Below are 72,089 nucleotides of genomic sequence, written 5' to 3'. Positions count from 1 at the left end.
GAGATCTCCCCTTAGGAGCCATGATCTTGATAAATCTTGGCTTAGTGATCACGGAAAAGCACACCAAACTTAGAGGTTTGCTTGTCCTCAAGCAAAAGAGAAGAGAGAAGAGAGGGGGAGGAAGAGGAAATTCGAATGGTGTGATGGAATGATGGGGACAAACGTGAATTTATAAGGTGGGGAGGGGAGTTTTCGAAAAAAAAGAGAGATTTGAAAGGAGATTTGAGAAGATATGGAAAGAAATTGAGAAAAGGGTGAATTTTTTGAACAAAATTTGGGAATGATTTGAGAGATTTGAAGAGTGATTTTAGATATTTGAAAATTTGAAAGTGAATAATGAGGGATTGAAATGTATTTTTGTAGAAAAATATGGGTAAGAAAAGGAAAGTTTGAAAAAATCTGATTTGAAAACAAAATTGTGGTCCCCCCCCACCTTATTGGCGTTAAACGCCCAGAATGGCACCCATTCTGGCGTTTAACGCCCATTTGGTGCCCTTTTTGGGCGTTTAACGCCCAGCCAGGTGCCCTGGCTGGCGTTAAACGCCAGAAATCCTTTATCACTGGGCGTTTTTCTGAACGCCCAGGATGCTGCACACCTGGCGTTAAACGCCCAGAATGGTGCCCATTCTGGCGTTTAACGCCCAAAATGGTACCATTACTGGCGTTAAACGCCCAGAATGGTACCCATTCTGGCGTTTAACGCCCAAAATGCCCCTTACTGGCGTTTTTTCGCCAGTAAGCTCATTTTCTCTGCTTTTTGAGCTGAATCCTTCTGTAACTCTGTGAATTCCTTCATTTTTGATACTTGCCTCTGTAAGAACAAATCATATAACCTCCTAATGACTGGGTTGCCTCCCAGCAAGCGCTTCTTTACTGTCTTTAGCTGGACTTTCACTGAGAATCACTCAAGTCTCAGTTTTGAGCATTCCTGCTCAAAATTTCCTTCAAGATAGTGCTTGATTCTCTGTCCATTAACAATGAACTTTTTGTCAGAATCAATATCCTGAAGCTCAACATATCCATATGGTGACACTCCTGTAATCACATACGGACCCCTCCACCGGGATTTAAGTTTTCCTGGAAACAATTTGAGCCTGGAGTTGAAGAGCAGAACTTTTTGTCCTGGCTCAAAGACTCTGGTTGACAACTTTTTGTCATGCCATTTCTTTGCCTTTTCCTTATAAATTTTTGCATTTTCAAAGGCATTGAGTCTGAACTCCTCTAGCTCATTTAGCTGGAGTAATCTTTTTTCACCAGCTAACTGTGCATCCATATTTAGGAATCTGGTTGCCCAGTAGGCTTTATGTTCCAGTTCCACAGGCAAATGACAGGCCTTCCCATACACCAGTTGGTATGGAGAGGTTCCTATAGGAGTCTTGAATGCTGTTCTGTACGCCCACAGAGCATCATCCAAGCTCTTTGCCCAATCCTTTCTTCGGGCTATTACAGTCCGCTCTAAGATTCTCTTTAGCTCTCTGTTAGAGACTTCAGCTTGCCCATTTGTCTATGGATGATACGGAGTTGCCACTTTATGGCTGATTCCATATCTAATCATAGCAGAGTATAGCTGTTTATTGCAGAAATGAGTGCCCCCATCACTGATTAGTACTCTGGGAACACCAAACCTGCTGAAGATGTTTTTCTGGAGGAATTTCAGTACAGTCTTGGTGTCATTAGTGGGTGTAGCAATTGCTTCTACCCACTTAGACACGTAGTCCACTACCACCAGAATGTAAGTGTTTGAGTATGATGGTGGGAATGGACCCATGAAGTCAATTCCCCATACATCAAACAATTCTATCTCTAATATCCCTTGTTGAGGCATGGCATATCCATGAGGCAGGTTACCAGCTCTTTGGCAACTGTCACAGTTACGCACAAACTCTCGGGAATCTTTATAGAGAGTAGGCCAGTAGAAGCCACATTGGAGGACTTTAGTGGCTGTTCGCTCACTTCCAAAATGTCCTCCGTACTGTGATCTATGGCAGTGCCATAGGATCCTTTGTGCTTCTTCTCTGGGTACACATCTGCGGATCACTCCGTCAGCACATCTCTTAAAGAGATATGGTTCATCCCAGAGGTAGTACTTGGCATCTGAAATTAATTTCTTTCTCTGCACGTGGCTGTACTCTTTGGGTATGAACCTCACAGCTTTAAAATTTGCAATATCTGCAAACCATGGAGCTTCCTGGATGGCAAAGAGTTGCTCATCTGGGAAAGTCTCAGAAATCTCAGTAGAAGGGAGGGACGCCCCTGCTACTGGTTCTATTCGGGACAGATGATCAGCCACTTGATTCTCTGTCCCTTTTCTGTCTCTTATTTCTATATCAAACTCTTGCAGAAGCAACACCCATCTTATAAGCCTGGGTTTTGAATCCTGCTTTGTGAGTAAGTATTTAAGAGCAGCATGGTCAGTGTACACAACTACTTTGGATCCCACTAGATAGGATCTAAACTTGTCAATGGCATAAACCACTGCAAGTAACTCTTTTTCTGTGGTTGTGTAGTTCTTCTGTGCGTCATTTAGAACACGACTGGCATAGTAAATGACATGCAGAAGCTTGTTATGCCTCTGTCCTAATACTGCACCAATGGCATGGTCACTGGCATCACACATTAGTTCAAATGGCAATGTCCAATCTGGTGCAGAGATGACTGGTGCTGTGACCAGCTTAGCTTTCAGGGTCTCAAATGCCTGCAGACACTGTGTGTCAAACACAAATGGTGTGTCAGCAGCTAGCAGGTTACTCAAAGGTTTTACAATTTTTGAAAAATCCTTTATGAACCTTCTGTAGAATCCTGCATGCCCCAGAAAGCTTCTGATTGCCTTAACATTGGCAGGTGGTGGTAATTTTTCAATTACCTCTACCTTTGCCTTATCCACCTCTATTCCCCTGCTTGAAATTTTGTGCCCAAGGACAATTCCTTCAGTCTCCATAAAGTGACATTTCTCCCAGTTTAAAACCAGGTTAGTCTCTTGGCACCTTTTCAAGACAAGTGCTAGGTGATTAAGACAGGAGCTAAATGAGTCTCCATATACTGAAAAGTCGTCCATGAAGACTTCCAGAAATTTCTCTACCATATCTGAGAAGATAGAGAGCATGCACCTCTGAAAGGTTGCAGGTGCATTGCACAGACCAAAAGGCATCCTCCTGTAGGCAAACACGCCAGAAGGGCAGGTGAATGCTGTTTTCTCTTGGTCCTGAGGATCTACTGCAATTTGGTTGTAGCCTGAATAGCCATCCAAAAAGCAGTAATAATCATGGCCAGCTAGTCTTTCTAGCATTTGGTCTATGAATGGTAAAGGAAAATGATCCTTTCTGGTGGCTGTATTGAGCCTTCTGTAGTCAATACACATACGCCACCCTGTGACTGTCCTTGTAGGAACCAGTTCATTTTTTTCATTATGAACCACTGTCATGCCTCCCTTTTGGGAACAACTTGGACAGGGCTCACCCAGGGGCTATCAGAAATAGGATAAATAATCCCAGCCTCTAGTAATTTAGTGACCTCTTTCTGCACCACCTCCTTCATGGCTGGATTTAGCCTCCTCTGTGGTTGGACCACTGGTTTGGCATTATCCTCCAATAGGATCTTGTGCATGCATCTAGCTGGGCTAATGCCCTTAAGATCACTTATGGACCACCCAAGAGCTGTCTTGTGTGTCCTTAGCACTTGAATCAGTGCTTCCTCTTCCTGTGACTTTAAAGCAGAGCTTATAATAACTGGAAAAGTGTCACCCTCTCCCAGAAATGCATATTTCAGGGATGGTGGTAGTGGTTTGAGTTCAGGCTTAGGAGGCTTATCCTCTTCCTGAGGAATTTTCGAAAATTCCCTTGCCTCCTCTGGTTCTTCTTGATCAGGTTGAGCATCTTTGAAGATGTCTTCAAGCTCTGATTCTAGGCCTTCAGCCATATTGATCTCTTCTACCAGAGAGTCAATGATGTCAGCGCCCATGCAGTCATTTGGTGTGTCTGGATGCTGCATAGCTTTTACAGCATTTAACTTGAACTCATCCTCATTGACTCTCAAGGTTACTTCCCCTTTTAGTACATCAATGAGAGTTCGTCCAGTTGCTAGGAATGGTCTTCCTAGAATGAGAGTTGCACTCTTGTGCTCCTCCATTTTCAGCACCACAAAGTCAGTTGGAAAGGCAAATGGCCCAACCTTGACAATCATATCCTCTATTATGCCTGATGGATGTTTAATGGAGCCATCAGCAAGTTGGAGGCATATCCTGGTTGGTTTGACTTCTCCAGTCAACCCAAGCTTTCTGATAGTGGATGCAGGTATTAGATTGATGCTTGCTCCAAGATCACATAGGGCTGTCTTGGTGCAAGTGCCTTCTAATGTGCATGGTATCAGAAAGCTTCCAGGATCTTGAAGCTTTTCTGGTAAGCTTTTCAGAATGACTGCACTGCATTCTTCAGTGAGAAACACTTTTTCAGTTTCTCTCCAATCCTTCTTATGACTTAAGATTTCCTTCATGAACTTAGCATAAGAAGGTATTTGCTCAAGTGCCTCTGCAAACGGAATCTTTATTTCAAGAGTCCTTAAATAGTCTGCAAAGCGGGCAAATTGCTTATCCTGTTCTGCTTTGCGGAGTTGCTGAAATAAGGCATCTTGGCTTGATATTCTTCAACCTTAGATGCTGCAGGTTTATTCCTTACAGAAGTGGTTGAAGAAGCCTTGTTAGAGGGATTACTGTCAGCACTCTCAGGTGTCTGATCTCCCCTTGGCGTCTGAACGCCAGGATTGGGTGGAAATTGGGCGTTTAACGCCAACTTTTCCCCCTTTTCTGGCGTTTGAACGCCAGAACTGGGCAAGGAATGGGCGTTTAAAGCCAGCTTTCCTTCCCTTTCTGGCGTTTGAACGCCAATAACATTCCTCTCTGGGCTCTTACTGTCCTCAGAGGGATTTTGAACAGTGGTTTGGTTATCCTCTGTCAATTGTTCCCTGTTTGGCTTTTTATTCTTTTGAGCAGTGGTATTCAGTGTCTTCCCACTCCTTAATTGAACTGCTTGACACTCCTCTGTTATCTGTTTAGATATTTGCTGTTTTGCCTGATTCAACTGTAGTTCTATGCTCTTGTTAGCAACTTTAGTTTCATGGAGCATCTCTTTAAATTCTGCTAACTGTTCTGTCATCAGGAGTAGTTGTTGATTAAGCTCAATTATCTGTTCTTGAGGATTAGAGTCGGTGACTACTGCCATGACTTCCTCTTCTGGAGAGAACTCATTGCTAGAGTACAAATATTGGTTTCTAGCAACAGTGTCTATAAGCTCTTGAGCTTCTTCAATTGTCTTTCTCATGTGTATAGATCCACCAGCTGAGTGGTCTAAAGACATCTGAGCTTTTTCTGTAAGCCCATAGTAGAAAATGTCTAACTGTACCCACTCTGAAAACATTTCAGAGGGACATTTCCTTAGCATACCTCTATACCTCTCCCAGGCATTGTAAAGGGATTCATTATCCTCTTGTTTAAAGCCTTGAATGTCCAGCCTTAGCTGTGTCATCCTCTTTGGAGGGTAAAAATGATTCAGGAATTTGTCTGACAACTGTTTCCATGTCTTTATGCTTGCTGTAGGTTGGTTATTTAACCACCTTTTAGCTTGATCTTTTACAGCAAATGGAAACAGTAATAGTCTGTAGACATCCTGATCCACCTCTTTATCATGTACTGTGTCAGCAATTTGTAAGAACTGTGCCAGAAACTCAGTAGGTTCTTCCTGTGGAAGACCGGAATACTGGCAATTTTGCTGCACTATGATAATGAGTTGAGGATTTAGCTCAAAGATGCTTGCTTTGATGGGAGGTGTACAGATGCTACTCCCATATGCAGCTGTAATGGGGTTAGCATATGACCCCAGAGTCCTTTTGGACTGATCAATCCCTCTTATGTCCATAATGGACAAGAGGGAAATGATAATGATTGCAAAGAGATAAATCTTGTTTTTTTTTTTTAAATTTACGAAAAAAATAGAATAAAACAAAATAAAATTAAAATAAAATTCGAAAATCAAAAAAGAAAATAAGATCAAAGCAAATTGAAAACTGAATCAATGAGTTAATTAAAAAGATTTTGAAAATAGCAATTAGAGAGATATGATTGAAAAATTTTTATGAAAAAGATTTGATTTTGAAAAGAGGAAAGAGAAAAACAACAAAAAGACACCAAACTTAAAATTTTTAGAAAATCAAACACTAATTTTCGAAAATTTTAAAAGAAAAACACAAAGAGGACACCAAACTTAGAATTTTTATGAATCAAAAAGGGACTAAGAACATGCAAAATCGAAAATTAAAAGAAAAACAAAAGCATGCAATTGACACCAAACTTAAAATATGAAACTAGACTCAACTAAAAGACTCTAAACCAACAAAAATAAACAGTCCTAATCTAAGCAACAAGATAAGCCGTCAGTTGTCCAAACTCGAACAATCCCCGGCAACGGCGCCAAAAACTTGGTGCACGAAATTGCAATCACACTTTTTCAATCCCGCACAACTAACCAGCAAGTGCACTGGGTCGTCCAAGTAATACCTTGCGTGAGCAAGGGTCGATCCCACGGAGATTGTCGGCTTGAAGCAAGCTATGGTTATCTTGTAAATCTTAGTCAGGATATCAGAAATTATCAGGATTGATTGTAAAAAGCAGAAGAACATGAAATGGTTACTTGTATTGCAGTAATGGAGAATAGGTTGGGGTTTGGAGATGCTCCATCCTCTGAATCTCTGCTTTCCTACTGTCTCCTTCTTCAAGCACGCAAGGCTCCTTCCATGGCAAGCTGTATGTAGGGTTTCACCGTTGTCAATGGCTACCTCCCATCCTCTCAGTGAAAGCGATTGCATATGCTCTGTCACAGCATAGCGGAATTCAGCTGTCGGTTCTCGGTCAGGCCGGAATAATATCCATCGATACTTTTGCGTCTGTCACTAACGCCCCGCCTGCTAGGAGTTTGAAGCACGTCACAGTCATTCAGTCATTGAATCCTACTCGGAATACCACAGACAAGGTTTAGACCTTCCGGATTCTCTTGAATGCCGTCATCAGTTCTAGCTTATACCACGAAGATTCCGATTAAAGAATCCAAGAGATAACTACTCAATCTAAGGTAGAACGGAGGTGGTTGTCAGGCACACGTTCATGGTTGAGAATGATGATGATTGTCACGGATCATCACATTCATCCGGATTAAGAACAAGTATTATCTTAGAATGGAAGCAAGCATGATTGAATGAGAAACAGTAGTAATTGCATTAATCCATCAAGACACAGCAGAGCTCCTCACCCCCAACCATGGGGTTTAGAGACTCATGCTGTAGAAAGTACACAAAGAAACGTGTAAAGTATCATGAGGTGCAGGTACAATGTCAAAAGATCCTATTAATAGTAAACTAGTAACCTAGGGTGTACAGAAATGAGTAAATGACGTAAAAATCCACTTCTGGGTCCACTTGGTGTGTGCTTGGGCTGAGCAATGAAGCATTTTCATGTAGAGACCTTTTCTGGAGTTAAACGCCAGCTTTCATGCCAGTTTGGGCGTTTAACTCCAAGTTTTATGCCAGTTCCGGCGTTTAACGCTGGAATTTCTGAGGCCGAATTGCTACGCCGGTTTGGGCCATCAAATCTTGGGCAAAGTATAAACTATCATATATTGCTGGAAAGCCCAGGATGTCTACTTTCCAACGCCGTTGAGAGCGCGCCAATTGGGCTTCTGTAGCTCCAGAAAATCTACTTCGAGTGCAGGGAGGTCAGAATCCAACAGCATCTGCAGTCCTTTTTGGTCTCTGAATCAGATTTTTGCTCAGGACCCTCAATTTCAGCCAGAAAATACCTGAAATCACAGAAAAATACACAAACTCATAGTAAAGTCCGGAAAAGTGAATTTTAACTAAAAACTAATAAAAACATACTAAAAACTAACTAAATCATACTAAAAACATACTAAAAACAATGCCAAAAAGTGTATAAATTATCCGCTCATCACTTCTTCAATTGTTTTTCTCATATGTATAGATCCACCAGCTGAGTGATCTAAAGAAGTCTGAGCTTTTTCTGTAAGCCCATAGTAGAAGATGTCTAATTGCACCCATTCTGAAAACATTTCAGAGGGGCATTTTCTCAGCATCTCTCTGTATCTCTCCCAAGCATCATAAAGAGATTCATTATCTCCTTGTTTGAAGCCTTGGATGCTCAGCCTTAGCTGTGTCATCCGTTTTGGAGAAAAATAGTGATTCAGAATTTTTTCTGACAGCTGTTTCCATGTCCTTATGTTGTTCTTAGGTTGGTTATTCAACCACCTCTTAGCTTGATCTTTTACAGCAAATGGAAACAGTAATAATCTGTAGACATCCTGATTTACTTCTTCATCATGTACTGTGTCAGCAATTTGTAAAAATTGTGCCAGAAACTCTGTAGGTTCTTCATGTGGAAGACCGGAATACTGGCAGCTTTACTGCACCATGATAATGAGCTGAGGATTCAACTCAAAGCTACTAACTCCAATGGAGGGTATACAGATACTACTCCCATATGAAGCAGTAGTGGGGTTAGCATATGACCCCAGAGTCCTCCTGGACTGTTCATTTCCACTTAGTTCCATGATGGAGCAAGGGAGATGGTATGGATGTTGATATTGTTTATTTTATTTAATTTATTATATAAAGAAAATTAATTTTTGAAATAATAAAATAGAAACCGAAATAAAAATAAAAATAAAATAAATAAAGAAAGAAAATTAACAATTAAAATAAATATTTGAAAAAAATTTTATGAAGATTTTCGAAAAAGTAGGGAGGGAAAAAGTGGTTAGGATATTTTTGAAAAAGATAAATTTTTTTTAAAACTTAAAAAGATAAGAATTGAAAAATTTTGAAATTGAAATCTAAATTTTTATATAAAAATTTCGAAAATATAGTTTAAAATTAGTTAGAAAAGATAATTTTTTTGAATTTTGAATTTTATGATGAAAGAGAAAAACACATAAAAGACACAAGACTTAAAATTTTTAGATCTAATGCTCCTTGTTTTCGAAAATTTTGGAGGGAAAACACCAAGGAACACCAAACTTAAAAATTTTAAGATCAAAACACAAAGGAGACTCAAGAACACTTTGAAGATTCACAAGAACACCAAGAACAAAAGAAAGAACACCAAACTTAAAATTTTTAGAAAACCAAGATAAATTTTCGAAAATTAAAGAAAGATCAACAAGAAAACACCAAACTTAAAGTTTGGCACAAGATTAAATCAAGAAAAATTATTTTTGAAAAAAAAAGATTTTAAAAAGAAGATACCCAATTGCCAAGAACATAAGCCAACGCTCTAACCAACTGAGCTAAAAATGTAACGTGTTTTAAAGATGTATTATCTTTATAGATAAGAATAAATTTTTTGAAAACTAATGTTTTGAAAAAGCACAAGAAAAACAGGAAAAGACACAAAACAAGATAAACCAAAGATCAAACAAGAAAATTGACAAGAACAATTTGAAGATCAAGGAAAAATAAAGAACATGCAATTCGAAAAATTAAGAGACAAGGAAAAACATGCAATTGACACCAAACTTAGAACAAGACACTAAACTCACGAAAATTAGAAATTGATAAAGAAAAATAATATTTTTTTGAATTTTTTTTTTTAAAAAAGGGAATAAAGGACTCAGAATTTAATGACTCTATAACAACAAAAATAAATTATTCCTAATCTAAGCAACAAAATAAACCTTTAGTTGTTCAAACTCGAATAATCCCCGGCAACGGCGCCAAAAACTTGGTGCACGAAATTCTAATCTCAATATCAAAATCAAGATTTCTTATGATCTCGTACCACTAACCAGCAAGTGCACTGGGTCGTCCAAGTAATACCTTACGTGAGTAAGGGTCGATCCCACGGAGATTATTGGTTTGAAGCAAGCTATGTTTATTTTATTATTCTTAGTCAGGATATTAATTAAAATTATCAGTTGGAATTATTAGAAAAATAAAAGAGCGTGAATTAATTACTTGTAATGCAGTAATGGAGAATATGTTGGAGTTTTGGAGATGCTTTGTCTTCTGAATTTCTGTAATGTAATATTCCATCCATGGAAAAGTGCAAAGTTCCCTCCATGGCAAGCTGTATATAGGGTGTCACCATTGTCAATGGCTACCTCCCTTCCTCTCAGTGAAAACGGTCCAAATGCTCTGTCACAGCACGGCTAATCAGTTGTTGGTTCTCGATCATGTTGGAATAGGATCCATTGATCCTTTTGCGCTTGTCATCACGCCCAGCAATCGCGAGTTTGAAGCTCGTCACAGCCATTCAATCCTTGAATCCTACTCGGAATACCACAGAAAAGGTTTAGACTTTCCGGATCCTCAGGAGCGGCCGCCATCAATTCTAGCTTATACCACGAAGATTCTGATTAAGGAATCTAAGAGAAGCTCATTCAATCTGATGTAGAACGGAGGTGGTTGTCAGGCACACGTTCATGGATTGAGGAAGGTGATGAGTGTCACAGATCATCACCTTCTTCATAAATAAGCGCGAATGAACATCTTAGATAGGAACACACACGTTTGAATGGAGAAATAGAAACAATTGCATTAATTCATCGAGATGCTGCAGAGCTCCTCACCCCCAACAATGGAATTTAGAGACTCATGCGGCCAAGGAATATAAAATCTAGTTCTATAGACGTCATGAGATACAAAATAAGTCTCTAAAAGTTGTTTAAATAGTAAACTAGTAACCTATGTTTACAGAAAATGAGTAAACTATGATAGATAGCGCAGAAATCCACTTCTGGGGCCCACTTGGTGTGTGCTGGGGCTGAGACTTAAGCTTCTCACGTGCTTGGGCTATTTTGGGCATTCAACGCCAGGTTGTAACCTGTTTCTGGCGTTGAACTCCAACTTGTAACTTGTTTCTGGCGCTGGACGCCAGACTGCAACATGGAACTGGCGTTGAACGCCAGTTTACATTGTCTATCCTTGAGCAAAGTATGGACTATTATATATTGCTGGAAAGCCCTGGATGTCTACTTTCCAGCGCAATTAAGAGCGTGCCATTTGGAGTTCTGTAGCTCCAGAAAATCCACTTTGAGTGCAGGGAGGTCAGAATCTAACAACATCAGCAGTCCTTTTTCAGCCTGAATCAGATTTTTGCTCAGCTCCCTCAATTTCAGCCAAAAATACCTGAAATCACAGAAAAACACACAAACTCATAGTAAAGTCCAGAAATGTGATTTTTAATTAAAAACTAAAAAATATACTAAAAACCAACTAAATCATACTAAAAACTAAGTAAAAACAATGCCAAAAAGTGTATAAATTATCCGCTCATCAATCACCTGTCCCGGATAGAACCAGTAGCAGGAGCATCCATCCCTCCTACTAAGATCTCTGAAACCTTTCCGGATGAGCAATTGTTTGCCATTCAGGAAGCTCTGTGGTTTGCAGATATTGCAAACTATAAAGCTCAGTAATGTCAAGCTATTGACAGTAAAGAAGCGGTTATTGGGAGGCAACCCAATCTTATTTATCTATGTTAATTACTTTTTCATTTCATTTTCCATTGTTATTTTATGTTTTCCTTAGGTTGATGATCATGTGGAGTCATAAAAATAGCTGCAGAATTAAAGCGGAATCAAAAACAACATCAAAAATAGCACACCCTGGAAGACAGGCTTACTAGCATTTAAAGGCCAGTAAGGATAGCAGAATGGGCGTTTAACTCCCAGTCTGACAGCATTCTGGGTGTTAAACGCTAGAATTGGCAGCTAGAGTGGCGTTTAACGCCAGAAAGGGCTATCTGGTGGTGTCTGGCTAGCGTTAAACGCCAAAAAGGGGCACCAGCCTGGCGTTTAACGCCAGGAAAGGTAGCAGAACTAGCGTTTAACGCCAGATTTGGCACACAATGGGCATTTAAACGCCAGGAAGGTGCAGGGATGAGAATTCCTTGACACCTCAGGATCTGTGGACCCCTGATGAGAGAACTTTTGCGTGGTCTAGAATTCAAAATAAATTCTCGTTGCAAGTATAGCTTCTAAACCAACAAAAGTCCTTTCATACAAACGTTTTGGTTGTCACAAGTAATAAACCCCTTAAAAATTGTTAACCGAGTATTTAAACCTCGGATCATCTTCTCAAGGAATTGCAGGGAGGTATGTTCTTATTATTGGTTATAAAAAAGTGTGTTTTGGGGTTTTGGATTAAGGTAAAAGGTTAGTTGAATGACAAGTAAAATAAAATAATAATAACTGTAAAATAAACCTTTGGCAAGGTATAAGAACTGGAAGTCCTATCCTAGTTATCCTTATCAATTTTGATGAGAATTGGATTTTTCTCCCACTTTGTTAACCTCTAACTATGAAGGTAAGTTAAGTGGATGAATTAATTTTGATTCCTCAGGTCCTAGTCTTTCCTTGGGAAAAGTCAGAGTTATTGGAGTTTGAATTAATGAAATGAAGAAATCCAATTTTCAATCAACAATGAGTTTGATAACTCGAGAGTCACCAATTATTTAACCAAAGCCAAAAAGGGAAACTATCTAAATTAAATAAAAAGCATTCATAAATAAAATAATCATAAACTGAAATATCTCAAATAACATTAATTAAGAAAATCAATCTAAACATGGAACATTGAAAATAAATAAATACAAAGAACATTGAACCTGGGATCGAGAGTCACTCCTAAAACTGGGAGAAGTCCTAAATCCTAATTTCTAAAAACTCTACCTAAATCCTAAGAGAGAGGAGAGAACCTCTCTCACTAAAAACTACATCTAAAACTTGAAAAGTGAATTATGAATGGCCTGATGAGTCTCTGCAAGTTCCCTGACTTTAATCTGTGTTTCTGGGCCAAAAACTAGGTTGAAATGCGACCCAGAATCTCTGCCAGCAACTTTTGTAATTCTGCAGATCGCACGCGCCACGCGATCGCGTCATCCATGCGGACGCGTCATTCACGTTTTTCCTGCCACGCGTTCGCGTTGTCCACGCTTCTGCGTCACTTGTGCTTTTCCAATCTGCGCGGTCGCATGAGCCATGCGGCCGTGTCACTGCGGATTTCTTTCTTCCGTGTGGTTGCGTCGCTGACACATACGCGTCACTTCTCGCTGGTCATCTCCTCTACTTCTTGTGTTCCTTCCATTTTTGCAAGCTTCCTTCCTAATCTCTCACTCATTCATGCCCTATAAAGCCTGAAATACTTAACACACAGATCAAGGTATCGAATGGTAATAAGAGAGGATTAAGATTAGCTAAATTAAGACCAAAGAAGCATGTTTTCAATCATGTAATAATTTTAGGAAGGAAATATAAATGCATGCTAATTATATGAATAAGTGGGTAAAGACCATGATAAAACCACACAATTAAGCACATTGTAAACCATAAAATAGTGGTTTATCAACCTCCCCACACTTAAACATTAGCATGCCCTAATGCTAAACTTAAGGAGACCAAATAAATGAGTAGAGAAAGGCAAGACTCATGTAATGCAACCCATGAATGTGAATGCAACTACATGCTAAAATGATTCTACCTACTTGGTGAAAAAGTAAATAAATCCTTCAAGAATAAATATGAACTGGATTTCACTAATTCAAATCACAAAGTACAATATAAGTAACTTGCAAGAAGAAGATAGCTCATGAAATCAGGGAACATAGAATTAAGCACTGAAACCCTTACTGGTAGTGTATACCACTCTAACTCTCAAGTGTCTAGGGTCAATTCTCTCAATTCTCTACTAATCTTGCTTTCTATAGCTTGCTCTTCATCTAACAATCAACAAAAATTTAATGCATCAATACACAAATCAAGAGGTCTTTTAAGGGTTGTAATGGGGTTAGGGTCAAGGTAGGATTGTATTTGGCCAAGTGGACTAAAACTTTGAATCCTTAATTAACATAAACTTTCCACCTAACTCAAGACAATTCATTTAATTAAAATACAAAAGCTAACTTCCCATTAACTGTGTTTACTACATATTTATGCATTCCAAATTTTGAGTGCAGCTCATATGCATTGGTACCAACACTTACTCTGGGGCATTTTGTCCCCTTTTATTACTTGCTTTTTTTTTTCAATGCATATGATTAAGGTATTGAATGCAATAATATGTGCTCAACTATTATTTTGCACATTTTCACTAAAATATACAACACCCAATTATTTAAACCAAATAATTTCAAACCCAACTTCCCCACACTTAAATCATGAGCACTTTTACTAGTCTAAGCTAACCAAGGATTCAAATTAAGGACATTATTGTTTTCCGCTTAGAGTTAGTAATGAGATAAAGTAAAGAACAAATGGGTATATTAGGCTCAAATTGGTTTGCAAAGGATAATGAAAGGGTAAGGCCATATGGGTATGTAAGCTTAGTGAAACAAAGGCCTCAATCATATCAGTGCATGCATACATTAAACAATGGAAATATAGAATTAAGCAAGACAAAGATCACAATTTTAGAGAGAAAAACAATCACCAAAAATAAAATATTGGTTGATAAAATGCAACCAATCAAATAGGCTCAAAATCTCACTGGTTTTGTGTGTTCGGGCTCTAAACTATGTTCCAAAATAATATTTCTTCAAACAAGTTTTTCAAAAAGTTTATTCAAATTAGTGAAATACTATAAAAATTTCTTGAAAAAGAAAATATTACTTTAACCAAGTGGTAAAATATGCACAAAAAGAAACAAACATGCAAATGCAACAATGAAAAACAAAAATTGGTGTTGAGAATGGATTAACTAACCCGTGGAGATCGGTATCGACCTCCCCACACTTAAAGATTGCACCGTTCTCGGTGCATGCTGAGATTCACAGGTGGGTGGGTGTTGTGGTTCCGAAGCTATTGCTCGTTGTAGAAGCTTTCTCTTTACCCGTTCTGGTGGCCAGCCTAAAAAAGGGAGAAGAGAAAGGGACATGAAGTCAAAGGGATGGAGCAAAGAGGAAGGCGGTACGAGTGATAGTCATGCCAAGTAAAAAAAATAGTAAATGAAAGACATGGTTGCGATTTCATGTGATCAGTTCATCAATGGAAATATAGCAAGGCATGGGGAGTATTGGATGCAAGATGTTTATTAGCATGCCGGCAAGGGCATGAGTAGCATAGATCAAGCATCAAAAGCTTTAATGTATTGGTAGTCGTGAGAAACTAACAATAACGTTTGTATTGACAATTATATTTAATTAATAAAATATAAAAAGGGTTTTGTGAAAAGCAAGCATTTATAGTAGTAGATTAAAAGAAATCTTTAAAAAATAATGCACAATGCCATACGGGCGTTTTCACAAGCACATAGCATACATATTAAATAAGGTATGCAAAATATTAATTAGAACATGCAAGTAACCCTATAAAAATGATATATAATTGTCAAATCATTTCTCAACAATCCACAAAATAAATACCAACACCAATAAAAAATATGCATGAATACAATGCATGAAAGTATGCAGATAAAGTAAGTAAAACAGAAAGAAGGAAAATAAGGGAAAAAAGAAGTAAGGAAGAAAGGATGGAGGAAAAATTAGGATTGGGGAAGAAAAGATAAGAAATTTTGGCAAATTAGGATAAGCTGTGCGACGCAAGCGACGCGATCGCGTGGGGCACGCGGTGGCGTGACTTGCACTTATACGGATTGACGTGGTCGCGTCAGGCACGTGGTCGTGTGACACAGGTTATGCTACTGGCGCGAGGGCAGCCTCGCGCTCGCACAACTCTCTGTTCAAAATCATTAATTGCCAAATATTGGTGACGCGATTGTGTGGGGCATGCGATCGCGTGAGTGGGCTTCAAAAAGGAATGACGCAGGCACGTGAGCCATGCGTCCGCGTGGATAGAATTGTGCGTTCAGCACCAATCCAGCACCACTCTCGCACAATAATTCGTAGTGCACCCTTTTTACGTCGAAAATTAGGGCACGCGGCCGCGTGGGACACGCGGTCGCGTGGGAGGCCATTATTCCCATATGACGCGGTCGCGTGGGACGATTTGTACGATTGGCACGCCTCCAGCCATGCTCTCGCGTGACTCTTTGTTCATTTTTATTTTCTCCCCTCTCCTTACGACGCGGACACGTCGCTGATGCGGTCGCGTCGCGTGGCATTTTTTTTATATTAGATGCAAATGCAGATGCAATTAATGGTATGCAAAATTCCAGGTTCAATCAAAACTCAAAAATATACTAAAATTTAAACTGGAAAAAGGAACGATCATACCATGGTGGGTTGTCTCCCACCTAGCACTTTTAGTTAAAGTCCTTAAGTTGGACATTTGGTGAGCTCCCTGTTATGGTGGCTTATGCTTGTATTCATCCAGGAATCTCCACCAATGTTTGTATCTCCAGTAACCTCCGGGGTCCCAAACTAGGCACAGAAAGCCTTCAAGTAAGTTGAAGCAAGTGACAAGGCCCCAAGAGTGGTGATTGGTAGAATGGATTTCGGGGTCCCAGACCTTGCCTTTACACCCGTCTTTTGGTTGAGCAATATTGTTCCATTCGGGTGGCAAGCAGTCTGAATTCTCACGTAAGCAGCCAAACAACTTCCTAGACCCATTCAGTTGAGCTTTACACCAACCTTTGCGTTTAAACTTTGAGCTTCCAACCGTGATGAACCTTGCAGGACAATTCTTATCACTGGCCATCTTCCTCTTACTCTTAATGTCACAAAGAGCTCTAAGTTGACCATCCGTCTCCAGTAGCCCATATTCAAGTGGAATTAGAAAGCTAAGGGATATGAATTTTATCCACTTGAATGTTATGAAGGATGATGGCAACTTAGGGGGAGGTATTTTTAATGAAATTGCAAGCTCCACTCCCTTGTGCTCTTCTTTGATAACTACCACCTCTTTGCAAGCTTCTTCAATTTCAACCTCTTCCTCTTGGTAGCTCTCTTCCAATTCAATCTCCTCTTTATTGCTTACCAAGGGCATAGGAGGTTGTGCTTCTTCTTCTTGAATCTCCATCTCTTGATCAACCTCTTCAAAGTCTTTAGCTATGATATGCCTTGGAGGTTGTACACCCTCCTCAACATCAATTGTAACCGTCTTGGAAGGAGGCTCTATGTCTTGACTTTTCCATTGAGGTTCAGCATCTCCTAAGTCTGCAACCACTTCTTCCTCTTTGATAATTACAGCTTCCTCCACTTGTTCCAATACAAAGTCATGTTCCGTACTGTCCTCTGGAGTTTCTAGTATCTCCTTCATGCTACGTTCTTCATTAGATTGCCCACATGAAGCCATGGGGTTCCTTGAGTGTCCGAACGTCGGGAAGCTAATTGATTTATTGCTTGACCCAGTTGGAGAATGGTTGCTTGAAGTTTCGCACATGTTTCCGTGAAACTATCCGTTGATTCTTGTCGCGCTCGGCTATCATAAGTAGGATCATAGTGCTCTTGGATTGATGGATATGGAGATGGCAAATATTGAGGTGGTGGTTCTTGGGAGTAATTGGGTTGGAATTGGGGTGGTTCTATATATGGTTCATATGGCTCATAAGGTGGTTGGTGATGACAAGTCATCATATACCCATTTTTCAAGCTAATTTCATTTGTTTTGTTAGCATTTATGCACTTTCTTGCATCCTAAGTAAGTGATTTGGAGTGAAAATGCATAACTTCTCTAAATCAAGCAACCACCATGAAATTAATGTTAAATCATGAGGTTTAAGCTAATTTTAATTGCATTTTAATTGATTTATAAGCCTCTTGAATTTAGTGATACTTTGAGTGGTTGTTTTGGTTTATTGTAGGTGAAGAAAAGAAAAGAAAATGAAAAGCGTGGCCTAAAAAGTGTAGCAAAAGAAAGAAAAGCGTGGCCGAATCAAGATGAAGCGTGCCGCAACTAATGGGGGAAGCAACATTGCCCTCCACAAGGGCAGAATGCCCTCTAGGAGAGCAACATTAGGTGACCAAGCCAAGGGAGGCAACTCTGCCCTGCCCACTCCAAGGGCAGAGCACAAAATGTGCCTTGAAACCATGAAGAAGAGAACCTTGCCCTGCCCTTGTGGAGGGCAGAATCGGGCTCTACAAGGAAGAAATTCAACAAAAAAACATCACCCATGCATGCCACAAGGTTCGAACAAAGAACCATGAGGAAGCCAAGCTCTAAGGTTGATGGCCGTGCCAAGAAACCAAGCAGAAAAATGAGAAGCATGCGTCCGCCCAGTTTCGAACACGGGCCATGAAGATTGGGGACATTGCCCTGCCCTTGGCGCGGGCAGGGCAGCATTTGGAAGGCACATGAACTTGGCGCACCAAGAAGCACCAACGCGCGCACCAATTCCTTCCTTGGCACGATCCGCGCGCACCAACCCGTCCCTGGCGCATCAAACTCTTCCTGCCCTGCCCTTGGCGCGGGCAGGGCAGCGTCCCACGCGCATCAACACAATTTTGGCGCACCATGGCCGCACCAACTCGCACATGGCCGCACCAAATCCACGCACCAAGCATCAATTTTCTGCCCTGCCCTCCACAAGGGCAGGGCAGCCTCCTGGGAGTGATTTTTTTGGGCTAAAATTCAAATTAAAAATCCATTTGAATTCATTTCTTCACCAATTCAAAAGCCCATCCAAATCCCAATATCCAAGAATAGAAAGTGTATAAATAGGAGTTAGTTTGATGTAATTAGGGACCTTTGGATCTTTTGATTTTTACTTTTACTTTGGCACTTTTACCTTCACTTTTGAATTTTACCTTTCTTTGAGCTTTGGCACTTGTTCTTGGTGACTTGACTGAGAATTCTGAGAATTGGGGGGGAGAATTGATCTCTCTTCTTCCTCATTCTTGCCTAAGCATTTCTACTATTCTGTTTCTGAGTTTTGGGTGTGTGAAATTGGGGAAATTCTGTCCCAATTCCCATTCGAACTCTTTTCAAATTGTTTTCTGCGTAATTCAATTTCAATTCTGTTCTTCTATTGCTTCTTCTTTAAATTTTCTGTCAATTGCTTAAATAACTCAGATCTGGGAAGGAAATTGAGTTTTAGGCTCTGCTACCTAAGCTCTTGAGTCCTGAGATCAAAATTCACTTTGGGTTCTTCTGTGAACCTTGCTGCATTTTATTTCCTTTCTGTTTGAATGCTCATTGCTTCTGATTCAATTTTTTGCTCTCTTAATTGTTGCTATTTACTTTCTCTTGGTTTAGATTCTGCAACCCCAGTCCTCAAACCCCTTTTATATTCAAGCTATTTATCTTTCTTGCCATTTAAGTTACTGCAATTTAAGTTTCTTGCACTTTAAGTTTCAGTCATTTATTTTCTTGTCCTTTAAGTTTCTGCAATTTTACTTTCCTGCTTCTCAATTTACTGCACATTTCCCTTTCCCCTTTACATTTACTGTCATTTACTTCTTGTTAAACACAAATCACTCAACCAACACTTGATTCGCTTGACTAAACCACCCACTAAACTAAAATTGCTCAATCCTTCAATCCCTGTGGGATCGACCTCACTCATGTGAGTTATTATTACTTGATGCGACCCGGTACACTTGCCGGTGAGTTTTGTGTTGGATCGTTTTCCACACATCAAGTTTTTGGCGCCGTTGCCGGGGATTGATTAGATCAACAATGATTAAGTGGGTGAGAAGTCTAGATCAAGCATTTTCTTTTTTGGTTCTCTGTTTTAAAGTTGAAATCAAGGTGTTTGTGTTTTTGCCTCACTAAGCAAAACTCATATCTGATATGAGTAATTTCAATTTTCATTGGTGTTGTGTTCTACAAAATTCAAATGGAGTTCACCTCATCTTTTAATCAAACAAACTTCATGGGATATTACCCACCATCACAATATGATTCAAGTCATTATTCTAATTATGGTTGGGAATACCACCAGGAAGACACAAATTCTGAGCACTCCAATCCATGGAGGTTTGCTTCAGAACCCCAAGATGAGCAAGAGAATTATGAGGGATACCAACCACCACCACAAAATGATTCATATCATTATCCTCATGGTGGATGGGAGTATCACCAAGAAACTGCAAATTTTGAGCAGTCAAATCACATGAAAAATTATCCACCCTTACTTCCCAGTTTCTCATTTCAAAAATTCTTCATCATTTGATTATGCCTCAACACAAAATTCCCTCCAAGATCCATACAACTCATCTCACCAACCACAAAATTACTCTCAACCTTTATCCTTTGAGCTAGTGGCTGAGGATCCCCTTCAAAAGTCCAGAGAATTATTGGAAAGACAAGAACAAATTATGGAAGAACAAAAACAACGCTGGACAGAACAAGAATTCCTCCTCAAGAAAACAGAAGGGCATGTAGAGCAAAGGAAGATTCATTCAGGATCACCAAGTTTTAAGGATGAGGAACAATCTGTGAGTGAAGAAGAGGAAGAAGAGGTTCCTATATCAATTGAAATTTCAATGGAGGAAGAGCAAGATGAGGAGGCTACTGTATCAAGTGAACTTTCAATGAAGAACAAGGTGGTTGAAAATGAAATTGCACTTGAGATGACAAGGGAACATGAAGACTCACAACTCTCACAAACTTTCCTGACCCAACAACTCTCAACACTTGAATCCATGATTGAAAGGTATGAAGAGGAGATGAAGAAAGCTTGGGAAGATCAACAAACCTCCTCCATGAAAGAGCTACTAAAGCAAATGTTGAGTGTAAAAGAGGAAGGGGAAGAACAAGCTAGTGAGGAGGACAATCAAGAACGTCCAAACTCAAGGGAAACAGAGAGGCTCATGAAGGACAAGCTCATTGAACCACCAATTCAAAAAGCTCTGAATGAAGAAATCACTCCAATAATCACACAGCAACCATGTCTTGACATCCAAGAAGTGAAGGCAATTAACAAAAGCACCAAGAAGAGGATTGTGACCAAGATACCAAGGACAACATTCAAGAGAAGGTCAACTGCAAACAATCCTCCCCCTGATCCAGCAAGCAAGATTAATCAAGCCAATTTCACAAGGAAGCTTGCTGAAAGGAGACCAAGACAGGGGACAATAGCTGAAACTTTTCCCCTCTTGAAGTCATTCCTCTTAACAAACTGGAAGAAGAGGAAGAAAGTGAAGAGCAACATGTCAAGCTAATGATACTAAAAGAGCACTTGTTGGGAGGTAACCCAACCGTAGGTACATTTCTTTTTATGCTTTGTTTAAATTCAATAAATTGGCATATGGTTACATTCTAAGTTTGGTGTTGCCTTGCAACAAATTATTTTCAATCTTTTTGGATGATTGCATCAAATCAAAAATGAAAGTGACGCACCAAGATTCTAAGTTTGGTGTGCCACTTATTTTTCTATGCAATTCATTCAAGCAACACCACTTGTTTACATAATCATAATGCCACTGCAGTGTTATTTTTTTTTTAGTTAGACAATTTTAGTTTTCTTGATTGTTTTAGTCATTTCCTTGTTTTTAATGCTTTCTTTTATTAACTGTGTTTGTTAATACATCACCCAAACATCCTTACTCATGATAGATTATTCACTTGGTGATTGTATTCAACAAATAACAGTTTCTTTTGTTTAGTTCAAATAAATTCACATATGGTTGCATTCTAAGTTTGGTGTTGCTATGCAACAAAATTTAGTTCCAATGCTTACTAGATACTTGCATTAATTTCAAGTGAAAGTGTCACACTAAGTTTGGTGTGCCACTTATTTTTTATGCAATGTATCATGCACACCCTCTTATGTTTGCAATCAAAATGTGTTTGTCTCTTGTGCCTTGATTGTTATCTTTCATTTTGCTTGCTTGAAACACATGTACTACTAACATATCATTGTGTAAGACATTCATGATCCTTCTTAGCCCCATAGCCATTGTTCTAATTGTTGCTTGAGGATGAGCAAGCATTCTGAGTTGGTATGGGAAGGAGAAGAATGGGAGGAAAATGACAACAATAGAGAAGATGAATTACAAGGTTGTAAAGTTCCTTTTCCTCTCATTTATTTCCAGCACTTTAAATTGCATGATTGTCTTATTATCTTCTCTGTTTACATGTGTGGTATGACTAAGCATGGCTTGAATTTGTTTTGAAATATGTTGTTGTGACATTATGACTACCAACTTGAGTTTTGTGAATTCAAAAGCAAAAAAGCATCATGATCATAAACAAACAAGGAATTAAAGAAGAATTTAGCATGTGCATACAAGTATTGGAAAGCTAGTATGATTGATTGTTGCTCAATTGCATTGGATTTTATTTAATTGAAGTTTTTCATCTAGTACATTTTGTGAAATCTTTTGAAATCATGAAAACCTTGAAGAAGCAAATACAATTAAAGCAAGAAAAGAAAAAGGGAAAGAATGAGAAAGCTGAAGGCTCTGAGTACCAATGGCAATTTATTTGTTAAGTGCTTGTGGTGTTTATGTATCAAGCCAAATGCTTGAAAACAAAACACTTAGAAGTCAAGGCTAGGCTCAAGTGCAAAAGCACTCCTTCAAAGCTCAAGGCTCTGAGCATCAATGATTAGAGAGTCAAGAAAAGAAAAGAAAAAAATGAGCTTAATGAAGTCCTCTAATTAAATGCTTGTGGTGCTTATGTATCAAGTGGTAATACTTGAAAACAAAGCATTTAGAAGTCGTAGCTTTGTTATTAACTCATGGGGCAAAGCACCCAAAAGGAGAAAAAAAAATCAAAAGCTTGTTTCAAGGAAGAATTATAAGAAAGAGATTTCATAAAATAAGCTAGATAGAAGCATCAATCATTTACATCTCTTTTGTAATTGTAGCATGCATAGAAAACTAGCTTGCCATGAACATTGAGTTGCTATTCTTCTTACCTTGGATTGTCAATCTTTATTGCATGATTCTTTTCTTGCTTGGGGACAAGCAAGATTTAAGTTTGGTGTTGTGATGACATGTCATCATATACCCATTTTCTATGCTTTTTCATACAAGAAATTGATGATTTGTGCTTAAATATTGAATGCTTTTTGTACTTAAATGATATTTTTCTTGATATTTTAATTTTATAAATCTTGTAGGAAATAAGAAGAAAAAGAAGCAAAGAAGCACAAAAAAAGGAGAAAAAAAGAGCTTTGGGACACACTTTGAAGTTGGGGTACACTTTGGAGCTTTAGGCCACGCTTTTAAAAGCGTGGCCCATGACAAAATCAAAGAGGAAAACACCCAGCACGCACACTGCCCTGCCCTTGCCAAGGGCAGGGCAGAATCATAATGAAGCAAAGTGAGGATGAAGCAAATTTTGGCTAAGTTAAAATCTGGGCGCTAACAGCATGACCATGCCTCCTTCAAAGGGCTATAACTTGAGCTACAGAAGTCCAATTGATGTGCTTCCAGTTGCGTTGGAAAGCTGACATCTAGAGCTTTCCAACGATATATAGCAATCTATATTTGGCGTACAATTGAGGCAGGAACGAGAGGCATCTTTAAGGGCAAAAAATAAGCGAAAATAAACTAAAGTGCCTCCACCAAGGCTCGAAGCTGGAACCTCACTCCAACACAATGTGGCGCTCAATTTTCTGCCCTGCCCTCTTGGAGAGCAGGGCAATGTCGTGCTCTTCATGGAAAATCAAGAAAAAAATTGATCCTCAAGTGCTTTCACCAAGTTTCGAACCAAGCACCTAAGGGGAGTGAGGAGAGCATCATGGCACGGTCAAGGAAGTGGTGCGCGCACAAGACACACCAAGGCAACATTGCCCTGCCCTCCACAAGGGCAGGGCAGCATCCTCACACACCAAGCTCTCACGCACAAGCACCTTGCGCACCAAGAAGCAAATTCCACGCACCAATGCCGCACCAATTGCTAGCGCCAAGCATCAATTTTCTGCCATGCCCTCCACAAGGGCAGGGCAGCCTCCTGGGAGCAACATATGGGCCAAAATTCAATTTAATTCAATTCTTCACCAAATTAAATCAAGGCCATCTAAGACCCATTCTCCCTCAAATACAAAGCAAGCAAAGCCCACACATCATCACTCAAAGGCACATGGATCAATTAAATTAGGATTTTCATTTTTGTAATTTATTTTAATTTCATTTTCATTTTATTTTGTAAAGCCTATATAAGGCATCATTTCCATCTTTGTAAGGAGGCCGGCTCCATTAGGAATAGATAGCTCTCTCTTTAGTCTTTCTCTTGTTTTGAAATTTTGGATTGAGGTTGGAGGAATTCTGTTCCAATCTTTGATCTGAAATTCATTTGTGTTCTTCTGCATAATTGAGGAAATTGAGAAATTGGATCTGAAGTTTCTTTCACTGCTTTCACCTTTACTTCTTCTGCAATTGTTCTTGTTGGATCAAGGAAGGATTTGAGATCTAGACTTGTTATCTAGTCTCCTCCAATCCTGAGATCTTCAATCACTTTTAATTTGCTGCAACTTAAGCATTGCCTTTCTGTTCTAAATTCTTCAAGGCATTTTACTCTTCTGTTTGAGATTTACTTCACTGCAATTCAATTTTCTCTTTTATGTTTAATGCAATTTACCTTTGCTGGTTTAATTTCTGTAATCCCACATCCCTGACCCATTTAAGATTCAAGCAATTTACATTTCTTGTCATTTAAGATTTTGCCAATTTACTTTTCTTGCTCTTTAAGTTTCAATGCAATTTACTTTCTGCACTTTATAATTCCTGCAAATTTACTTTCTGTTGGCTACAATTCCACATAATTCACTAAATGTTAGCTTGACTAAACTAATCACCCACTAAAATTGCTTGATCCATCAATCCCTGTGGGATCGACCTCACTCTATGTGAGTTATTACTACTTGATGCGACCCGGTATACTTGCCGGTTGGATTTGTGTGTTGGAAATTCATTTTTCCACAAAAACACCATCAGTTGGTATGGTGGTTGAGGGTTAGGGTCAAATGGAGGTGAATGGCGAAAAGGGACTTGTGAGTATGGTGGTTCAAAGCTATGTTGAGGAAAGGGTTCATAGGCGTACGGTGGTGGTTGTTGATAGTCAAAAGAGTGCTCACCATAGCCATTGCCTTGATATGCATCACAGAATGGTTGTTGATAGTCCATTAGAGGTGGTTGTTGCCATGAGGGTTGATCAAATCCTTGTGGCTCCTCCCATCTTTGATTGTTCCAACCTTGATGCCTGTTCTCATTGTAATTTCCTCTACCTACAACATAATTGTAACCAGACTCATAGCCAAAAGGGTGAGAGTTCATAGTAGTGAGAGATAATAAAAACAAAAACTAACAAAAAAAAGAAAAAAAAATTTTGAAAAAATATTTACAATAACCAATAATAAGGCACACGTTTGCAATTCCCCGGCAACGGCGCCATTTTGATGAGAGAACTTTTGCGTGGTCTAGAATTCAGAATAAATTTCCGTTGCAAGTATAGCTTCTAAACCAACAAAAGTCCTTTCATACAAACGTTTTGGTTGTCACAAGTAACAAACCCCTTAAAAATTGTTAACCGAGTATTTAAACCTCGGGTCGTCTTCTCAAGGAATTGCACGGAGGTATGTTCTTATTATTGGTTATGAAAAAGTGTGTTTTGGGGTTTTGGATTAAGGTAAAAGGTTAGTTGAATGACAAGTAAAATAAAATAATAATAACTGTAAAATAAACATTTGGCAAGGTATAAGAACTGGAAGTCCTATCCTAGTTATCCTTATCGATTGTGATGAGAATTGGATTTTTCTCCCACTTTGTTAACCTCTAACTATGAAGGTAAGTTAAGTGGATGAATTAATTTTGATTCCTCAGGTCCTAGTCTTTCCTTGGAAAAAGTCAGAGTTATTGGAACTTGAATTAATGAAATGAAGAAATCCAATTTTCAATCAACAATGAGTTTGATAACTCGAGAGTCACCAATTATTTAACCAAAGCCAAAAAGGGAAACTATCTAAATTAAATAAAAAGCATTCATAAATAAAACACTCATAAACTGAAATATCTCAAATAACATTAATTAAGAAAATCAATTTAAACATGGAACATTGAAAATAAATAAATACAAAGAACATTGAACCTGGGATCGAGAGTCACTCCTAAAACTGGGAGAAGTCCTAAATCCTAATTTCTAAAAACTCTACCTAAATCCTAAGAGAGATGAGAGAACCTCTCTCACTAAAAACTACGTCTAAAACTTGAAAAGTGAATTATGAATGGCCTGATGAGTCTCTGCAAGTTCCCTGACTTTAATCTATGTTTATGGGCCGAAAACTGGGTTGAAATGCGGCTCAGAATCTCTGCCAGCGACTTTTGTAATTCTACAGATCGCGCGCGCCACGCGATCGCGTCATCCATGCGGACGCGTCATTCGCGTTTTTCCCTGCCACGCGTTCGCGTCGTCCACGCTTCCGTGTCACTTGTGCTTTTCCAATCCGCGCGGTCGCATGAGCCATACGGCCGCGTCACTGCGGATTCCTTTCTTCTGCGCGGTCGCGTCGCTGACGCGTACGCGTCACTTCTCGCTGGTCATCTCCTCTACTTCTTGTGTTCCTTCTATTTTTGCAAGCTTCCTTCCCAATCTCTCACTCATTCATGCCCTATAAAGCCTGAAATACTTAACACACAGATCAATGTATCGAATGGTAATAAGAGAGGATTAAGATTAGCTAAATTAAGACCAAAGAAAGAAATATAAATGCATGATAATTATATGAATAAGTGGGTAAAGTCCATGATAAAATCACACAATTAAGCACATTGTAAACCATAAAATAGTGGTTTATCAACCCCACAGGATCCCTAACACCCACCTACCTCACCATTCACATTCAAACAATTTCCCTCCCAAACCCACCCGTTCTCCACACGGTTACCCTCTCTCCCTTACCCTATAAATAACCCTACTTACCACCTTCCATTTCACACATCTCCAACACTTATCCCCCTTGGCCGAATTCCTACACACCTCCATCTCCTCTATTTCTTCTTCTTCTCCTCCTTTCTTTCTTATTTTGCTCGAGGACGAGCAAACATTTTAAGTTTGGTGTAGAAAAAGCATTACTTTTTGTTTTTCCATAATCATTAATGGCACCTAAGGCCGGAGAAACCTCTAGGAAGAGGAAAAAGGAAGGCAGTTGCTTCCAACTCTGAGTCATGAGAGATGGAGAGATTTATCTCAAAAGCCCATCACTAGAAAGAGGATGGAGCAAACAAGAGAGCCCACTCATGGACCTTAACAAGAGCATGAGGAATTACCTCATCAAGAAATCCCTGAGATGCCTCAAGGGATACATGTTCCTCCACACAACTATTGGGAGCAACTAAGGATAGGAGCACCAAAAGCACTAAGGATGGAGCACCAAAAGCACTCATTATCCTCCATGAAATCAGAGAGGACCAAAGAGCCATGAGGAAGGAGCAACAAAGGCAAGGAAGAGATATTGAGGAGCTCAAGCATTCCATAGGATCTTCAAGAGGAAGAACTAGCCACCATCACTAAGGTGGACCCATTCTTTAATTTCCTTGTTCTCATTTTTCTATTTTTCGGTTTCCTATGCTTGATGTTTTGTCTATGTTTGTGTCTTTATTACATGATCATTAGTGTCTAGTGTCTATGCCTTGAAGCTATGAATGATTCCATGAATCCCTCACCTTTCTTAAATGAAAAATGTTTCTAATTGCAAAAGAACAAGAAGTACATGAATTTCGAATTCTATCTTGAAATTAGTTTGATTATTTTGAGGTGGTGGCAATACTTTTTGTTTTCTGAATGAATGCTTAAACATTACAAATTTTTTATAGTGAAGTTTATGAATGTTAAAATTGTTGGCTCTTGCAGGAATAATGAAAAAGAGAAATGTTATTGATAATCTGAAAAATCATAAAATTGATTCTTAAAGCAAGAAAAAGCAGTGAAAAAACAAAAGCTTGTGGAAAAAAAGAGAAAAAATGGTGAAAAATATAAGGGAAAAAAAGAAAGAAAAAGAAAAAACAAGAAGAAAAAGCCAATAGCCCTTTAAACTAAAAGGCAAGGGTAAAAAGGATCCAAGTGAAAAGCTTGAGACTGAGTGGTTAAAGTCATGATCCAAAGCAAAAAGAGTGTGCTTGAGAACTCTGGACACCTCTAACTGGGGACTTTAGCAAAGCTGAGTCACAATCAAAAAAGGTTCACCCAGTTATGTGTCTGTGGCATTTATGTATCCGGTGGTAATACTGGAAAACAAAATACTTAGGGCCACGGCCAAGACTCATAAAGTAGCTGTGTTCAAGAATCAACATACTAAACTAAGAGAATCAATAACACTATCTGAATTCTGAGTTCCTATAGATGCCAATCATTCTGCACTTCAAAGGATAAAGTGAGATGCCAAAACTGTTCAGAGGCAAAAAGCTACTAGTCCCGCTCATCTAATTGAAACTAAGCTTCACTGATGTTTTGGAATTTATTTTATATTCTCTTCTTTTTATCCTATTCTGTTTTCAGTTGCTTGGGGACAAGCAACAATTTAATTTTGGTGTTGTGATGAGCAGATAATTTATACGCTTTTTGGCATTGTTTTCATATAGTTTTTAGTATGTTTTAGATACTTTTTAGTATAATTTTATTAGTTTTTATACAAAAATCATATTTCTGGACTTTACTATGAGTTTGTGTGTTTTTCTGTGATTTTAGGTATTTTCTGGCTGAAATTGAGGGACCAGAGCAAAAATCTTATTCAGAGGCTTAAAAAGGACTGCAGAAGCAGATGGATTCTGACCCTCCTGCACGCGAAATGAATTTTCTGGAGCTACAGAGACCCAAATGGCGTGCTCTCAATTTCGTTGGAAAGTAGACATCTTGGGCTTTTCAGAAATTTATAATAGTCTATACTTTGCCCGATATTTGATAGTGCAAACTGGCGTTCAAACACCAGCTTTTTACCCTTTTCTGGCGTTAAACACCAGAACTGGCATAAAAGTTGGAGTTAAACGCCCAAACTGGCACCAAAGCTGGCATTTAACGCTAGGAATAGTCTATGCACGTGAAAGCTTCAATGCTCAGCCCAAACACACACCAAGTGGGCTCCATAAGTGGATTTCTGCACTATCTATCTTAGTTTACCCATTTTCTGTAAACCTGGGTTACTAGTTTAGTATAAAAACTACTTTTAGAGATTCATTTTGTACCTCATGACATTTTACATCTGTATTTGTTTCTTCTACGTCATGAGTCTCTAAACCCCATGGTTGGGGGTGAGGAGTTCTGTTGTGTCTTGATGGATTAATGCAATTATTTCTGTTTTCTATTCAATCACACTTGTTTCTATTCTAAAATATTCATTCGCACTTCAACATGATGAATGTGATGACCCATGACACTCATCACTATTCTCAACTCATGAACGCGTGCCTGACAACCACTTCCGTTCTACCTTAGATTGAGTGTGTATCTCTTGGGTTCCTGGTTCACGAGTTTGAGTGCCTCTCCTGACAACAGAGCGTTCAATTCTGTGAAACCAGAGTCTTTGTGGTATAAGCTAGAACCAATTGGCAGCACTCTTGAGATTTGAAAAGTCTAAACCTTGTCTGTGGTATTCCAAGTAGGATCTCGGAAGGGGTGACTGTGACGAGCTTCAAACTCACGAATGTTGGGCGTAGTGACAGTGTGCAAAATGATCAATGGATCTTATTCCAGCACGAGTGAGAACTGACAGTTGATTAGCCCTACGTAACCCGTAGTTGGACCATTTTCACTGAGAGGACGGATGGTAGCCATTGACAATGGTGATCCACCAACACACAGCTTGCCATGGAAGGAACACTGCGTGCGTGAAGAAGACGACAGTAGGAAAGCAGAGATTCAGAAGACAGAGCATCTCCAAAACCTCAACCTGTTCCTCATCACTGAATCACAAGTACTTTTTATTTCATGTTATTCATTCTTCATAAACAAAAATCATTTTTCATCATTAATCCCCTAATTAAGAGTTACAAGATAACCATAGCTTGCTTCAAGCCGGTAATCTCCGTGGGATCGACCCTTACTTACGTAAGGTATTACTTGGACGACCCAGTGCACTTGCTAGTTAGTGGCACCGGAGTTGTGAAACGTGTAAATCACAATTCTGTGCACCAGCAACAAAGCATCTCCAAACACTTATCTGAAATTCTAACCAATAAATTACATAAGTATCTTTATTTTATTTTAAGTTTTATTTTTCTTTTAATTATCAAAACCTCAAAATCATTTGAATCCGCCTGACTGAGATTTACAGGATGACCATAGCTTGCTTCAAGCCGACAATCTCTGTGGGATTGACCCTTACTCGCGTAAGATTTTATTACTTGGATGACCAGTGCACTTGCTGGTTAGTTGTGCGGAGTTGTGAAAAATGTGATCACAATTCCGTGCACCATGGATACACAGGATACTTTCAAATTCAGATAGCTCCTGAGGATCAGAAGAAAACTACTTTTACTTGCCCCTTTGGAACGTTTGCATATAAGAGAATGCCGTTTGGCTTATGCAACGCACCGGCAAGGTTTCAAATATGTATGACAAGTGTTTTCTCGGATCTTTTGGAGGATTGCATGGAGGTCTTCATGCACGATTTCAGTGTGTATGGTAGCTCCTTTGATGCTTATTTAGGGAACTTAGCTAGGGTACTAGAGCGATGTACCAATATTAACCTTGTTTTGAATTTTGAAAAGTGCCACTTCATGGTGAAGCAAGGTATAGTATTGGGTCATATTGTTTCTAAAGACAGAATCTCCGTCGACCCGGCTAAGATCGATGTCATTTCGATTTTACTTTACCCCTCCTCGGCGAGGGAGATCCGTTCCTTCCTTAGTCATGCAGGCTTTTATCGTCGGTTCATCAAAGATTTTAGCAAAGTTGCCTTACCTCTCTCCCGCCTACTGCAAAAGGATGTGGAATTTCATTTTGATGAAGATTGCAAAAAGGCTTTTGACAAGTTGAAAGAAGCACTAACCACAGCCCCTATTGTGCGAGGCCCAAATTGGAATCAACCTTTTGAGATCATGTGCGACGCCTCGAATCACACCGTAGGTGCCGCGCTAGCACAGCGCGATGGTAACGCTCCTTACACTATAGCATATGCCTCAAAAACATTAGAATCGGCTCAGTCGAATTATACCACCACTAAGAAAGAGCTATTAGCCATTGTTTTTGCACTAGACAAATTTCGACCTTATTTTCTAGGCTCTAAAGTGGCGGTGTATTCAGACCATGCCGCTTTGAAATATTTGCTAAAGAAGAAGGAGTCAAAGCCTAGGCTCATTAGGTGAATATTACTTTTGCAAGAATTTGACTTGGAGATCAAAGATAGAAGTGGGTCCCAAAATCTAGTGGCGGACCATTTGAGTCAGCTTGAACATTTAACTCCAAATCTCACTCCTATCAATGACTCATTTCCCTTAGATACCTTGCAAGCAATATCTGAAAGCACCCCTTGGTTTGCCCCGATAGCTAATTACTTGGTCGCTCGCATTTTTCCCCCACAATTTTCAAAGCATCAAAAAGATAAACTGAGAAGCGATGCTAAATACTATCTTTGGGATGATCTACATCTGTGGAGGTGTGGGGTAGATTAAGTAATTAGAAAGTGTGTGCCGGAATCTGAGTTCCAGTCTATCCTTCAACTTTGCCACTCATCTGAGAGTGGGGGTCATTTTGGCCTGCAACGAACAGCGAGAAAGGTTTTAGACTGTGGATTATGGTGGCCTAATTTATTTAGGGATGCCAACCAATTTTGCAAATCCTGTCATCAATGCCAGAAATCTGAAAATACCTCACAAAGGGATGAGATGCCTTAACAACCGATGATTTTTTGCGAAATTTTTTATGTTTGGGGCATGGATAGGGCCATTTCTAAATTCCAATGGGTTTGTGTACATATTGTTAGCAGTGGATTACGTCTCTAAATGGGTGGAAGCAATTCCTACCTGTTGCGATGACGCTAATACCGTTGCTTCATTTTTGAAAAATAACATTATTTGTATATTTCTGTCACCACGAGCAATCGTGAGTGACCAAGGAACCCATTTTTGCAACAGAAAAATTGAGGCATTGATGAAAAAGTATAGGGTCATTCACAAAGTTTCTATAGCCTATCACCCCCAAACCAATGGGCAAGCAGAAGTATCCAACAGGGAGATCAAAAGAATCTTAGAGGAAGTAGTTAACCCACAGAGGAAGGACTAGAGTTCTAGATTGGGAGATGCATTATGGGCCTATAGGACCGTTTACAAGACCCCAATCAGAATGAACCCCTTCCGTATTGTTTTTGGGAGGCCTTGTCATCTTCCAGTTGAAATCCAACATAGAGCCTATTGGGCGGTGAAGAATTGCAATCCGGACTTAAAGGGAGCGAGAATGGAACATAAGCTTCAATTGGAGGAATTATAATTCCTTAGGTTGAAAGCATATGAGAATGCTCAGTTCTACAAGGAAAAACCTAAGGCATTCCATGACCAGAATATTAAGAGGAAGAACTTCAAAATAGGTGATGAAGTGCTTGTGTACAACTCTAGGTTGCGATTGATGCCTGAAAAATTAAGATCTAGATGGGACGGGCCGTTTAAAGTGGCAGATGTGAAGCCTTATAGGGTGGTGGAAGTGATTCACCCTATCAATGGAGTTAACTTCAAAGTTAATGGTCATAGGGTGAAGCTTTATCACACTCAACCCAAGAATGCCAAGGAGTTGGAGATTTTCATCCTTCAAAAAGTTTCTAAGTGACCAATGAAGCCATGCAAGTCCAACTTAGGACTCTAAACTAAAGTGCTTGGTGGGAGACACCCCACTATGGTGACATTGTTCCAACTTTATCTCTTGTTTATAGTTTTTTGAATTATTTGCTTTCTTGTGATATAATGATTAGTTTAGGTTTGGTTTGATGATTTTGAGTTGAATAAGTTAAATTACTTGTGGACTATGAAATTGTGCTTGTTTGAATGATTTGGGGTTGGTATGTTGATATGCTAAGGGTAGGAACCTTAGTTTTGAAGAGAAAAGAATTTTCTGCAACAGGGCATCCGTGCGTACGTACCAAGCTGTGTGTGCGCACAAAACTGTGTTTTTCACCACCTGTGTGGACGCACAAACCTGTGCATCCACACACACCTTGACGTACCCTCTGATCGCAGCGCCAGCACAGCTTGTGCGTGCACGCTGCCCTATTTTCTCTTATCTATGCGTGCGCACAGCTGCGTGCGTACGCACACGTTCCCTTTCATGCTTCATCTGTGCAGCCACACAGACGTGTGCGCCCGCACACCAATTGCAAGCCCCTCTGGCGGGAGCGAGGGAACAGCCTGTGCGCGTGAAAAACCTCCCCATTTTTGGCTTCTATGCGTGCGCACGCACACATCATTCTGTCTTCAACCTTAAAAAAAATCTTCCATGCGCGCGCACACTTTTGTGCGCCAGCACACCTTAATACAACCTCTCTGGTCGCAGCGATCGCACGCTGTGTGCGTTCACACCCTTCTAAGTTGTGCTTTCTGTGCGTCCGCACAAGACGCGTTCTACGCGTTAACTGGGCAGCCTGCCCTGTTGAGAGGCAGCTCCTCTTTCCCTCTTTTCTTCTTCTTTTCATTGCTGCCCTCTCTCTTTCTTCTTTGCCCAACTCCGCCAACCATCGCCGCCTTCAGCCCACCGCCGGAAACCTCTCTCTCTCTCTCTCTCTCTCTCTCTCTCTCTCTCTCTCTCTCTCTCTCTCTCTCTCTCTCTCTCTCTCTCTCTCTCTCTCTCTCTCTCTCTCTTCTCTTTCTTTCTTTCTTTCCCTTCTCTTTTCTTTCTTCACCACCGGTGAATTTTCTCCTCTAGTGCTTTTTCTGGCAAACCCAACCGCCATGAGTTCACAGTGGCTATAAGAAGTGCCACTGTTCCTCCCTAGTCTTGTTCTCTTCAACCCCTATATCTCAGGTTCTTGTTCTCCTCTTCTTTTTATGTTAATATTTTTACAATTATTTTCATTGTCTTTCATGTTGCTTAGAGTAAATTTATTGCTTTCCTTGTTCCTTCTTTGAATTGCGAAGTGTTGTTGCTTGATTGTTGGGTTGGTTATGATCAAATTTGAGGTTAGTTGTGATGAACTTGCACATTGCATACCGCATGTTCGATGAAATGCCTCAATGAGCATTTTGTTTGATTCATATGACTTGACCATCATATGCTTTCAATTTACCTTTTGTTAGGCGTATTGTATGAATTGTGCAACTCCTATTGTAAATTTTAATGTTGATCAAGTTGTTTTACCAATGCATTTCCTTGCTTGTATGCTTTGAGCTCAACCACCCGCATTATCCAAAACTTGTGTACCTTGTTAATGGGTGAATTTAGTTGCAAATGCATTGTGTTGGTCGAATCTAAGTTTCATTGTTCATCTTAAAATTTCAATTGGGTAACCACTTTACAAATGTTCAACTTTTGATGTCTTGATCAAACATCTTTTGGCTTTAAATTAAGAACATTGTACATGTGCTTACCTCTTCTTAAGAATGAACAATTGATAAAATTTCCTTTTGGGTGCTTGCTTGAAGTTGCTTGCATTTCTATGTTTTATTTGCAACTTGAGCACTTAGTTGTGAAACTTTGAACTTTGAGTTGCCTTAAGAGTGTGATTGCCATTGTGTCCGGCCAGTGTGTGTGTTCCAACCGCGCGCACCATTGGAATATACACACTACCCTGCTTGTGAATCACACTATTTTCAAGCTTCCAATTAAGAATTTAGATTCCTCATTTATCTTAATTTATTGTTTTCCTAGGATCTTGAAATCTTTTAATTTTTTTTAGGATGCGAAAGAAGGGTAAGAAACCGATCACTTTACCGGTTGTGCAACCTACAAACCGCGCATCCAGACCATGTTTCATGGATCACCCGAGTGATAACCCGGATATCTTGGTCAACCAAATAGCCGAGTTCTGATATGGCAAATTTGAGAAAAGATCAATCCATTGGGAACGGACGCTTAAGGTTCCGATCAAGTACAAAACGGTCATCCATGAACGGATCGCCTCACTTCATTGGGAGTTCCTTGAGCAAGACCCAATTGAAGTTAATGAAACCATGGTGCGGGAATTCTACGCCAATTACCAAAATTGGGAAGCAGAGTCGGTATTCCTTTGGGGAAAGAGGTTGGATACTTCCAACCGAGCTCTCGAAACTATTCTGAAGATCCCCCACATTCCGCCCGAGAAGGATGATTATTCACGGATCAAGGTGAGTGTGTCCAAGGAGAGGATGTCTTTGACTCCATACTTGAGAGAATTAGCCGTCCCGGTGCTTCATGGGAGTATAGCAAAGGGAGAAAATTTGTTCCTGCAACTATAGCTTACTCCGATTTAAATGCCGAAGCTCGTATATGGCATCAAATTGTGGCGGACTACATCATTCCCAGCACCCATGCTACCCATGTGAAATTCAAGACTGCTTTGCTACTTTGGGCTATCATGGAAGGAAAAAGTATATCCATTGTGCCTTTATTACGCACATCGATATGGAAACTGATTGAGAAGAACATCAACATTCCTTTTCCATCGATGGTGATGCATTTAGCAACAGCAGCGAGGGTAGAGTGGCGTCCGAGAGACATTATGTTCAGGGTTCCTAGAGGCAACAAGTTCATTCCAAGGGGAGATTTGGAGAGATCAACAAACATAACACCCTCCGAGAGGAAGACACCCACAGCACCACCATCAAGTCTACCAATTTCGTCAACTGCTTTACCCTTTCTCCGTCCTCTTCCGGAATTATTACAAGATATCTTGCACGATATCCACAACATAGAACATTTGGAGCCAAAGCATTTCAAGTGGATATCGGCAAAGCTAGAAGGAAGAGACCTTGGCCCAACTCCTAGAGCTTCATCTGAGCTAGCTGGGGAGGAGTATGATGCAGTTGACCAACCCACTTTTGAGTCCACCAGCTGAAGGTGGCCCCTCTTCATTCTCCCAAATCGTAAGCATGCACGGAGGACCATGCACAAACTAAGTGTAGGGGAGGATTGATGACTTCAAGGGGGTAAAAATTTCTCTTTTCAAGACACTTTGCAATGTTTCTTGTAGTACTTTTTCTTTATTTTGAGTAGTTTTATGTCTATTTCATCTTGTTTGGTTTGTTGTGAATATCTCTTTATCGTTTATGGATATTTGGTAGTTAATATTTGCATGTTACATGATAGAATGAATAAGTTGGTGAAACACCAAGGAATTTCCATGAGATCTTTTCTAGGGCGTACCATTGATTAAATTGAAGAAAAAATTGTGTTTGCCAACTTGCTTAGAGTAATTTGTTTGTAGAACATGGAAAAGAGCTAGAACAACATACCTTGTGAGATTTGAGGTTTAATAGATGGTTGCACTTTTCAACCATAATATTGCTCTTGTGTGTGATTATACTCCTTTTTATTATGATCATTGATTTGCATGATTCTTTATGTCCTGTATTTGTGTTTGGATGCATTTAGCATGATTGAGGTCATCCTTGATGTTAAACTCACTAACTTATATGGCCAACCCTTGCATTCACCTTTGTGAATCCTTTTTGAGCCTATGAACCCCTTTTGTTTTGATGATAAGCACATTACTCCCCTTAAGCGAAAAACTATTGATGTCCCTGAATTACTATTTGATTAGCTTGGGTGGATTAGTGTGTATTCTAAGTGTGGGGGAATTTTGGGAAGCATTGGTGATAGAAGCATGAACTCATCGTGAAAATTTTTGGCAATTAGGTAATGCTCATGCATTTCATTAATTAAGACATATGCATTCATAGTTCAATTCTTAAAAAAATGCTCAAAAAAACAATTTGTGCATAACAAAGTATGAAATAAAAGAGTAAATAAAGGATGCATATGCTCTGTTTGAAAAGAAAATGTATGAAAGAGGTGAGATAGAAAAAGAAAATGGGTAGAAAGATTGTATTGTTATGAGTACATAGGTGATGTAGGATTAGGTGGATCCTCAAGCTAATCAAAGAACTAATTCTTTAAGTCCACTTAACCATATTTCATCCTACCTAAACCTTAGTCACATTACATCCCTCTAAAGACCTCATGATATTTGTTATTCATGCATTAAATACTAGTTGATTGTTAGATGACTTGCAAATCTTTGAAAAGCATGATAAAAGGAGAATTGAGTGGTTAAACCCTAAACACTGAGCGAATTGAGTCGATACACATCCGGTGAGGGGTTCTATCGCTCAATTCTATGTTTTTACGCCTCATATTGTATCTTCTTGCAAGTTGTTTAATTGGATGGTTTTGATAATTTCAAGTCAATTCTTTGGACATTGATCTTAGTGCATGAACTCTTTGCATTGACCCTAAAGCTTTCTTGTGATGGATTGGAATTTCATGGTTTGTTTCTACCAACTCTCATCATAGTGCATATTGGCAATTAGCCTTAGGATAGTTGCATGTAGTTAAGTAGTATATAGCATAAGTCATTTTCCCTTTCATCTATCTCCTTTGAGTGTGTTTAGCATGAGGACATACTAGTGTTTAAGTGTGGGGAAATTGATGAATCCATATTTGATGATAATTTTTTGTTAGAATTGAATGGATTTTATCACATAAACTTGCACTTATTCCCTTGAATAGCATGCTTTTGAACTTTCCTCCCAATTTGTGCTTGATTATGAACATATGCTCTTTTGTGCCCAATTTAATCTATTTTATTCCATTTTCCTTTCATTCGATGCGTTGATGTTGTTTGTGAGTGATTTCAGGTGTATAAGGTAGGAATGGGTTAGAGAAAATGGAAGAAGAGCATGCAAAGTGGAGGAAACATGAAAAATCAAAGGAGATGAGTTTAGAGATGTGTGCGTGCACACAGCTACTTGTGCATACGCACAGTCACCCAATCAGAACGCGTGGATCGTTTCGAGCGCGTCACGCATCCATTCAAGCATCGCCTAGTGTGCGTGCGCACATATACTTGTGCGTACGCACAGGAAGGGATTTTCGCAAAGTGTGCGAACGCACACGTCTGTGCGTCCGCACAGGTGTCCGCGCATGACTTCATTAAAATAGCACGTGACTCGCAATTTTGAGGCTTTGGAGGCCCATTTCTGAAGTCTTTTAGCTCATATTAGAAGGGAAATGAAGACCATAACATAGCATATCATTAGTATAGTTTAGGAGTAGTGGTAAGTAGCTTTTAGTTTTAGTTTCTCTAAGTTTTCTTCATCATCTCTATTAGGGTTTAACATTCAAGTACCATTTCCTTTTTTTATCTTGGATTTTGCTAGTTTCCATTGTAAGTATCTCTTTGTTATTACTCTTTATAGTTACATTGTTCTTACTCTTTCTTCTAATTCAAGTTATAGTTCAATTTTACTTCTCTTTTGTAATTTCAATTTCTTGTTGATGAATTTAATGTTTGATGTTTGGTTCATGCTCTCTTGTGTTATTTTTGTTGATTGAGATCAATTGTTACTTTTAGTTTCAAGCATTTCCTCATTTTTCCCATGTTTAAGGTTTTTGCCCATCAAGTGTTTGACAAAATGTCAACTATGGTTTCAGGCTAAATTTTTTGCTCTTGGCTTGGAGGAAGTAAGCAATTGGGTTCCTAGAGTTGAAATGTCCAACATTTAGTGTCAATTCTTGGGTTGTTAATTGTTTTTGTTCCCACTAATGCTAATTTGTTGCTAAGACAATTAGCAAGCAATTTAGGATTTGTGGGTTAAAAACACTTATGCTCGTTTAACTTACTTTCCGATGTGAGGGTTGGTCAAGTGAGACTAATCCGTCATAATTATCATAGTTGTGGTTCCAATAAGGAAAGGATCCTTAGCTCACTCTAAGCCAAGACTCTTTTTTTTATGTTTTCAATTCTTCATACATACATATGTTGATCTCTTTTGCACTTTACTTGTTTATATTACATAGTCGTTTCTTTAATTTCTTTATTAGTTCAACTCATTACAATTTTGCATGTTCTTTTATTACTTTATATGTTCATTTCTTTATTGAAAACCCCTTAATCACTACAACCGAAATTGCACACTCATTGTTCTCAATTGTTCCTTAGGAGACGACCCGGGAGTCAAATACTCTCGGTTTTGAATTAGTTTTGAATTGTGACACATGTTTTGAATTTTCAATTTGATTGATGATCGATTGTTGGGTTTGGACTATACTTGCAATGTCAATCCTATTTTAGTGTGAAAATCCAAACCTTTGCTCTTGGTCTCGTATCACAGATTCATTTTGTTCCATAATGGGCTGCAGCTATATATTGATTTTTAACCTGCATCACTCAACCAAAATAATCAAGACTAATTGGATAATTAGCCCAATAATCTAATGTTTGTCATCATCAATTATGTTAGTTAATTTTTAACTCAACAGAAACGAATATCCAAATAACAAAACGAATATCCAAATAATAAAAAGCAGCGACCTGGGGATCGATCACCGCGAGGCCAACAAAACAGATATCCAAAAATCAAAACGGATATCCAAATAAGTAAACGGTTACCCGGGGATCGATCACTCCAAGGCCAACGAAATGGAAATCCAAATAACAAAACGGATATCCAAATAACAAAAAGCGACGACCCGGAGATCGATTACCCCGAGGCCAACAAAACGGATATCCAACAATCAAAACGGATATCCAAATAAGTAAACGGTTATCCGGGAATCTTTCACTCCGAGGCCAACAAAATGGATATCCAAAAATCAAAACGGATATCCAAATAAGTAAAGGGTTACACGGGGATGGATCACTCCGAGGCCAACGAAATGGATATCCAAATAACAAAACGGATATCCAAATAACAAAAAGCGACGACCCGAGGATCGATCACCCCGAGGCTAATGAAATGGATATCCAAATAACAAAACGGATATCCAAATAAGTAAATGGCTATCCGAGGAACGTTTATTCCGAAACCAACAAAACGGATATCCAAATAAGTAAACGGAAATCCAAACGGCTACCCGGAAATCGATCACCCCAATGCCAACAAAATGGATATCCAAATAACAAAACGGATATCCAAATAAATAAAAGGCTACCCGGGGATTGATCACCCTGAGGCCAATGAAACGGATATCCGAATAACAAAACGGTATCCAAATAACAAAAAGCGATGACCCGGGGATCGATCATCTCGAGGCCAACAAAACGGATATCTAAATAACAAAACGGATATCCAAATAAGTAAATGGCTATCCGTGGATTGATTACCTCGAGGCCAACAAAACGAATATCCAAATAACAAACGGATATCCAAATAATAAAACCCAACAGCCCGAGAATCGATCACCCCGGGAACAATAGAACGAATATCCAAATAAATGGTGGCCCGAAGATCGATCACCCCGAGGCCAACAGAATGGATATCCAAATAAACATACATATATCCAAATAACAAAAAATAGTAACTTGAGGATCGATCACCCGCAAATCCAACAAGTCGGATATCCAAATAAGTTAAACGACTACCCCCAACAACCAATCACCTCTGATGCTAACAAAACGGGTATCCAAATAAACTAAATAAGCAAAGTATTGAAATCGGCCCACTAAGATGCCTAAAATAAGTTCACAATAACGGCCCAAAAAGGCCACACATAATAAGCATGAGCTGACAGTCTTCAAACTCGCGGAAAGCCGAACTCACCAACATTCTGCCCATCGACGCTACGTCCTTTCCATACCCCTCACAGTCTCCCGATCTACAGAGAACCGGGCTCCCCAACAACTCAGTATTGAGACCAAGCAAGCATGCTATCATGCTCTGGGGGCAACTATTCTAGATCCGATCTCCAAGTCTTTCTTCGGAATGGTCACCGAACTCGGCAATCTCAAGATTGGGTCATCCTCAAGACCCAAAGACAGATCAATAACTTCCAACATCCTAACCCAACATTCGAATTCAAATACCTCCCTTATCTTAACCAGATAAGATAAGATGATGACGGCTCAAACCGGCCTTCCAATCTCTAACAAACATTTGAATTTGAATACCTCCCTTATCTTAGCCAGATAAAATAAAATGAGATAACTACCACTAGCTATATAAAGGGGATCCAGAACCCCCTTAGGTACCTCATTCATTCTACACACCTTATACCTTTCAGATCCACTATGAATTGAACGTCGGAATGTCTTTGCAGGTATTACCCCTCATTGCTCCAGCCAGATAATCCGGCAACCGCCTCGACTCACAAGTCCCCAATCCATATCACAACCTGTACCAGAGACTTCTAGTACAATGACAATGCTAAAGAAGTTGATTCACAAATCAAAAACTCTTCTTTTCAATTTTGGGTCGAGTGCATAACAACAGTCTAAAAAAGAGGACATGTGTTGCATAGTCATACTCAGATGTGTGTTGCATAGTCACTCAGATGTGATGATTTATGTTAGAGACAGCATTGCATATATAATGAGAATGTTAACATTTGAAAATAAAAATTCTACTATATTAAACCAGAACAATTTTTTGGCTGAACTTTTGCTTAATCAATCTCCATATATTTATTGTTTCTGCTTGCATTTTGCAAAAGAATGTATGTGAACTCTAAAGCTAATTGAGTGAACTTTGTCATGGAAGCAGTGCAACATGAGCAAGATCAACATTAGTGGTTTAATTTTGGTGTTAGCAATAGTAGTAGCAGCTACGTATCAACAGTGGTTCTTCCAAGTATATTTTGTTTCCGTCTGATTAGTCCGCCACAAAAATCTTCAAAGAATTAATTGAGGTATTACTCAATATGGAAAAAAATTGGTATTTTTAATATTTTTATTAGAATTTATGTTATTAGTACTTCTGTCTTGTAATACTTTTGATTTACGCTAATTTTATACTATAATAACCATGTAGGTTCTGGAATGTTTTACCATTATCGTAGTGAAGTATCAATATCTAACACATCTGCGCTCCATATAGTTAGTACAAGTGCTTCATAGACTACCACAAAAAGGAATATGCTTATTGCTTAATGCCTATACAACACTTCCTTAACCTTTTTATTTTTTTGAATATGATCCAGGGGGCAGTTGCAGAGGATACAACTTACAAGTTATATATATAAATATGCTAATTTCTGTTCTAAGTTCTAACATTAATCTCCTAAAATTTTGTTTATGGTAATGGATCTATCAACTAAGTTGTTAAGCCTGTATGTACCATTGAGCTTCATGTTAGGAGCAAAATTTCAAATATGCCCATAACAAAATCTGGTTGTGCATATTGCCTCGTCATTTAGTGTCACCGAATTCCCAAGCTCCTGAATCATTTCAGGTAGAAGAGTTACCACACAGAGGTTTTCTCCACTTAGAAAACTCCAACATATGAACAATAATTATCTTTACTTTGGGTTATTAAACAATGGAACAACTTTTCTTTTTCTTTTTTAGTTCTTTTGACGGGAAAAAATGAAAACTAGTATAGGACATGGATAGTGAAGTCAATAATGCATACCTCCTTCCACTCAATAGTGTACCAGCTTCACTGATGCAACCACCATTTCTATTATGGATTGGCTTCGTCCCAAACATATAACGTTTTTCCTACATCATTATGTTAGATACATGATGAGTAATTATCAATACAAATATTCATTAATAAAAAAAAAAGGAAAAGGAAAAGGAAAAGAAATAGAAATAGAAAAAGAAGAAACAGATATGAAAAGCAAACGCTCAAAAAAAGAAGCCATGTGCTTTCAGACACTGCTACACTATCAGTATCACCATTATTACCTCTTGCTCAGGATTAAAATAATTCAATATATTTTCTTTTGAATTCTAGCTCAAAGAAATCAATTTATTCACTCGATGCTATGAAAAATAATCCAAGGTCATCATCACACACAATTCAAGTTATAGATGGGAAACCTTTCTGCACATCCCAGAGTGCTGAGGCAACTTCAATTGAGACCCATTATTTGGCTGGGCTTCAGATGTCAGGGACAGCTGACATTTAAATAAATGAGAATTATTGAGAATTGTGGGCATTGAATTCAATATAGAGTATTTGAGTAAACAAAATGATTGCAGTGAAAATTTTATAGGAGCAATAGGTAACTGAAAAATAATTAAATTGCAGCAAAGAAGAAACGAGGGCTGTCTGCACAAAAAACTATGAATTCACCTTGTTAAAGAGTTCAATTGGCGGACTACACTGAACCCCCTTGTCAGTGTAAACATTAAATTCCTGCATAGAATTGAATATAGATGGGATATTAAGAAAAAAAATTCTACTGGGCAAGGCAAGGGAAAAATTAGGGACACAAAACCAATGAAACTGCATGGCTCACCATTGGCACTGTAGTTTCCTTCTTGCTGTTCTGGAAATGACAAATATTATCTCCTTTATTCAAAGGTATCTGCATTCAGAGATATTTTAACTTGTTTTAGGAAAAAACTCAGAAGTTGGACACCAAAAGGATATAGATATAGATAACTCATGCCCAAGTTTATAGTTTCCTTCCCGGTATCAAAAGCTTTCCATGTATCTTGCCAAAAGTTTATCATGCTCATACCTTCTTGTTAGGAGGCCGAGCTTTCAAATTATGAGTAAAATCTAATCCATCATACTTTGGTGTACCCATGGCTGTAGGCCTATGTAAAGAGACAGTAATTTGTAGTTAGTACCATTGTCTCATGCATTGTCAAGTTACAATGGACATTTATCATTTGATCAAGGCATTCATTACCTTCTAAAGTGTCTGATTCTATTTTCTAGAGTAGTGACAGCAGCACGTCTGTCCAAACCCTGCAACCAGATAGGCAGATACGTTGGTTTCTCAAAGATCAAACAAATCTATCTACCTTGTAACAGCAAGAACATACAAGAAAATCCAAATTATTCATAACCAGCTTTTCTCCTATAGACTACATGAAATGTAAAACATTGAACATCAATCACAATGTGACAAAAATAAGAAATACGAAAATGTTACAACTTAAAATTGTATGAATTATTCACCTTATCAGAATCATTGCAGTGAGGTGAAGATGATGAAGTAGCATAACTGTGTTGCATGGCCCTCTCACAAGTTTTCAGGTGAAATTTCTGTAAAGTAAACATTAAACCCAAGTTTTGATATAAATAATGCAGAAAAAACTTGATTTCCAGATTAATTGTTAGTTAAAAATATATTCCTCCACGATGATGAAACAAATGGTGGAAAATTTGAATGCAAATTGAGAAAGAAACTATCAAAACTTGGACTTACTTGAAATTCTGGCAGTCGTGGAGTGCTCCGTTTGGGAAGTGGCAATATTGGAGCATCAAGAATCTAGATTACAAACATAATTAGAGGAGAAAGTGGAAACAGTGAACCAAAATTAACCGAAAGCAGTAATATCGATAGCAAGCACCAACTTTTTTATTTAATGGACGTGCTTTGAATCTGGGGGCAGCCACTATCACCTTCTCTGACTCAACAGCATGTTTGGATCTGCAAAGCACAAGTATTTCTTTAAGTCTAATATCTCAGGAAGAAAATTTATCTTTATCAAAATTTCGAACACTACATGTCAAGTTGTCAACAACAGACCTTATCCTTTGTGCTCTATGTGCTGTTTTAAGATCAGGTTCTCTAGGAACGGTGAGCTTTAACTTGGAACAAGAAAGGTTGTGATCAACTGTTACAGCCTGCCACAACATACAAATGTAATGTAGACAGTTCCATCATGTGAACTTCTTTCCACCCCTCAAACTAAAAAAGACTCCTTTGTTGAAGGATTAAAAATGATTTTGCTATTCCCTTTTTTCAGTTAAGTTAAACAGTGGATATACCCTTAACAATTACTTATTTAACAAATTTCCACTCGTCAATAGATTTATTGCAAGAAAAAATAGTCAATAATATATTTTATATAAATATTAAAATATGAGTATCATGCTGTCATATAAAAATAATTGACAGAGTGAAGTTTTTGAGCCATCAGCTTTATAATTCATACCCTCTTAGGTGCCTTGTGGACAAAACTGGTATGCTGCTTCACATCATTAACCTACCATAGAGAAGATATAGTAAGCATTACAAAGTCGTCTAAAATAAATTATGTCAATAAATTGTTAAGCCCCATCTATGTTCCATGTTACATTACAATGGATTATATCATACCCATGAAAATATTGACTAAGCTCTCACATAAAGCCCAAAAGCATTTCCAAAGCATACAAAAGCAACACCATGCTAGGAAAAGTTTACATAAGATTACACCATATCTAACTCAAGAAAATGAACAAAATTTATCTAAGAGCTTCTAGCAAACAAAGAGAACAGCATCTTCTTCGCATATTAGAAAATCAGTGCATGAAGAATAAAACAATTTTCTGACCTTGCACAAGAGACCACCCTCTAATTTTTGCCTCTTGGCAGCTTGACTTTCTGCTCCAGAAGAGGTAGATAAATTTCTTCCATCCGCAGTTAGTAGCTTTTGAAATCTGACAACAGAAGAGTTGTAAACATAATGATACGTGGTTCATTTCAAATCCATGAATTACATATCGTATCATATAGTTACGGCCATACAGCAACAAGCAAAAGCTAAGGAACAAATGTAATACTCCTATTGCCCTACTTATCTAAAAAGTGACTTCATAAACAATAACATATCCATCCAACTTAGGTAGCATTTTGACATAATGCAACCTGCTGAGAATAGAGAGATGCTGTGGGAGAATATGTGGCATGTTATCTTAGGGTGGAACCCAATTTTTTTCTTTTCAATTTAACTATGAAAAAGTATAGGTAATCCAAATATTACCTCAAACCAACATTTTGTGGGGAACGGTTTTGCTTGGCCAACTGACAAGCTGTAGGTTTCATTAAAGTTGATCTTTTAGGCACAGCAGATTTAACCTTGGATTTCACAGCATCGCTCATTGTCTTACTGGAAAATGTATGTCCTATAAAGAGGCGCAAATACATGTCAAGTAAAAGGGAATAAACAAGTTCAGATAATTCCAAATGCATAATATTATAAATAACAAAAGCAATGTAACAACATATGGTGCTGTGCTACTGCTAAAGATTAGAAGAAAGTTATAAAGTGCTTAAGCCAAACAGCTTAACTTTTTTCTTGGTAATTATGTTTCTTAACTTGTTACCATAGCCTCTACGATTAAGTGCTTAAAAGTATGGTCCCAACCACCAATATTCTTCATGAAACTCTGGTTAAAATTATACTTTTAATCGGGAATCATTTGATCCATTTTTGCTATGTGAACTAAACATGGTGGAAAAGAAAAAAACCTCAATCCATTGCATAACGATATTATGTGAACTTCAGATTATAAATTGACTTTGAAGAACGAAAATAGGTGATGCAAAAATCCTAGTCTTGAATCGTGAAACTAATCAGCATATTCTGGAAATTTGATAAGTCACTTACAAATATCAGAGAAATATCAAATCACCGATTATTAATTTATTACCTGTAGGTAATTCAAGTGGATGATTCGTAGCATCACTATGCAGAATGCCACCATGTGCTTTCGAACCTGATAAGAATTTTGAGCATATAGAAATATTTAGATTTTACTTAGAAACTTGAGTTCAACGTCGTTTCAATGCACCATAGCTATGATAATAACACTACGAAAGAGAAACGAAAACCAAACGAAACGACCTTGACGCATACCATTATTATTGTCGTCAACAACCGTAAGCGAAAATTCCATCGCCGAAGCAACACTAGATTTCTCATCATCTACATTGGTCGCAAATTCCAGAATCTTCGATTTTAGAGAGTCACTAGCATCTTCCAAGACGAACCCCTCTCTCACCACTAGCTTCGCCACGAAAGCTGAACCAGATTTTCAAAAATAAAAGCACAATTTTGTGAATAAAAAAAAAAAGGCTTTGAAATAAAGCAAAGAAAAATGGGGGAAAATAAAAAGGTCGCGCCTTTGAAGCAAGTCGTTTTCGCACAATGCTGCTTGCGAATGAACATTCAGGAAACGAAATAATATACTTTGAAAAATAAAAATAAAAATGATTAAAATATGTATAAGAAGGGGAAGAAAACGCACGAGATTGAGGGTAGGTTGGAGCATTTTGGAACCAAAGCTCAGCTCGTTGAGCTTCGGCGGGAGTTTCTGGGCGCGTGAAATCGAAGAAGCGAGGCGCGTCGAACTCGTAATCCAGGTCTATTTCGTGAGCTATAAACACATGTTCTATTTCTTCTCCTCCTTCTTCTTCTTCTTCTTCTTCTTCTTCTTGCTCTTGCTCTTGTTCTTGTTCTTCTTCCACCTCCATCATAGTCACCACCGTGTTCATCTTCATAATCATACTCATAACATAAACTCTCTCTTTCTCTATTTATCAATCTCTATGCTGTGTGTCAGCGAGTTGTTGGAGCGAGTTAATAACGCGGGTTATGATCTCCGCACCAGTGTTTCATGTTATGCTGACTAAGCAGTAGCGACTAGATTTGACTAATCAGTAATCACTACTAATAAGGCTTCTAATTTTTAAATGCCTCGCTATTTATTTATTTATTTCTTAAAAAGGAAAATTTCAATGCGCGTCGTGAAGCGGAAGGAACCATTCATTGCTCTTGCGAGCTGGGAACAAAGGGGAGACATACTGCAGCTTTTTACTAATACTAATATTCTTTCTTTTTTTGGTCTTTTCATTTTCCAAAATATATACTTTTGTTTTATTGTGACATGGCCTGGAATTTTGTGATGCAACTTCAAGCACAATGTAGATGAAACTTTGGTGAAGAAGTGTAGGTGACAGCTTATAATATGGCTATAAATAAATTCGATCCGATTTGATTTGGTTTGTGTAGAGTGTAGTGGTCCTTGATGGGGGGACATTAGATTTAGGATATTTGAAATTATTGTATTAATATATTTAGATTAAGGATTTAATTAATGTGAATAATATGTTGGGGGCATGGGGCAGGTCGTAGCGAGAGCCTGCAAATTCGGCGGTTGGTCATTGTATTGTAATGCGGATTGTGGATTGTGGATTGTGGATTCTCGATGCGATTGCGTCAGCGGATACTAATATATGCTTCCATGAGAGATTCTCACTCATCACACTGAGTGACTGCCTAGTGTCTGCTGTCTAGTCACTTGTGGAAGGGGGGGACCTCAGTCAGTAATTCATAATTTCTACCTCCTCCTTTCACAATTCACACATGAGAATCCAATGAAAAAAAAAAAAAGCATCACACACCTACAGTAAAAAGAGGTAATTTATGTTAATAAATTGATTGTAAGTAAATATTATACAAATATTTTCAATAAAATTTTTGGACAATTTACATAAATAAAATAAATGGAGAAAGTGTTACGCAAATACAATAATTTAAAAAAATAGACACAAATGTAACAAATCTATTTATATGTAATCTGCAACATCTTAACACGGTTTTTAATTATACGTAATCTGTTAAATTTTATCGCGAATTACGTTCAAACGCTGAAATAAATAAATCGCTGTACTTTACAGCAGTTTATTAAGAGATAAGCCCAAATTTTATTCCGCGAGACCTTATAGCGAATTATGAAGGGCGTAGCACAATGGTACAAATTCATTAATACCAGTATAATAGTAAGAAACCATGATGCAAAATATATGATTGGGCGAACAGAGTAAACTACGATAAGCGGACTCAAGTTTTGCTCGTCTTTTATGAAGGCAATGGAGCGCAACTTGAGAGACTCCAGGTGCTTCACTGTTACCCTATTTGATAGACACCTGTCTAGATATACCGTTGCCGAGACAATATCGATCGAGAGCTTCTTGCTTGGGGCGTACCGAGTTTCTCTTCAGGATCGTACATGCGACTGTAGATACTTTCAGACTCTCTATTATCCATGTTACCATGCGTTTGCATGTTGTGCCCAGTTACGGCTTGACTGGTCTGCATGGACGGATTCAGAAATTTTAATATGGATGGGTCGAATTTTAAATAATTTTTTTCATTTCATAAAAAGAATTAACATATAGTTATTAGAGTTAGTTTTTTAAAAAATTTATCAAAAATATATATATATATAATTATAATTTTTTTCACAATTTTATTTTAATATGATAATTACATAAAAAATAATAATATCAATAGTGCATTATAAAATTATAAAATACTAATAATTTATAGCTTGTTTAGTTAAAAATTATCACATATCTTATTAATTAAAATTAAATCTTTCAAAATTTGAAAATAAATTATTAATTATTTAAAAGACATAGTACCCTTATAGAATACAAGATATAAGATATCTTTATAAAATTTTTTCTTTTAACAACGTAAATTTAAAAGAGAAATGAGTATTTTTTACAAGAAAATAATATCTAAAGTACGTAATGTGATTACCAAAATATAACTACGTAAATCATTATTAATATAATAATATAAATGTTAAATATATTAATATAAAAAATAAATATAGAGATTATTATGTAAAAACTAATTTAAAAGGTACAAAGACTTGAGGGTGTGATATTAAATTAGTTAAGTAAAAAATATTAGTGAATTAAATAATTAAGACATAAATCCATCACATAATAAAAAGTAATACTTATAAAACTATTAAATTACATAATATTTTTTATTTTTTAAACACATATCTCATATATAAATATAGGTTCTTAAAATTTTTGGGGGGCCGAGGCCACTACTCGCCCCCTCTAGGTCCATACCTACTGGTCTGTCTATGTTGATGAAGTCTACAGCATGCAGAAGGTGTTTAAGGTGTATCAGATGGGTTTTATGCCTCCAATTCCAGAGAGACTTTGGCCACCTTATGATGGTCCGACTGATATTCCGGATCCTACCTTGAGGCGTTGTCGTGATGGACAACCGAGGTCTACCATAATCCAGAACAACATGAATGAGGCCGACCCTAACCAACCAAAACGATGCGGCCTTTGTAGACAGGGCACATGCGTAGATCTTGTCCCAGAGAGGCTCCATCGTAGCTGGTGGTTCATAAGACTTGTAGTGTTTGTGTTTTTAGTTTTTGAATTTTGTTTTGTCATGTAGCGATTTACGTTTTTGGGTGTTAGTGTTAATACCTTGGGGCTATTATATTTTTTATGACTTCGTATATTTGTATGACGGTTATGATTTGCTACTTATGACTTTATATTTATATGACTTCATATCATGATTTCTTACTATTATACTGGTATTCATGAATTTGTACCATTGTATCACGCTCTTCATAATTCGTTACAAGGTCTTACAGAATACACTTTGAGCCTATCTTTTTATAAGCTATTATAGGATGTAGCAATTTATGTGTTTCAATATTTGAACGTAATCTGTAACAAGGTCTAGCGGATTACGTGTAATTGGAAACCGCGTAGGAGTGTCGCGGATTATATATAAATAAATTTATTGCATTTGCGTCTGATTTTTCAAATTGTTGTATTTGCATAACACTTTCTTCTATTTATTTTATTTATGTAAATTGTCCGATTCTTAATATACTTAATCTTAAATAAATTTATGTAAATTAAATTAGATAAATTCAATTTAAGTATAATTAAATTAATCCAATTTAATTTATACACAAAATAAGATATCTATGTAATATTAACTTAGGGTAGACTAAAAATTGAAGCATATACTTGCATCTACTATGAAATGGTCTGTAATGTATAAAAGTAAAGAAATCATTGACACGTTCAGTGTTTTTTTTTTTTAAATTAGTAAAATGGTTAAAATTAAAGCTCTTTTTTTAGGGTAATTCACCCCTATAAACTAAAACAAATTTAAAATTATCTGAATCTCCCAAATACAAAAATATTATATGAATGTCTCGTTTCATAATTTTATGTAAATCCAATTCAATGAATTTAAATTAGGTTTGTTAGTAGTAAATCGAATCTATAGAATTTGAATTACTTTATTTCGTGTTCAAACATTAGTAAATTGAATCAATGGATATCGATTTTCATGTACACTACTAAATCTAATAAAAAAGCATCGATTTAGCCCTCTTAGTAAATTGATTTATACCTAATACTGGCTAATGATAAATCAACTCTATTAACTTCGATTTAACATGAATTCTACTGTATATATAAATCGAAAGGAGTTAATTCGATTTAGTATATGTCTGATGTATATAAATAAAAGTTGAACGTGAAATTTTTACCATAGTGGGATTCACAATGGATAATGATGAGAGTTTTTTAGTTCTGGTACATTATAGAGGGTCGATTAAGAAAAAACGCGATCAGGAATTAAATTTACTGATTAGGACCTGTTGAGTGTTTTCTTCAACCTTCGACAAGTTTTATTGAGTTTTAGAATACTATACTCAAAAGACTAGGGCTGCATGGTGTGAAACGGGTGAAAAAATTATCCTATAGAATCTCAATTTTAGTTGTATCTCTGTCCTTTGCAGCTAATCTAAACCGCAATAGTGATGCTGGAATTGATGAGACTGGACCTTGGGGGAGGTTGCAATTGCGACGGCCGGGGCTCCTATTATGGTTCCGATTTTCGGAGAGGGTGGAGTACTGGTGGACGAAATTGTGATCATCAATAATGGCTCCAAAGACTTGGTGCTCTCAAACATAAATCACACTTTGTCACAACTCCGCACAACTAACCAGCAAGTGTACTGGGTCGTCCAAGTAATACCTTACGTGAGTAAGGATCGATCCCACAGAGATTGTTGGTATGAAGCAAGCTATGGTCATGTTGTAAATTCCAGTCAGGCAGATTCAACTACATTAAGAGATTATTAGATTTTCGAATAATAATAATAAATTAAACAGAAAATAAAGATAGAGTTACTCATGTAATTCAATGGTAGGAATTTCAGATAAGTATATGGAGGTGCTGTGTTCCTTCTGAATCTCTGCTTTCTGCTGCTTTTATCCAATCTTTGTCACTCCTTTCTATGGCAAGCTGTATGTAGGGCATCACCGTTGTCAATGGCTACATCCCATCCTCTCAGTGAAAATGGTCCAAATGCTCTGTCACACCACGGCTAATCATCTGTCGGTTCTCGATCATGTTGGAATAGAATCCCTTGATTCTTTTGCGTTTGTCATCACGCCCAGCAATCGCGAGTTTGAAGCTCGTCACAGTCATTCAATTCTGGAATCCTACTCGGAATACCACAGATAAGGTTAGACTTTCCGGATTCCCATGAATGCCACCATCAATTCTAGCTTATACCACGAAGATTCTGATTAAGGAATCCAAGAGATATGCACCCGATCTAAGGTAGAACGGAAGTGGTTGTCAGTCACGCGTTCATAGGTGAAAATGATGATGAGTGTCACGGATCATCACATTCATCATGTTGAAGTACAACGAATATCTTAGAATAAGAATAAGTCGAATTGAATACAAAATAGTAGTACTTGCATTGAAACTTGAGGTACAGCAGAGCTCCACACCCTTAATCTATGGTGTGTAGAAACTCCACCGTTGAAAATACATAAGTGATGAAGGTCCAGGCATGGCCGAATGGCCAGCCCCCAAAGTATGATGTGAATTTGAAAATAGGGAGAAGGACCAGATATGTGGTCAAAAGACTAGATAGTCAAAGACATCTAATAAACTAGTAAAAAGTTCTATTTATACTAAACTAGCTACTAGAGCTTACAAAAGTAAGTAATTGATGCATAAATTTACTTCTGGGGCCCACTTGGTGTGTGCTTGGGTTGAGCTTGATCTATCCATGAGCTGAGGCTTCTCTTGGGGTTGAACGCCAAGTTGTAACGTGTTTTGGGTTTTCAACTCTGGTTCGTGATGTGTTTCTGGCGTTTGACTCCAGAATGTAGCATGGAACTGGCGTTGAGCGCCAGTTTATGTCATCTAATTACGAATAAAGTATGGACTATTATATATTGCTGGAAAGCTCTGGATGTCTACTTTCCAACGCCATTAAGAGCGCGCCATTTGGAGTTCTGTAGCTCCAAAAAATCCGTTTTGAGTGCAGGAAGGTCAGATTCCAACAGCATCAGCAGTCCTTTGTCAGCCTCCTATCAGAGTTTTGCTCAGGTCCCTCAATTTCATCCAGAAAATACCTGAAATCACAGAAAAACACACAAACTCATAGTAAAGTCCAGAAATATGAATTTAGCATAAAAACTAATGAAAACATCCCTAAAAGTAACTAGATCATACTAAAAACTACCTAAAAATAATACCAAAAAGCGTATAAATTATCCGCTCATCAAGTACCGGATGGGGTTGAGGATGCACTCCATGATGATGATGATGATGATGATGATGATGATGATGTAGAGCCCACTACGATAGCTGATGATATTGATGATGACATAGCAAGGAACACTCCAGTTGTGGGTGGCGGAGTATCTAGTTCAGGAACTCATCAGTACCTCCGCACTTTTCATATTTGGACTTGGATGCTATGGTACAGCAAGGGGATTCGGGAGTACCTGTAACACTCTAACTTTTAGCACCTCATGATCGTACCAAAAGTTCAGGCCTTACTTGCCTCTAAACATTTTTATTATATACTATCTTTATTTAATATTGATTTTTCGCGAATACGAACCAAAACTTTAATTAAGAAGACGATAGGAGACTTTATTTTCAATCACTTACTCACAAAAGTATATATATTCACATAGAATTAAATACATAGACTTATTTTAAGATTCTCAAAACAAATCATACCCCACTAAACAAACCAAAATAATAAACGACAAGGGAAAAATAAATTCTAACAACTCAACTCGTGAATATAATCTTCTATACTCCTGTAGCTCCACACTAAACCTTTGCACCTGTAGCTGAAAGGGGTGAAAATAAGGGGTAAAAGCTGGAAAGTTCTTAGTAGGATCGGGGTGTTTAGTTATACTCATTTTAATACCATAGTCAACAGCAACGGGCAATAGAATACATTTAGACTTAACAAATAAAGGACACAGAAATCAAGCAATCATATAGCACACCAACAATCACAAGAAACACACTCCTAAACAAATATGTGCAAACAAGTATAATGCATGTCTATCTCTAGTACAGGTAATGAGCTCATCTGTTAGTTTCGACCCTCTCCTAACGTAACTGATGAGCGGATAATTTATACGCTTTTTGGCATTATTTTTAGATAGTTTTTAGTATGATTTAGTTAGTTTTTAGTATATAATTATTAGTTTTTATGTAAAAATCACATTTCTGGACTTTACTATGAGTTTTTGTATTTTTCTGTGATTTTAGGTATTTTCTGGCTAAAATTGAGGGACCTGAGCAAAAATCTGATTCAGAGGCTGAAAAAGGACTACAGATGTTATTGGATTCTGACCTCTCTGCACTCAAAATGGATTTTTTGGAGCTACAGAACCCCAATTGGCACGCTCTCAATTCTGTTGGAAAGTAGACTGATGATTAGATTTTTGACGGTATAGAATTTCACTATTGAAGTCTCGTTGCAAGTATAGTTTCTAAACCAATCAAAAATCCTTTCATACAAAAGATTGTTTGTCACAAGTAACAAACCCCTAATTTTATAAACCGAAGTATTCAAACCTCGGGTCGTTCTCCCTAGGAATTATAATAAGGTGTCTTGCTATTGGTTATGAGTTATTTTTTTTGGGGTTTTGATAAGAAACATGAAAGATAAATGGCAAGAAAGTAAACTAATGGCTAAAAAGGTCTTGGTAAGGGTTGGTGGTCAAGGATCTCTATCCTAATCACTAACCACAATATGAGAATTGGCAAGGATTAATCTCATTAAATCATCCTCTAACTAGTAGTAAAGGAAAGTCAAATGAGCTATATCAATCCTAGTCCATAAGTCCTAACTCTCCACTAATTCAATTAGTGAGAACTAGAGTCAATGGCTCCCAATCATCAATCACTTGGACATTAGTAACTTAAGAGGTCCTAAGTTACCTTTCCAAGCCAAGAGTATAAAATCCTACTCTAAAATCCAACCAAGCATTTCATCAAACACTTGGAAGGCATAAAAGGAAAACATAGTAAATCAACAACAAGAACAAAATCTAACAACAATTATTGAAAGGAATTAACAACACAAATAAAAAGGAACACAATTATTATGATTTACCTTGAATTGAATTGAAAGAGAAAGAAGGAACAAAAGTAGATTTACAACAAAACACAAGAACAATATAAAGGAAATTGCAACATAGGAATGGAAGGGAGATGAATGTAACTACAAAGAGTTGAGAGATAGAAGTAGAAGAAAGCAAAGATTAAAACCTAGATCTAAGAACTAAACCTAATCCTAATTCTAGAGAGAAGTGAGAGCTTCTCTCTCTAAAACTCTAAACTAATCCTAAGTATATTCTATATGATTTCCTAATTCATTCCTAGTTGAATAATGATAAAAGTGATGCCTTCCCCTTAATCCTTCATCCTTTTATTCCTTTCCCTTAGCAATTGGCGCCAAAAATGGGTTCAGAAACCCTCTCAAATCGCCAGGCACGTGTTGCATTAGTGAGGTCATGTGCCGTTATCGACGCGTGCGCGCACGGTACGCGTGCGCGTCCCTGGCTAATTCTGCGATGTGCGCGCGAGCGCCTTGTGCGCGTGCGCGTGCATGGCTGACTTTGCTTCTTTGACTTTTTATGCTTCTCTCCACTTGCATGCTTCCTTTCTTGCTTCCTTTGATCCATGCCTAGCCCATTCCAATCCTAGAATTACTAGCAAACATATCAAGGCATCTTATGGAATCAAAGAGAAACTAGAATTCATCAAAATAAGGCTTAAAAAGCATGTTTTTACACTTAAGCACAAATATGGGAGAGATAACAAAACCATGCTAATTCATAGGCTAAATGTGACAAAAGGTTATCAAAATACTCTAAATTCAATACAAAATAAACCGTCAAATTGGGGTTTGTCAACCTCCCCACACTTAAGCCTTAGCATGTCCTCATGCTAAAATAAGAAGGAACTAAGGGTTATGACATTTATTGAATGCAACTAAACTATATGAGTCCTATCTAAATGCAATTTTCTAAGCAAATGGAAATGCTTAGTTCAAACATATCAAATTGCCAAGAGAGCATGTGTAAGCATAAGAGCTAGGCAATAGGAGTTAAGTCCAAACCACAATTGTATTGAACTATTAAAAAGAGTTCAAACTTGCAAGAATATAGATAATATGAGTGAATACATGTAATTGAACTTTTGAACCCTCACCGGATGTGGATCCGCTCTATTCACTCAAGTGTTTAAGGGTCAATTCACTCAATTCTCTTCTAATCATGTTTTCCAAAATTTGGTTTTCTTCTAACAATCAACACTTATTCAATGCATGCATACATTCATCATGAGGTCTTTCATCTAGGTTGTAATGGGGTTAGGGTCAAGGTAGGATCATTTATGGTTAAGTGGACTAGAATTTGAATCTTTGCTTAGCATAGACTTCCCCACCTAACTATATAATGACCTATACAAGTTCAAACTATTCTAACTACCCATTCTTCACTTTTTCTTACATACTCATGCATTCTTATTTGATTCATAACACCTATGCATTGATTCCTTTTTTATTGACTCACTTTAGGGCATTTTGTCCCCTTTTATTATTTCTTCCATTTTCTTTCTTTTTTTTTTCTTTTTTTTTCTTTTCTATTCTTTTGTTTTTCTCATTTCCACTTTTATATCTCTCTTTTTTTTTCTTTTCATTTTCCTCTTTTTTTTTCTTTCAAACTATACACAAGAACATCAATGCATAAGGTCTATACATTTAATCAATACATGAGTATGTACCCAATTCCTAAACATGACAGTGCACTACCCCTTTTATCCCGTCCAATGTTCCCAAGTCTCACCAACTTTGAATAATAAACACTCTCACCAGCCTAGGCTAATCAAAGATCCAAACAAGGACTTTTCATTGGTTTTCCGCCTTGGGCTTGTAATGTGCTAAAATGAGAATAAGTTGGTTAAGCATAGGCTCAAAATTGGCTAACAATGGGGAGTAAAAGGTAAGCTATTTGGGTAAGTGGACTAATGAAATAATGGCCTCAATCATACAAATGCATGAATACAAGAAATAAATGGACATATAGAATCAAGCAAATCAAGGATCACAATCATAGAAAGAGAGCAATTTCACACAAGAATGGAAAATAAGTGGTTATAAAATGTAACCATATCAATAGGCTCAAGTCTCACAAGCTTGTGTTCTCAATTCAATACATGCTTCACAAAGTATGAGATTCAAGCAAGTTTCACTAAAAATTTTATTTCAATCAATTGGGTTAATGCCCTACAATTAAACTTCTTGAAAAATCTCAATGTTTGACTAAGCATTGTTGTGATTGAAAATTTCAAAAATTTTCTTAATTTACCCTTTCCTTTTCTGCTTAAAACCAATTTCTTATGCAAAAAGGGTGACTAAGTATTTGCAATTCAGAGTATGATTTCTAATCACAACCACGAACTAAAGAGAAAGATATGCAAAAATGTATAAAGAAAAATCCAACTAAAAGTATGAAAGCTATCATCTAAAACATCTAAAGATATCCATAAGCATCAAAATATCTAAAATCCAAAATAAGCAGTAAAGGTATCCAAAGTAAACTAAAAATGCATCAAAATATATACAAAAGATATGCAAAATAAGGTAACTAAGAAAGTGTCCAAAATGTTCACCGGTTCCCTCCCCACACTTAAGATCAAGCATCGTCCTCGATGCTAAACCGGAGGATCAGTGGAAGGTACAACGGTAGGAGCCGAAGCTGTCTGAGGCGGTGGAACTGGCTCTGTGGTGTCTAGGGCAACTGGAGGAGCATCCTGCTGAGTCGGTGCCTCCGTATCCTCCTCCTGACGATCCTGCTCATCGGAGGCCGGAAAATCGGGAAGCGGAGGTAACTCAGCACCCAGGGAAATAAGTGCCCGGTCCATCCGATCTAATCGGCGTCTGACATGGAGTCTCTCACGCTCTAGGAACCGAAATAAACGCTGGACCAGGAGATAAGTAGGCTCAGGTGCTGCAGAAGGAACTGTAGATGAAGATGGAGCTGCTGCCGTGGAAGAGGATGGGGCTGCTGTAGGGGCTGATGGTGAAGGTGTCCCCACTACTGCTCTGGCCCTAGAACGGCGTCTAGCAGGGGGCTTCTCGTGCACCCAACCACCCCAGGGAATAGTAATCTCCCTGTCATCTGCATCAGGGGGTGGCGGTATCACATCATCGTCTAGCCATGGGACCTCAGCTAGGGCCGCCATACTCGTGACCAAGGTAGGAAATGGAAGTAGGCCACGAATATGCGCCCGCCACATGCACTATCGGATAAGTCGAGGAAAAGAGACATCATTCCCCTCCATAACACACCCAATCAGCAGAAGCATCTCCATAGGGATCTCAGAGAAGTGAGTGGTAGGCAAGACATAGTGGGCAAAGATCATCTGCCAAGTCTTGGCCTCTCTGGTCAAGTGAGCAAATAACATCCCCTTAGGCTTGGTGTTGGTCGCATCCATGACCCATGCAGCATCCGGTAATCCAATCACGCGCCTAAGCGCCTCATAATCAAAAGTCATGGTATGGATGGCTATCTCTGCCTGCTGATGGGCACACGTGTCATCAGGAATGTGCCGGTACTGTAATGCCTCCCCAATAGCAGTCTCAGTAATCATGATCTCTCTACCCCTCACCTGAACCGAATCCAAAGTAGGACGGAAGAAGTTGCAGTAAAACTCCTTCACCCACGAGATGTTAATATCACCCAAATCTCTATCAACAAAATCGAGATCCAACTCAAGGATCCGACCAGTAATCGACCGTCTTACATCATTAGGTAGGAGCAATTTCTTCTCACTATTCAGCTTTGTTGTTCGATATCTGGAAAATCGAAGCTCACAATAGAGATTGGGAAACCTAGTCGGATCGGTAGAAGGTAACTGCTGATTTTCTTTTTCTTCATCATTTAATGGATTCTTAGCATAATGCTTGTAGATGGAGGGAATGGAGGGGGTATAGTATTTTCTCTTCTTGGAAGAGGTGGCAGTGGCTATAGCCTTTCCTTTATCCGACATCCTGAAAAATATGATCGAATATAAGCAATAAAACACTTAGCATGTAACAAAGAAGGCATGTTCAGGATACAATTGGCTAATACCAATCATGATGTTACAGTGAATATGCACAAGTGAACAAGTAAACCAAGGAAGGAATGCTTCATTAAAGTCAACAACTCATATTCAAAAGGCAATAATATCATCATAATTTTGAAAGAATTGTTAAAGAGGGTTAAAGGTGGGTGGAAGTCAAATGGTTAAAGAAGTTAGTGAGTTAGAAAGGTGGATTAGTGCTATGATGATATTTAAGCTCAAAGAAAAGAGAAGTTGCGGTTCATGTTCACAATAAATGATGCAAATCCGGGAAGTTGAAAGAAAACGGAAGTTAGCCCAAAATTGAAATAAAGACCAAAATGAAACTAATTTTCTTGAAAATCGGGCAGCATTCCGGCTTAAAACTGGACATTCCTAGATAGCAAAATAGCACAAATAGCATGAAGGCAACATCAAATAAACACAGCAGCAGTGAAATAGTATGCAGGCAACACAAATTGCACAAAATAGTAACCCAAACAGCAGCATACACACCCAAGGAAAACAAACAGCAAATATGCACGTACGGAGCACTTATCAGGCCTAGAATCCTCTATCCAGTCCTAGCTACCTAACAGCAGATATTTCTATCTAACCTAGCATGCAACATTTAAATTTGAACTAAGCAACAAACAATTACAGTAACTACAAAAATAAACAATTAAAAGAAAATAAAAAATAGAAAAACAAACAGATTTGGAGCAGGAACCTGGGAGCTGGGAGGAATGGAAAGGTGAACTGGGGATTGACCAGAATTGATGGGGGAGGCAGAAGTCTGCACCGCCGTGGACGGTGGCCGGGAAGATGGGTGGCTGCGGTGGTGGGGGTTTGGCCGAGAGAAAGAGGAGAGAGTGAGTGGATGAGAGAGAGAAAGAAGTGAATGGATGAGAGAGAGAGGTTATGTGGTGAACAATGGCGGCCGCGGTAAAGGGCGGCGACGGCGGTCGCTGCGGCGGCCGAGGTGGACGGGATGGGTGAGAGAGAGAGAGAGAGATAAATTAGGTGGTGATGAGAGAAAAAGAAAGGTTGGCCGTCTGGTGGTGGCTACCGGCAGAGCAACAGCGGCGGCTGAGGTGGTTATGGAAATGAGAGGAAGAAGATGAAAATGGTGAGGGGGAGAGAGGTGAGTGCGCTGCGGCGCAACGCTCTTCGCGTCTTAGGGTTACCCCTTTTTTGAATCGACGCGGGCGCGCACCTTGCGCGTCCGCGTGCATTGAGGAAAATGGAGATCCACGCGTGAGCGTACAGTGCGCTCTAGCGTGGGTTGGCAGATTATGCAACGGCGCGTGCGCGTACAGTGCGCGCACGCGTACATGGGATTGGGCCTGAGGCTTAGAGTGGGCTTGAGGCACGCCCAACTCTCGGGTCAGAAGCCTAGAGTGGTGGCAGCATGTAAGGGGCGCGCGCGGCAAGTGCGCGCACGCGTACGTTGGTAATCGTTGATACGGCGCGCTAGCGCAATGCGTGCGCTCGCGTTCGTCCCTTCCTGGCCACATGGGCGCGCACACGGCAAGTGCGCGTCCGCGTGAATCGAGTTGGGCCAGGGGCTTAAGGATGGCCCAGAGCTGGCTCAACTCTCTAGGGCTTGGCTTAAAACTTGCAGCAGCAAATCGACGCGGATGCGGCAGGTGCACGTCCGCGCGAACTTCCATGTTCGCATAATTGGCGCGCACGCACGTAGTGCGCGTCAGCGTGGGTTAAGTTGGGCTCAAGGCACAATGTTCGCCCAAGAGAGGCCCAACTCTCGGGTACGTGGGCGATGTTGCATCCACACAGGGACGCATGCGCGTACTTTGTGCGCGCGCGTCCACCCCCCCCCTTTTTTTTCAGAAAAACTTTGCTCCCCATACTGTTCACAACTCTTTATTCAATCAACCATCATACAATTCACAAAAGATGCAATTTTGATATTATTCATCTACTACTAAACACAACATACATGTGACTAAGCTAACAATTAAGTTGTACAAACAAATTTGTATGAAACATCTACCTACAATGGCAACTCAAATCACTTATTAAGCAAGTTTAAAAGAGAGTGGAAAGAGTTTACCATGGTGGGGTGTCTCCCACCTAGCACTTTTAGTTCAAGTCCTTAAGTTGGACATTTTTGATGGGCTTATTGTCATGGTGGCTTATGTTTGTACTCATCCTTGAATCTCCAAGGATCTTTACTCCTCAATTGGTTGACAGAATTTCCAACCCCTTTCCTCAAGCTTGGACAAAGTTCTACCCAAGATATGAGTCCCCATAGTTGGTCTTCATATAGCGAACCGGGATCCCATATCTTATCTTCACAACCGTCTTCAATTTGTTCTTCATACTTTTTCTTTCCGGGTGGTTGACATATGGAATTCTCTTTAGCATACCAAGCCTTCTTTCGATACCCTTGTAAAGTGGCATTCTTCCAATCATCACTCCTATACCTTAAAGCTTTTACCTTGACGAGCCTAACACCGACTTTCCAACCACTACACAACTCATTCTTACTTTTAATTTCACAAAGAGTTCGAAGTTGACCATCATTTTCAATCAAACCATATTCAAGTGAGAAATTAGAGCTTAGAGATAGAGATTTTACCCACTTAAATGTTGTATTGGATGGTAACTTGGGAAGGGAGGCTTCCCTACACTTAGATAATGCAAGGTCTACTTCCTTGTGCTCTTCTTTGTGTATTTCCACCTCTTTCCTTTTACTTGGCCTGGTGTTGTCTTCAAGAACTTCATCTTGCCCAATAGGAGGTGATTCAATTTTGGATAGGAATTCATTGATGAATGAATCCATCTCTTGATCAACCTCTTCGTATTCTTCAATTTCAATATGCACCATGCCATTTTCATTTTCCTTGGGAGGTTGTGCACACTCTTTTATAGTTTCAACTTCATGTCCAATGGGAGAGGACTCCATTATAGAGAGAAATCCATCCATGATTGAATCCATTTCTTGATAAGCCTCTTCGAAGTCTCCAATGATGGTATGCCTTGGAGGTTGCGCACCCTCCTCAACATCAATTTCAAGCTTCTTGGGAGAGTGCTCCATGATGCTACATTCCCTTGGACTTTCAACATCTCCTAAATCTTCAACCACCTCTTCCTTTTCTTCAATGATCATAGGCTCCTCCAATTGTTCCAACACAAAATTCGACTCCTCCTTCTCCACCGGATTATCCACTTTCTCCTTCATGCTTTGTTCTTCTTTTGACTTTTCACATGTGGCCATGGAAGTACCTTGAGTATTCAAACATTGGTGGGCTAAAGTGTGCACCACCTTGGTCAAATTGGTCACAAACTCAAGTGTATCCCGCTTCATGGCTTCTTGTCCTTGGAGTAACAAAGTGAGAGAATTGTCTATTGCGGCTTGTGGTGGGTAGGAAGGTTCATCATTTTGGAGAGAGGATTCATAATAGGAAGGTGGTTCTTCTTGGTAAGGTTGTGGAGATTGTGTGTATTGAGGTGGTTCTTGGGAGTAATCTTGATAGGGTTGTGGTGGTTCTAAGGGTTCTTGCTCATAATGGTCATAAGAGTATGGTATGGGGGTTTGGTTATATGATGGATATGGATCATAAGGCGGTGTTTGGTAATGAAAGGCTTGTGAGAATGTTTGAGGTTCATGTTGAGGATAAGATTCATAGGCATATGATTGTGGTTGTTGAGTGTCACAAAAAGAGTCATCATAGCCGTTAAATTGACATGCATTAGGATGGGAATTATACCTATAAGTATCCGGAGGTTGTTGCCAATAGGAGTGATCAATTCCTTGAGGCTCCTCCCATCTTTGTTGGTTCCATCCATGGTACATGTTGCCATTAAAGTCCACATTTCCTACAACACAATTAGAACCAAACTCAAAGCCAAAGTGAGAATTCATAACGAGAGAACAAAATAAAACTAACAAAAATTAAGAAACAAACAAAAGATAAACCTATTCACAATATTCACATATGTACAATAACCAATAACATAACACTATTGCAAATCCCAGGCAACGGCGCCATTTTGATGATTAGATTTTTGACGGTATAGAATTTCACTATTGAAGTCTCGTTGCAAGTATAGTTTCTAACCCAATCAAAAATCCTTTCATACAAAAGATTGTTTGTCACAAGTAACAAACCCCTAATTTTATAAACCGAAGTATTCAAACCTCGGGTCGTTCTCCCTAGGAATTATAATAAGGTGTCTTGCTATTGGTTATGAGTTATTTTTTTGGGGTTTTGATAAGAAACATGAAAGATAAATGGCAAGAAAGTAAACTAATGGCTAAAAAGGTCTTGGTAAGGGTTGGTGGTCAAGGATCTCTATCCTAATCACTAACCACAATATGAGAATTGGCAAGGATTAATCTCATTAAATCATCCTCTAACTAGTAGTAAAGGAAAGTCAAATGAGCTATATCAATCCTAGTCCATAAGTCCTAACTCTCCACTAATTCAATTAGTGAGAACTAGAGTCAATGGCTCCCAATCATCAATCACTTGGACATTAGTAACTTAAGAGGTCCTAAGTTACCTTTCCAAGCCAAGAGTATAAAATCCTACTCTAAAATCCAACCAAGCATTTCATCAAACACTTGGAAGGCATAAAAGGAAAACATAGTAAATCAACAACAAGAACAAAATCTAACAACAATTATTGAAAGGAATTAACAACACAAATCAAAAGGAACACAATTATTATGATTTACCTTGAATTGAATTGAAAGAGAAAGAAGGAACAAAAGTAGATTTACAACAAAACACAAGAACAATATAAAGGAAATTGCAACATAGGAATGGAAGGGAGATGAATGTAACTACAAAGAGTTGAGAGATAGAAGTAGAAGAAAGCAAAGATTAAAACCTAGATCTAAGAACTAAACCTAATCCTAATTCTAGAGAGAAGTGAGAGCTTCTCTCTCTAAAACTCTAAACTAATCCTAAGTATATTCTATATGATTTCCTAATTCATTCCTAGTTGAATAATGATAAAAGTGATACCTTTCCCTTAATCCTTCATCCTTTTATTCCTTTCCCTTAGCAATTGGCGCCAAAAATGGGTTCAGAAACCCTCTCAAATTGCCAGGCACGTGTTGCATTAGCGAGGTCATGTGCCGTCATCGACGCGTGCGCGCACGGTACGCGTGCGCGTCCCTGGCTAATTCTGCGATGTGCGTGCGAGCGCCTTGTGCGCGTGCGCGTGCATGGCTGACTTTGCTTCTTTGACTTTTTATGCTTCTCTCCACTTGCATGCTTCCTTCCTTGCTTCCTTTGATCCATGCCTAGCCCATTCCAATCCTAGAATTACTAGCAAACATATCAAGGTATCTTATGGAATCAAAGAGAAACTAGAATTCATCAAAATAAGGCTTAAAAAGCATGTTTTTACACTTAAGCACAAATATGAGAGAGATAACAAAACCATGCTAATTCATAGGCTAAATGTGACAAAAGGTTATCAAAATACTCTAAATTCAATACAAAATAAACCGTCAAATTGGGGTTTGTCATAGACATCTTGGGCTTTCTATCAATATATAATAGTCTATACTTTGCCCGAATTTTGATAACGCAAACTGGCATTTTAACGCCAACTTTCTACCCTTTTCTGGCGTTAAACGCCAGAACTGGCATAAAAGCTGGAGTTAAATGCCCAAACTGGCACCAGAGCTGGCGTTTAACTCCAAGAAAAGCCTATGCACGTGAAAGCTTCAATGCTTAGCCCAAGCACACACCAAGTGGGCCCCGAATGTGGATTTCTGCATCATTTACTTATCTCTGTAAATCCTAGGTTACTAGTCATTATAAATAGGACCTTTTACTATTGTATTTTCATAGGGAGATCTTGAGATCATTTTGAGACTATCTTTGTATCACTGTTGATCTCTTGATCATGCTTAGGGGGCTGGTCATTCGGCCATGCCTGGACCTTCATCACTTATGTATTTTCAATGGTGGAGTTTCTACACCTCATAGATTAAGGTGTGGAGTTCTGCTGTTCCTCATGAATTAATGCAATTACTACTGTTTTCTATTCAATTCAAGCTTATTCTTGTTCTAAGATATTCATTCGCACTTCAACATGATGAATGTGATGATCAAGTGACACTCATCACCATTCTCACTTATGAACGTGTGCCTGACAACCACTTTCGTTCTACCTGAAAACAAGCTTGAATGTATATCTCTTGGCCTCCTGGTCCACGATGCATGGTTGCCTCTCCTGACAATAGAGCCTTCCATTCTGTGAGATTAGAGTCTTCGTGGTATAAGCTAGAATCAATTGGCAGCATTCTTGAGATCCAGAAAGTCTAAACCTTGTCTGTGGTATTTCGAGTAGGATCTGGGATGGGATGACTGTGACGAGCTTTAAACTCGCGAGTTCTAGGCGCAGTGACAGTGCGCAAAAAGATCATTGGATCTTATTCCAACACAAGTGTAACCTGTAGCCGGACCATTTTCACTGAGAGGACGGATGGTAGCCATTGACAACGGTGATCCCCCAATATACAGCTTGCCATAGAAAAGAGTACGCATGATTAGATGAAAGCAGTAGGAAAGTAGGGATTCAAAAGGAACAAAGCATCTCCATATGCTTATCTGAAATTCCTACCAATGAATTACATAAGTATCTCTATCCTATTTTATGTTTTATCTGTCTTTTAATTATCAACACCCCATAACCATTTGAATCTGCCTGACTGAGATTTACAAGATGACCATAGCTTGCTTCAAGCCGACAATCTCCGTGGGATCGACCCTTACTCACGTAAGGTATTACTTGGACGACCCAGTGCACTTGCTGGTTATTAGTTGTGCGGAGTTATGAAAAGTGTGATCACAATTTCATGCACCAAGTTTTTGGCGTCGTTGCCGGGGATTGTTTGAGTTTGGACAACTGACGGTTCATCTTGTTACTCAGATTAGGTAATTTTCTTCTTGTTTCAACCTTTATTTTATTTTCAAAAGTTTTCAAAAATCGTTCAAAAAAATTTTTTTCTCTTCTTTTTCGTTTTTCCAAAAAAAATTTCGAAAAATTACAAAAAAATTTAATAAAATCATAAAAACCAAAAAAAAAATTTGTGTTTCTTGTTTGAGTCTAGAGTCAAATTTTAAGTTTGGTGTTAATTGCATATTTTTAATAATCATTGCATTTTTCGAAAATTCATACGTTGTGTTCTTCGTGATCTTCAAAGTGTTCTTGACTTCTTGGTGTTCATCTTGGCATTCAAGATGTTCTTGCATGCATTATCTGTTCTGATATTCATTTTTCATGTTCTATCTTCTTTTGTTGTTTTTCTCTCACCTCATTAAAAATTCAAAAAAATTCAAAAATATATCTTTTCAAGTCAATAAAATAGAAAAATGAAGATTTAGAACATACAGCAGAGGAATCATAAAGAAAAAGCTGGGCGTTCAGAAAAACGCCTAGTAAGGAGGGATTTCTGGCGTTTAACGCTAGCCAGGGTACCTGGTTGGGCGTTAAACGCCCAAAGAGGTAGCATTTTGGGCGTTAAATGCCAGAATGACTAGCATCCTGGGCGTTTAACGCCAGGATGACACAAGGGAGGTGTGTTAGTTTTCAATTCAAATCTTTTTCAGTTTTTCATGTTTTAATTCTTATTTTTGAAATCATATCTTTCAAAATCAAATCTTTTCAGTCATATCTTTTTCAAAAATTAAATCTTTTTCATTTTTCTTTCACTATTTTCAAAAATCTTACTAACAATTAATGTTTTGATTCAAAAATCTCAAGTTTATTACTTTCTTATTAAGAAAGGTTCAATATTCGAATTTTAGAATCATATCTTTTAAATTTCTTGTTAGTCAAGTCATCAACTTTAATTTCAAAAATCAAATCTTTTTAATTTTTTTTTTTCAATCATATCTTCTCAATCACATCTTTTTCAAAATAATTTTCAATCATATCTTTTTGATTGCTAATTTCAAAATCTTTTTCAAAACCACCTAACCACTTTCTCGCTTTTAATTTTTGAAAAACCATCAACCACTTTTTCAAAATTCTTTTTAATTATTTTAAAAATTTTTTAGTTTTATTTAAAAATTTGTTTTCGAAAATTTCCCCACCCCCTCACACCTCCTTCTATTTAAGGACTAACACTTCTCCTCAATTAGCAATTCGGACTCTATCCTTCTTTATATGTTCAAAATCTTCTCTATCTACCTCATCCCTCTATTCCTATTTTCCTCTGACACCTCAAGGAATCTCTATACTATGGCATAGAGGATTTCATACTTTCTTGTTTTCTTCTCTTTCATATGAGTAAGAACAAGGACAAAGGTATTCTTGTTGAAGCTGATCCTGAACCTGAAAGGACCTTGAAGAGGAAGCTAAGAGCAGCTAAAGTACAAAACTCTGAAGAGGACCTAACAGAAAATTTCAAAAAGGAAGCAGACAAAACAGCCATGGCCAAACCCAACAACAATAATGCAAGGAAGGTGCTTGGTGACTTTACTGCACCAACTCCCGACTTCTATGGGAGAAGCATCTCTATTCTTGCCATTGGAGCAAACAAATTTGAGCTTAAGCCTCAATTAGTTTCTCTGATGCAACAGAATTGCAAGTTTCATGGACTTCCATTGGAAGATCCTCATCAGTTCTTGGCTGAATTTTTGCAAATCTGTGACACTGTTAAGACCAATGGAGTTGATCCCGAGGTCTACAGACTTATGCTTTTCCCTTTTACTATAAGAGACAGAGCTAGTATATGGTTGAACTCACAACCTAGAGACAGCCTGAACTCTTGGGAAAAGCTGGTCAATGCCTTCTTAGCTAAATTCTTTCCACCTTAAAAGATGAGTAAGCTTAGAGTGGAAGTTCAAACCTTCAAACAGAAAGAAGGTGAATCCCTTTATGAAGCTTGGAAAATATACAAGCAATTGATCAGAAGGTGTCCTTCTGACATGCTTTCAGAATGGAGCATCATAGGTATCTTCTATGATGGTTTGTCTGAGTTATCCAAGATGTCATTGGACCATTCTGCAGGCGGATCTATTCATCTGAAGAAAATGCCTGCAGAAACCCAGGAAATCATTGAAATGGTTGCAAATAACCAGTTTATGTACACTTCTGAAAGAAATTCTGTGAACAATGGGACAACTCAGAAGAAAGGAGTTCTTGAGATTGATACTCTGAATGCCATATTGGCTCAGAACAAATTATTGACTCAGCAAGTCAATATGATTTCTCAGAATCTGACTGGATTACAAGCTGCATCCAGCAGTAATAAAGAAGCATCTTCTGAAGAAGAAGCTTATGATCTTGAGAACCCTGCAATGGAAGAGGTGAATTACATGGGAGAACCTTATGGAAACACCTATAATCCTTCATGGAGAAATCATCCAAATCTCTCATGGAAGGATCAACAGAAGCCTCAACAAGGCTTCAACAACAATAATGGAGGAAGAAATAGGTTTAGCAATAACAAGCCATTTTCATCATCTTCTCAGCAACTGACAGAGAACTCTGAGCAGAGTCGTTCTGGCTTAGCAACCATAGTCTCTAATCTATCTAAGACCACACTAAGTTTCATAAATGAAACAAGATCCTCCATTAAAAATTTGGAGGCACAAGTGGATCAGCTGAGTAAAAAGGTTACTGAAACTCCTTCTAGCACTCTCCCAAGCAATACAGAAGAAAATCCCAAGAGAGAGTGCAAGGCCATAACCATGACCAACATGGCCGAACCTGGAGAGAGTGAGGAGGACGTGATTCCCAGTAAGAAAAACCTTATGGAATGTCCTCTGAACGAAAAGGAGTTTCCCTTTGAGGAACCAAGGGAATCTGAGGCTCATACAGAGACCATAGAGATTCTATTGAACCTACTTCTGCCATTCATAAGCTCTGATGAGTATTCTTCCTCTGAAGAGGATGAAGATATTACTGAAGAGCAAGTTGCTAAGTACTTCAAAGCAATCATGAAGCTGAATGCCGAGTTATTTGGTAATGAGACTTGGGAGGATGAAACCCTCTTGCCCACAAATGAACTGAATGACTTGATTAGGCAGACATTACCTCAGAAGAAATCGAATCTCGAAAAATTCTTAATACCTTGTACCATAGGCACCATAACCTTTGAGAAGGCTCTGTGTGACCTTGGGTCAGGCATAAACCTTATGCCACTCTCTGTAATGGAAAAACTGGGAATCTTTGAGGTACAAGCTGTAAGAATCTCACTAGAGATGGCAGACTGATGAGCGGATAATTTATACACTTTTTGGCATTGTTTTTAGTATGTTTTAGTTAGTTTTTATTATATTTTTATTAGTTTTTAGTTAAAATTCACTTTTCTGGACTTTACTATGAGTTTGTGTATTTTTCTGTGATTTCAGGTATTTTCTGGCTGAAATTGAGGGACCTGAGCAAAAATCTGATTCAGAGACTGAAAAGGACTGCAGATGATGTTGGATTCTGACCTCCCTGCACTTGAAGTAGATTTTCTGGAGCTATCGAAGCCCAATTGGCGCGCTCTCAACTGCGTTGGAAATTAGACATCCTGGGCTTTCCAGCAATGTATAATAGTTTATACTTAGCCCGAGATTTGATGGCCCAAACTGGCGTTCCAAATCAGCTCAAAACTGCCCGGTGTTAAACGCCGGAACTGGCACAAGAATGGGAGTTAAACGCCCAAACTGGCACAAAAGCTGGCGTTTAACTCCAAGAGAAGTCTCTACATGAAAATGCTTCAATGCTCAGCCCAAGCACACACCAAGTGGGCCCGGAAGTGGATTTTTATGTCATTTACTCATCTCTGTAAACCCTAGGCTACTAGTTTTCTACATATAGGACCTTTTACTATTGTATTCTCATCTTGGTAGCTATCTTTGAGTAGTTTTATGCTATCTTAGATCATGGGGCTGGCCTCACGGCCATGCCTAGACCTTGTTCTTATGTATTTTCAATGGTGGAGTTTCTACACACCATATATTAAGGTGTGGAGCTCTGCTGTACCTCGAGTATTAATGCAATTACTATTGTTCTTCTATTCAATTCGGCTTATTCTTGTTCTAAGATATCACTTGTTCCTCAACTTGATGAATGTGATGATCCGTGACACTCATCATCATTCTCACCTATGAACGTGTGCCTGACAACCACCTCCGCTCTACCTTAGATTGAGTGGATATCTCTTGGATTCTTTAATCGGAATCTTCGTGGTATAAGCTAGAATTGATGGCGGCATTCAAGAGAATCCGAAAGGTCTAAACCTTGTCTGTGGTATTCTGAGTAGGATTCAATGATTGAATGACTGTGACGAGCTTCAAACTCCTGAAGGCTGGGCGTTAGTGACAGACGCAAAAGAATCAATGGATTCTATTCCAACCTGATTGAGAACCGATAGATGATTAGTCGTGCCGTGACAGGGTGCGTTGAACATTTTCACTGAGAGGACGGGACTGTAGCCACTGACAACGGTGATGCCCAACATACAGCTTGCCATGGAAAGGAGTAAGAAGGATTGGATGAAGACAGTAGGAAAGTAGAGAGACGAAAGGGACAAAGCATCTCCATACGCTTATCTGAAATTCTCACCAATGAATTACATAAGTATCTCTATCTTTATCTTATGCTTTATTCATATATCATCCATAACCATTTGAATCAGCCTGACTAAGATTTACAAGGTGACCAAAGCTTGCTTCATACCAACAATCTCCATGGGATCGACCCTTACTCACGTAAGGTTTATTACTTGGACGACCCAGTGCACTTGCTGGTTAGTTGTGCGAAGTTGTGAAATTATGTTTAGACCATGGTATTGAGCACCAAGTATTTGGAGCCATTACCGGGGACTGTTTGAGTTGTGAAAAGAATAAATCACAATTTCGTGCACCAAGTTTTTGGCGCCGTTGCCGGGGATTGTTATGAGTTTGGACAACTGACGGTTCATCTTGTTGCTTAGATTAGGTATTTTTCAGAATTCTTAAGAATGAATTCTAATGTTTCAAGGTGATGTTCTTATCATCACCAAAGCTGATTGATCCTCATCAATTTAGCTCTTGAATGTAATGTCCTGCTGAAGCTTGGCTAGCCATGTCTAATTTCTTTATATTAAAGCTTTAGACTAACATTGCATGATTCCTGGAATTCCCATTAAGAATTTTGATATCTTTATTTTCTTTTCCACTTAATTTTCGAAAAATCCAAAAAAAAAGTACAAAATCATAAAAACCAAAAATATTTTATGTTTCTTGTTGAGTCTAGTGTCTCATGTTAAGTTTGGTGTCAATTGCATGTTTCTGTTCTTCTTGCATTCATTCATGTGTCTTAAGTGATCTTCAAGATGTTCTTGATGATTTCATTGCTCTGATCTTTAAATTCTCTTGACTTGAGTGTTTTGTGTTTCTCATGTGCATTCTCATTTTGTTAGTGTCAGTAGTATACAAACTGCTAAGTTTGATGTCTTGCATGCATTGTTATTTGATTTTAGTTGCATTTTGATTATTCCTCATTATTAAAAATCCAAAAAAATTTTTATTTGTCAAGTCAATAATACAGAGAATTGAAGATTCAGAACATACAGCAGAGGAATTACACAGAAAAAGCTGGGCGTTCAAAACGCCCAGTGAAGAAGGAAAACTGGCGTTTAAACGCCAGCCAGGGTGCCTGGCTGGGCGTTTAACGCCCAAAAGGGTAGTGCTTTGGGCGTTAAACGCCAGAATGTATACCATTCTGGGCGTTTAACGCCAGGATGGCACAAGAAGGAAGATTCTGTTTTCAATTCAAATTTTTTTCAAGTTTTCAAAATCTTTTCGAAATTAAATCTTTTTCAAATAGAATCTTTTCAATCAAATCTTTTTCAAAATCAATTTCTTTCCATTTTCAAAAATACTTTCTATCAATTAATGATTTGATTCAACATTTCAAGTATGTTGCCTTTTCTGTTGAGAAAGGTTTAATGTTTGAATCATATCTTTTCTTGTTAGCTAAGTCATTAATTTTTAAAATCAAATCTTTTTAAATTGTTTTTCAAATCATATCTTTTTTTTATCACATCTTTTTCAAAATAGTTTTCAACCATATCTTTTTTATTTCTAATTTCAAAATCTTTTTCAAAACTCACTTGATTTCTTTTCCACTCTTGGTTTTCGAAAATCAATTAGTGTTTTTCAAAATGTTTTTAAAATTTTTTTAATTTATTTTCGAAAATTTCTTCCCTTCTTCTCACATCCTTCTATTTATGGACTAACACTACTCCTCAATGTTCGAACTCCATCTTTCAT

The 72,089-nt window shown here is 38.3% G+C and overlaps 2 protein-coding genes across 4 annotated transcripts; both read right to left on the bottom strand.

Annotated features, from left to right (window-relative positions):
* Nucleotides 1–41,272: 41,272 nt before the first annotated feature.
* LOC130960194 (protein TPX2-like) lies at nucleotides 41,273–47,393 on the bottom strand. Of its 3 annotated transcripts, XM_057885532.1 has the most exons (17): nucleotides 46,862–47,392; nucleotides 46,471–46,635; nucleotides 46,265–46,330; nucleotides 45,595–45,736; nucleotides 45,166–45,271; nucleotides 44,785–44,835; nucleotides 44,376–44,473; nucleotides 44,201–44,276; nucleotides 44,052–44,114; nucleotides 43,802–43,888; nucleotides 43,530–43,588; nucleotides 43,356–43,434; nucleotides 43,131–43,199; nucleotides 42,965–43,027; nucleotides 42,709–42,786; nucleotides 42,296–42,384; nucleotides 41,273–42,101 (listed from the first exon to the last, which is right to left on the bottom strand). In XM_057885532.1, the coding sequence occupies exons 1-17, from the start codon at nucleotides 47,124–47,126 to the stop codon at nucleotides 42,083–42,085; spliced, it is 1,575 nt and encodes a 524-aa protein (XP_057741515.1). In that variant the 5' UTR covers nucleotides 47,127–47,392; the 3' UTR covers nucleotides 41,273–42,082. The 3 variants fall into 3 exon arrangements, with proteins under 3 accessions (XP_057741515.1, XP_057741507.1, XP_057741521.1); XM_057885524.1 differs by lacking the exon at nucleotides 41,273–42,101 and having other exon boundaries at nucleotides 42,115–42,384; nucleotides 46,862–47,393; XM_057885538.1 differs by lacking the exon at nucleotides 41,273–42,101 and having other exon boundaries at nucleotides 42,336–42,384; nucleotides 42,686–42,786; nucleotides 46,862–47,393.
* A 10,063-nt stretch (nucleotides 47,394–57,456) lies between these two features.
* LOC130979857 (uncharacterized) lies at nucleotides 57,457–57,987 on the bottom strand. Its single transcript, XM_057903405.1, has one exon. The coding sequence runs from the start codon at nucleotides 57,985–57,987 to the stop codon at nucleotides 57,457–57,459; it is 531 nt and encodes a 176-aa protein (XP_057759388.1).
* Between the last annotated feature and the right edge of the window lie 14,102 nt (nucleotides 57,988–72,089).

The sequence above is a fragment of the Arachis stenosperma genome, chromosome 1, assembly GCF_014773155.1.
Source record: "Arachis stenosperma cultivar V10309 chromosome 1, arast.V10309.gnm1.PFL2, whole genome shotgun sequence".
NCBI classification, from domain to species: domain Eukaryota; kingdom Viridiplantae; phylum Streptophyta; class Magnoliopsida; order Fabales; family Fabaceae; genus Arachis; species Arachis stenosperma.
Note: the sequence above shows the minus strand (reverse complement) of the source record. Positions and strands in the feature narration are given on the sequence as shown.

Coding starts and splice junctions, on each gene's coding strand:
- LOC130960194 (XM_057885524.1), bottom strand. CDS start 47,126: ATGAGTATGATTATGAAGATGAACACGGTGGTGACTATGATGGAGGTG. Junction 44,474..44,784: donor TCCACAAGGCACCTAAGAGG/GTATGAATTATA, acceptor ATGTTGTGGCAG/GCTGTAACAGTTGATCACAA. Junction 43,435..43,529: donor AGAATCAGACACTTTAGAAG/GTAATGAATGCC, acceptor CTCTTTACATAG/GCCTACAGCCATGGGTACAC.
- LOC130979857 (XM_057903405.1), bottom strand. CDS start 57,987: ATGGCGGCCCTAGCTGAGGTCCCATGGCTAGACGATGATGTGATACCG.